This window comes from Manis pentadactyla, chromosome 13, assembly GCF_030020395.1.
Source record: "Manis pentadactyla isolate mManPen7 chromosome 13, mManPen7.hap1, whole genome shotgun sequence".
NCBI classification, from domain to species: Eukaryota; Metazoa; Chordata; class Mammalia; order Pholidota; family Manidae; genus Manis; species Manis pentadactyla.
In genome coordinates this window covers 51,192,357-51,264,445 of record NC_080031.1, presented here as the reverse complement: position 1 = coordinate 51,264,445, position 72,089 = coordinate 51,192,357, and the positions used below count along the sequence as shown (strand labels likewise).

At 37.4% G+C, this 72,089-nt stretch overlaps 1 protein-coding gene and 4 pseudogenes across 1 annotated transcript; 4 read left to right on the top strand and 1 right to left on the bottom strand.

Moving 5' to 3' along the window:
* The first annotated feature begins 7,387 nt into the window (after positions 1 to 7,387).
* Positions 7,388 to 11,639, top strand: LOC118920019 (olfactory receptor 2T29-like; annotated as a pseudogene).
* A 4,415-nt stretch (positions 11,640 to 16,054) lies between these two features.
* On the top strand, positions 16,055 to 17,239 carry LOC118920018 (26S proteasome non-ATPase regulatory subunit 12-like; annotated as a pseudogene).
* A 13,984-nt stretch (positions 17,240 to 31,223) lies between these two features.
* LOC118919985 (olfactory receptor 2T4-like) lies at positions 31,224 to 32,142 on the bottom strand (annotated as a pseudogene).
* Positions 32,143 to 34,403: 2,261 nt separating this feature from the next.
* On the top strand, positions 34,404 to 47,395 carry LOC118919984 (olfactory receptor 2T29-like; annotated as a pseudogene).
* A 6,300-nt stretch (positions 47,396 to 53,695) lies between these two features.
* LOC118919983 (olfactory receptor 2T2-like) lies at positions 53,696 to 54,664 on the top strand. Its single transcript, XM_036900414.2, has one exon. It carries the CDS (start codon positions 53,696 to 53,698, stop codon positions 54,662 to 54,664), a length of 969 nt encoding a protein of 322 aa, XP_036756309.1.
* The last annotated feature ends 17,425 nt before the right edge of the window (positions 54,665 to 72,089 follow it).

Below are 72,089 nucleotides of genomic sequence, written 5' to 3'. Positions count from 1 at the left end.
GAATGCTAAATGAAAGTAAAGAATGCTAGGTGGCAGAAAAAGACAAATACCACATGATTTCACTTATATGTGGAATCTAGAAAACAGAACAAATTAACAAATAAACAAAAACAAAAACAGACTCATAAATACAGAGAACCATTTGGTGGTTGCTGGAAGGGAACAGGCAGGAAGATAGGTAACAGGTACAAAATAAATAAGTCATAGTGACAAAAAAGTATACAATAGGAAATTAGCCAGTAATATTTTATTAACTATGAAGGTGACAGATGATAACTGCACTTACAGTGGTGAGCATTTCATAATTTTCAAGCCACTGTTTTGTACACATGGAACTAATATACTATTTTATGTCATCTACAATTCAGTGGAAAATAATAAATAATAGATGAATATTATAAAATAAGTGAATTCCCCATTAACAAACTTAATGGGGGCATTGTAGGATCTTGATGACTGTTATTTGAAAAATTGGTGTTTTGAACAAATATCTTTCTTCATATATATGATTACTTTTTTATGAAAGATTCCCAGGGGCATATTATGACTCAAATTATCAATTACTTTTAATGTTGATACAAATGGTTAATTTTCATGTTATGCAATATTAATTTAGCCCCCACTATCTAAGAAGAAAGAACTCCATTTTTTCCATTTCCATTGTGCTGAAGAGTCTCTATCCTGCCCCTCAAGCATCTCTGCTCCTCCATGTCTGCTCTGTGATCAGAGGGGGCTACTTGTCCCTCTGAATTCTGGATGGTTTGGCCAGTGAGAGAGCCCAGCAGGGGACTGGAGGGCAGGAGCAGACTGAGGTCTGGGTATTTACTCCCTCAGCACCTTCTCGGCCAGAGTTGGCTGAGTTCCTCCACCTGGGACCAGGTGTCACCAATGGTCATCCCCCCTTACAGCTTCAGCTGCCACGGGTCCTGCAAACCACTGCCTCTCCTGCTGCCCGTCAGGACCAATGCTGCAGAGAGCACCCCTTTGATGGCGCCATTGGCTCATTCTACATCTTTGATGAAATTCCTACCCCCATCCCCCTCTGTTTAACCTTGACCTACTCATTATTACTGGCTGCACTTTGCAGATATTTGCAATATTACCAACTCCACCTAGATTGCATGTATGTATTTACATTTTTCTAATATTTATTTAGCATCTTTATATATATTAATTGCTCCATAGTATTTCTTAAGCTCTGAATTAGCCAAGTATAAGATTATGTTAATTTTTGAATCCATAGTTTGTGCACTGATTTGGATCCTCACAGATTATTAATATTAGTCCCTTGATATATATGTAGTCCCCACCCCAGCTCACCAGCAGGAGGAAGAGACACAGAGCAGGGAGGGAGTCGAAGCTCACAACTGATAAATACCCCACTCTGGAGATCTTCTCTAGGAACACAAACTCACATTGTATGGTGTTCTGGAGATTAGAGGGGTTGAAAAGCAAAGTCAGGGACTGAGATTCCAGCCTTTTATGGAGAACAGGTTCCCACACTGGCTGCTCTGGAACAAAAGAAAGGCGTGCCCTTTGAAAGACTTCCTAACTGTGAGAGGGCTGTTATAGGGGCAAGGATTGCACAGAGCTTGCTGCTCAGGAGAAGGAACAGGTGGACAAAATTGTCCCAGCACATTCAGCCTAGCAGGTTGGGAACTTTCAGGAGCTTCAGGCACTCCATCCCCTTGCGGGCAATGGACCCCACCATGGTAAGCAGCCTGCAACTCCTGCCTCCCAGCCAGCACCTGCATGCAAACCTGCTACCCCAGTCATTGCTTCAGGCCAGCCAGAGGGCAGCCCCACTTAAAGCAGCTACAGTGGCTTAACACAGAGGCTGCTCCCTGTGCGTGGCTCACAAGCTCTGACAGCAGAGACAGGCACTGTGGTAGGGAACTAGGCAAGAGTTCTGTCCTCTTGGCAGGCACTGGCATGGATTACCTGTGACCCATGCCATTATTCCAGGCCAGCCAGAGGGCAGCCCCACCTATGGCAGTATAGGGCTTAATGCAGAGGCTGCTCCTGGCATGCGACTCACTGACCCTGACAGCAGAGGCAGGCTGTGAAGCAGGGAAGCAGGAAAGAGCTCTCACCTTTGGGTAGGCTCCAGCACTGCTTCCCTGAAAACCTTGCAATTGCTCCAAGATTATGAAAAGGCAGAAAAACCTTGTTCAATCCAAAATTCCTCAAACACAAGAAAGAGGGCTAAGTGAAACTAAAATCACCAATCTTCCTGCAAAATAATTGAAAATAAAAGCCATAAGCATGTGAACAGAGCTACAGAAAAATATTCAAGATCTAATGAAGGAATTCAAGACAGAGATAGATACTGTGAAAATGCAGTAGCTGAAATGAAACATACAATGGAGTGATTTAAAAGCAGATCAGATGAGTAAAGATGATAAATGGGATAGAAATTAGAGAACAGGAATACAAAGAAGCTGAGGCAAAGAGAGAAAAAAAGGATCTCTAGGAATGAAAGAATATTAAGAAAACTGTGGGACCAATCAAAATGGAACAATATTTACATTCTAGTGACACCGGAAGAAGAAGAGACAGAAAAAGGGATAGAAAGTGTCTTTGAAGAAATAATTGATGAAAACTTCCCCGTTATGGGGAAGGAAATAGTCTCTCAGGCCATGGAAGTTCACAGATCTCCAAACACATGGGACCCAAGGAGGACAACACCAAGACATATGATAATTAAAATGGCAATGATCAAGGACTGGAACAGAGTATTAAAAGCAGCCAGAGAGAGAAAAAAGATCACCTACAAAGGAAAACCCATCAAGCTATCATCAGACTTCTCAGCAGAAACCTTACAGGCCAAAAGGGAGTGGCATGATATGTTCAATGCAATGTAACAGAAGGGCCTGCAACCAAGAATACTCTATCTGGAAAGATTATCTTTTAAATTTGAAGAAGGGATTAAACAATTTCCAGATAAGCAAAAGTTGAGGGAATTTACTTCCCATAAACTGTCTCTGCAGTGTATTTTAAAGGGACTGCTATAGATGGAAGTGTTCTTAAGGCTAAATAGCTTTCACCAGAGAAAATAAAACCACAGTAAAGGAAGTACACCAATTCATTATTAAACAAATGCAAAATTAAATCAGCTACCAAAAAAGTCAATCAAAGGACACACAAACAGTATAGAATACGACACCTAACATACAAAGAGTGGAGGAGGAAGACAAAAAAGGGAGAAAAAAGTTTTCAGATTGCGTTTGTAATAGCATAATAAGTGATAAAGTTAAACTGTTGGATAGTAAGGGAATTACCCTTGAACATTTGGTAACTACTAATCCAAAGCCTGCAATGGCAATAAGAACATATCTATTGATAATCGCCCTAAATGTAAATGGTCTGAATGCACCAATCAAAAGGCACAGAGTTACAGAATGGATAGACATGTAAGACCCATCTGTGTGCTGCCTACAAAAGACTCACTTCAAACCCAAGGACATACACAGACTAAAAGTGAAGGGATGAAAAAAGATATTTCATACAAACAATAGGGAGAAAAAAAGCAGGAGGTGCAATACTTGTATCAGATAAAATAGACTTCGAAACAAAGAAAGTAACAAAAGGCAAAGAAGAACATTACATAATGATAAAGGGGTCCATCCAACAGGAAGATATAACCATTATAAATATCCATGCACCCAACATAGGAGCATCTACATATGTGAAACAAATACTAACAGAAATAGAGGGGGAAATAGAATGCAATACATTCACTATAGGAGACTTCAATGCATCACTCATTCCAAAGGACAGATCAACCAGACAGAAAATAAGTAAGGACATGGAGGCACTGAACAACACATTAAAACAGATGGACCTAACAGACATTTACAGAATACTCCACCCAAAAGTAGCAGGATACACATTCTTCTCAAGTGTACATGGAACATTTTCAACAATAGATTGCATACTAGGCCACAAAAAGAGTAAATTCAAAAATATTGAAATTGTACCAACCAACTTCTCAGATCAAAAAGGTATGAAATTAGAAATAAATTGTGAAAAGAAAACAAAAAGACCCACAAATACATGGAGGCTTAACTACATACTTCTAAGTAATCAATGGATCAATGACCAAATTAAAACAGAGATCAAGCAATATGAATCATACGTATGAATCAATCATACAAATGAAAACAACAGCTCAATGCCCATATTCTGTGGGACACAGTGAATGCAGTTCTTTGAGGAAATTATACAGCAATTCAGACATTTCTAAACAAGGAAGAACAATCGCAAATAAACAGTCTGAATTCAAAATTAATGAAAATAGAAAAACAATAATAAATGAGGCCCAAAAATCTCTCAACTAAATGAGTATAGAGGGCAAGTACCTCAATATAATGAAGACCATATAGGAGAAACCCAAAGCCAACATCATTTAACAGTGAAAAGCTGAAAGCTTTTCCTCTAATATTGGGGACAAGAAAAAGATACCCACTCTCCCCACATTTATTCAACATAGTACTGGAGGTCCTAGCCACAGCATTTGAAGGTCCTAGCCACAGCAATTGACAACATAAAGTAATAAAAGGCATCCCTATTGACAAGGAACAAACTAAATTGTCACTCTTTGCAGAGGACATGATATTGTATATAAAAACCCCTAAAGAATCCACTCCAAAAGTACTATAACTAATACCTTAATTCAGCAAAGCTGCAGGATATAAAATTGATACACAGAAATCTGTTGCATTCCTATACACTAATGAGGAACCAGCAGGGAGAGAAATTAGGAAAAACATTTCCATTCACAATTGCATCAAAAATTAAAATACCTAGGAATAAAGCTAATCAAGGAAGTGAAAGACCTATACCCTGAAAACTCCAAGACCCTCTTGAGAGAAATTAAAGAATACACCAATAAATGGAAATAAATCCCATGCTCATGGATAGGAAGAAATATTATTTGCAAAATGGCCATCTTGCCTAAAGCAATCTACAGATTCAATGCAGTCCCTATCTAAATACCAACAGCATTCTTCAACAAACTAGAACAAATAGTTCTAAAATTCATATGGTACCACAAAAGACCCAGAATAGCCAAAACAATCCTTAGAAGGAAGAGGAAAGTGGGGAGGATCGCATTTGCCGACTTCAAGTTCTACTGTAAAGCCATGGTAATCAAGACAATTTGGTACTGGCACAAGAACAGACTCATAGATCAATGGAATAGAACAGAGAGTCCAGACTTAAGCCCACACACATATGGCCAATTAACATATGATAAAGAAGTCATGGAAATGCAATGGGGAAAGGACAGCTTGTTCAACAGCTGGTGTTGGCAAAACTGGATAGCTACATGTAAGAGAATGAAACTGGATTACTGTCTAACTCCACACAAAAAAGTAAACACAAAATGGATCAAAGATCTGTATATAAGTCATGAAACCATAAAACTAGGAAAACATAGGCAAAACTCTCTTGAATATACACATGAGCAACTTTTTCATGAACATATCTCCTCGGTCAAGGGAAACAAAAGCAAAAATTAACAAATGGGACTACATCAAACTAAAAAGCTTCTGTACATCAAAGGACAACATCAGTAAAAAAAAAAAAGGCATCCTAACATATGGAAGAATATATTCATAAATTCCATATCTGATAAGGGGTTAACATCCAAAATATATAATGAGCTCACAGGCCTCAACACCCAAAAAGCAAATAACCCAATTAAAAAAGAGGCAGAGGATCTGAACAGACACTTGTCCGAAGAAGAATTTCAGATGGCCAACAGGGACATGAAAAAATGCTCCACATTGTTAATCATCAGGGAAATGCAAATTAAAACCACAATGAGAAATCACCTCACACCAGTCAGGATGGCCAACATCCAAAAGACAAGAAACAACAAATGCTGGGGAGGATGTAGAGAAAGAGGAACCCTCCTACACTGTTGGTGTGAATATAAATTAGTTCAACCATTATGGAAAGCAATATGGAGGTTCCTCACAAAACTAACAACAGAAATACCATTTGACTCAGGAATTCCATTCATAGGAATTTACCCTAAGAAAACAAGATCACAGATTCAAAAAGACATATGCACCCCTATGTTTATCTCAGCATTATTTACAATAGCTCAGACATGAAGGCAACCTGTGTCCATCAGTAGATGAATGGATAAGAAGATGTGGTACATATACACAATGGAATATTGTTCAACCAGAAGAAGAAAACAAATCCTATCATTTGCAACAACATGGATGGAGCTAGAGGGTATTATGCTCAGTGAAATAAGCCAGGGGGAGAAATACAAGTATCAAATGATTTCACTCATCTGTGGAGTATAACAACAAAGCAAAAACTGAAGAAACAAAACAGAAGCAGATTCACAGAACCCAAGAATGGCCTAGCAGTTACCAAAGGGAAAGGGGTTGGGGTGGGTCTGTGGGAAGGGAGGGAGAAGGGCATTAAGGGGCATTATGATTAGCATGCATAATATAGGGAGGGCACGGGGGTGGCAGTATAGCACAAAGAAGACAAGCAGTGACTCTATAGTGTCTTACTATGCTGATTGTCAGTGACTATAATGGGGTATGTGGTGGGGACTTGATAATAGGGAGGAATGTAGTAACCACATGCTGCTCATGTGAAACTTTCATAAGGTTGTATATCAATGATACCTTAATAAAAAAATACTAGACAGCTACATGTAACAGAGCGAAACTGGATTAATGTCTAACTCCAGACACAAAAATAAACTCAAAATGGATCAAATACTGAATTTAAGTCATGAAACTACATTACACATATTGTAATATAAAATGTTACATGTCATTATATCTCAATAAAACTGGAAAATTGTATAAAGAAATAAGTTGAAATAAAGAGAAAATAATGTAGCATTAAATTAACAGATTTCATATAAATAACAGAATTAAGTATATAACCAGTCATCCATTGAAGAGAGTTCAGAATAAAGATGTGAAGAAAATGAACTTAATTTTACTTTCAAGCACCATGATGACTAGTGGTTTTGTCATTGACAAATCTATTGAATTACTAGTTTCAGATTCTTTATCAGTGAAAAAGAAAAAGTAACAGTATTTCACAAATTTTCATTGAACTTTAAAGGAGAAGGTACATGTATTCATATATACATGAACATATTCATAACCAAGAATTTATTGCAGGTGTTGGGATTTGTGATTATTGTTAATATAGGTTTAGCTTTTCATACATGTTAACATTAACAGTAAAAGATTATTTTTAAGACATAAGAAAAAAATACAAAAATTTTAACAGGGCTATCCATTAGCTTCGTTAGCTCTCTTAATTACATTCCTCATCAGAGTCTCAGAGGGGATTTGTCAAAAGGAAAAGCATCCACTCAATGGGCATAGTAACGCCAGGGATGACGTCTCTCTCCTACTTATTTGTACACTTATCCTGGACATGCGCCATTAGCCCATCTGGATGGGATGAGAAACATCACCTGGTGGTGGTCTCAACCACAGAAGTAGACAGAACTTCAAGGGGAGAGGGTAATTATTGTATCGACTGTTCTTCTCTCACATTTTATTAGCTGAAACTGTTTTCTCAGTTTTGACCTATCTGTATTTAAGAAGGAAAGCATGTATGCTTTATCTTACGAATCTGTCTATATTGCATGTATTTACTGCAATATATTAGGAAACGTGTTTTTGTTTTCCAACTATTTGTGGGAAAAGGAATATATACATTCATCCCCATTTACTGGATGATGCATTTCCTTTTCTTGAGATTGAAATTTACAGAGGAAGAGCTACTATTTTACATGGAGTGGGGATGATAACTTGGAGTTGATTTCTGAGGTTTATAAAATACTAGAAACAAGTGTCTCCATCATACTTATAGTTCCCCAGGAAAGCTGACATGGGTGCCCAACACCAGGTCATCCCCCATGGAGGGAAGACCTGCTGTCAAGAGACCTGGGGGAGAGGCACAGCCTGTGGGGTCGAATCATGGGCTGAGACACCTCTCACCCCACTTGGTTTGTGTCATTAGGCAAATTCTCTGAGATCCTGAAGCTTTTATCATGTAAAAGGACAAAGTAAGCTGAGTAGGTAACTCACAGGCTCCTGGGAAGGATGGAATGTGGTGAGCATTAGGACAATTCCTGGAATGCCATCAGCTTCACATAAAGGTTTGGCATATGCCACAGACACTATCAATGACCTCAAGTTAAAGATGCACTAAACTGCTTCCATGAAACTCAAGGAGTTGCATTCGACTAAGTCTGCATGGGGGCCACTGCTGAGGGTGGTGCACACACTGCTCCCTCTAGGTCTGTATCCCACGTGGGTTGCTTGCTGTGATGCTGATTCCCATTTACTGAGGTGCAGCAGAGATTTCCCCAGTGACCCCCAAATTCCCTTCCAGTTTCCCTCCACTTGCTCAGCAAACAGCTGAAGGTCTCACATGACTGGTACCTCTGCTAGCCCTCATTTAGTTTGACCACAAGTATAGACTGGCAAACATGTCTGTTTTGCAATTAACTGGACTGTTTTTAACTTTTTCATAGAGCTCCGAATCCATATGCCAGTGAGGGTTCTATTTGAAAGATTAATTTTCTAACACAATATGTCCGTATTTCTTGGATATTTACATTAAGAAATTGAAGTCACTGTGAGTGTTGTCTGCTGCTTTAATAGCCTAAATAAATTCAATTTATTAACAATTTGATTATAGTGATTAACATTTGTAATTAATGCAGTAGTATAAAATATATTTGACATGTTAAATATCATTGGGAAATATCCCTGAAATATAAACACCTCTCAACTCTTTCCAGAAAAAGGACCCCATATTTTCCCTTTTACTGCATTTTATCTTGAAGAAAAACCTGAAAATCTGCAGAGATCTAATCTTCATGAGAAAATACAGATAAACTGTCACTGGTTCCCTTAAGAAAGATCAGATATCTTTTGCATCTATCATCCATTTTATTTATATTGTAGTTACTTTAAAATTCTACTTTAAATCATATTTATACAACATTTGTTCCTGAATAGACTGATTGTGACCTCCCTAGGTGTAATGAATTTTAATTTGTCTTTGATTCAACTTCAGATGAATCAGAAGCTGCCGGTGAGTAGCAGGACCGAGGGGCCAACGGGGAATTGGAGTCAGGAATCTCTCCGTGTTATTCCGTTTTCCTCTTTGCATCTCAGTTTCCATGAAAATTATCTTCTGTGTACATTAAAAAAGATAACCTATGGAAAACAAAAGCTTTTCTGATAAATACCGATGACCCTCTAAATCCTATTTGTTGTCCCCTGATATTTACAGCAAATGGTAGAAGTTTTAAAATGATGAATTCCTACTTTGAAAAACATATACTACATAGAAGAAAAATGGATGTCAGCATAAAGTTCTGCTTAACCAGGACTAAAATAATAAATACATTATATGTGCATATTCATTTATATTTATATACCTGTGTTTATTAATTTAAAGTTTTTATAATTATAAAAATTATATATGTCTATATACACATGTAAGTATGTATTATATAAGTATAAATATATAGACAAATTCATGCATAAACTCTTTAGGAATACAGAAATTATGAAATACAATTTATCAAAAGCATATATAGATACTAAAACTGGTGAACTGACCTAACTGCAATTTATATCATGAGACAAGAAGAACAAGAGCCCTTGCTTACATATATTCTGTGCAATTCTCTCTCTATATATATTAATTCTTTAAAATAGTGGTATATATATGTATTCACTGTAACTGGTCATTACCTAACCACCTCCATAATTTTAGTTCATTTGTTCCTAACCATGCCTGACATAATTGTGCTGGCCCTCATTTTATGTAGAGTGGAGTGGGGGATAGGGGAGCAGGATAATCTGGACCCACAGCTGCAGTACAGCTTCAAAGTCTGGGATCCTAACGTTGCCCCCAGGATGTCCAAATGGTTCCTTGGCGAGGCCCACTGGCTACTTCTGAATATACAGCTCAACCCACCCAACTACACTGCTTCAATGTGTGACCAAGTCTCACAGGCACAATGGGTTCAGACATTCATATGGGTTATTTCGAACTGTGATTCAGTAACTTTTTAAGCCTTTTTTAAAACTGAAGTATAATATTGACATATAACATATTAGTTTCAGGTGTACAATGTACAATGTAATAACTCAGTATTTGCATGCACTGTGAAATGTAAAATCTTCCTTATATTGAATGAATCTTCAAGAGTTTTAAGAGCCTAATTGGGTATTAAACCAGAGATGTTAGTGAAATTCTGTGTCCTATAACAAAAATTTTAGAAAATGATATCGCATCTTTAACAATTCACTTTTTGTGTTTGTATACACCCATGACTATGCAAATTTCCATACTGGATTAATGACATATATCATGAGGTCATCTCATGATCTTGAACTTTGATAACCTCCAAGTTCCCAATTATTCTGTCCCACAGTTGTGAATTATTAATTTTCTGGCATAGTCATAGAATTACAGGTAATGTGTAACCTCTCAGTCTCCGGGACCATAGGGTTTCCTCCACTTAGCATAACTGGTTTGATACACACACACACACACACACACACACACACACACACATGCCGACACCCTAAAGAGTCATTCAGCAGGTGGCATCTCATGAGTGATCCATTACTTCTGTCCTTGGTGGGCCAGGTGAAATCATGGAGGACACCACCTGGAAGGCCAACCACACAGGAGGTCAGAGTTCATACTGCTGGGAATCTTCAGTCAATCCCAAAACCCAGCTGTCCTTTGTGTGGTCATTTCTGTGGTTTTCCTGATGGCCTTGTCTGGAAACACTATCCTGATGTTTCTGATACACACTGATGCCCGCGTCCACACCCCATGTACTTTTTCATCATCCAGTTTTCTCTCATGGATGTGACATACATTTCCATCATTGTACCCAAGGTGCTTGTGGACCGGGTCACAGGTGTGAACACAATCTCAGCCCCCAGATGTGGGATGCAGATGTTCCTCTATGTGACACTACTGTCAGGTTCAGAAATTTTATTTCCAGCTGTCATGGGTTATGACTGCTATGCAGCCATCTGGTGTCCTCCTCGTTACCCTGTCCTCATGAACCGCAGTGCATGCATTCTCCTTGCATCGGGCTCTGGGACTCTGGCATCTGTGGATGGCTTCTTGTTCACTCCCATCACCATGAACTTCCCCTTCTGTGGGTCCTGGGAGATCCATCAGTTTTTCTGTGAGGTCCCTGCTGTGATGAAGCTCTCCTGCTCAGACATCTCTATCTGTGAGACACTCATGTACCTCTGCTGCGTCCTCATGCTGCTCATCCCTGTGACCATCATTTCAGGCTCCTATGGTTTCATCCTCCTCACTATCCACAGGATGAACTCGGCAGAGGGCCGGAGGAAGGCCTTTGCCACCTGCTCCTCCCACATGACTGTGGTCACCCTCTTCTCTGGGGCTGCCTTCTACACTTATGTGCTCCCCAGTTCCTACCACACCCCTGAGAAGGACATGGTGGTATCTGTCTTTTATACCATACTCCTGTGCTAAACCCATTAATTCACAGTCTCAGAACTCATGACAATTCTAAAGAAAGTTTTGAATGTGGGATCCACCTTTCAAGAAACTATGAAGTAGCATGATTTCATGTTTTTAATTTTTTCTAAATGTTATAATTGTCCTGTCTTATGATAATGCTATTCCTTAGACTTTCATACCATGATGTCTCATCTCAATTTCACAACTCTTTAATGAATTGTGTTTGTGTTCTTCAAAATTCTTTGATTTCATATACTTTCTCCATTCAAAGTGTTTGTAAACATTTTATTCTATTAATGTCTAATTAGTGACATTTATAATGAAAATCTTGTGCAATACCAGTGAGAATATAACTGGTGCAGTTGCTATGGACATCAGTGTGGCATTTTCTCAAATAATGAAAGGAAGATTGGCCATATGACCCTGAAGCTCCAATATTATATAATTCCTAAAGGAGACCAAAACACATATCTAAATGAAATCTAGTACGTAGCAACATTATTCAGAAACATTGGAATATTGAGAAAAACAATATATCCATCACCTGATGAATGGACTAGTATCATGTAAACATACAATGAAATATTATTTTGCATTGTAAAGCAATGAAGCTCTGATGCATGGTTCAACATAACTTTTGAAAGAAATATGCTATGTATAATAATATAGTTACAAAAGGCCCTTCATTATGTAATTCCATTCTTATGAATCTCCCAGAATACATAAACCGTTATGGCCAAATTTAAATTATTGTTTGCTTAGGGTTGGAATGGATGAGTTAGTAGGAGATTCATAGTTAACTGGTTTGGATTTCTTTTGAAGTTTGTGAAAATGCTCTAATTAACTAAAGAAATTGTTACAAGTAGTTATGAATGCATTAAAGTGACTTGTGTGTATATGACCATCTCTCAAATAATGTGTTATATAGTTATTACAGGTGCATTCCACAGATTCAAGAAAGTAGTGAAAGTTTTGATCATGTAAGAGACATGGTAAATATACAAAGAAAAAGTTGGTCAACTAGTGATGCAATTATTACATGTGAGATGAAAAATGTATTGGATTGAAAAAATATACAGGGCATTTCAAAATGAAAAAATAGTAAATATTAAGGCATAATAAGTAAGACTATCCAAAATGATATGGAGAACACAAACAATGGGAAAAAACATCTATCCAATGTGAGAATATTTAAAATATTTCATATATGTAGTTATTATGTCAAATACAGAAAAAAATAGGTGGATATAAAAATGATTTGATGAAATAATGGAGAAATAATTTCCATGTTTGACAAAAATGATGAATTCACTATTGCAAGTAACAACAAAAATTCAAGCACAAGAAGCATTCTGAAGCAAAAAGATATATCATAATTAATAAAGATATAATCACTGATGAAAGAGATTCATCATAGAGACAAAGCATATAACTAGTAATAAAAGACACATCATAGGAAATGATGCAGACCAGGACAAATTTCAGCAGCATACTGAAAACATTGAATTTTAAAAATTAACTTTGAACTTATATACAGTATAAATGTCCTTCAAACCTGAAGATGAATTGTTCTAAAAGGATGACATTGTAAATGTCTTCAAACAATGAATATATTGGAAAAACTGATAAGATTCAATTTTGGTAGAATTCAAGTACATCACACATACACCAGGCAAGGGGAATGCTAATGAAGAAAAAATGCCTCAGTGAAGTGACTGACACTTTAATAACTGTTTTCACTTTTGCTGAAACAAAAATTGACTTTGCCTCTACACAACTCAGGTACTAGTCGAATATGTCAGTGTGAGTAATAGAGAACTTATTTTCAAAAACTGGGATTATGATTTTGCCATGCTTGATGACTTCCTGTAGTAAGAAATCTACATGACAAGGAGTTCAGAGTAATGGTCATAAATATGTCCACTGAACTCAGGAAAATAATAGATGAACATATTGAGAATTTTAAAAACAGATAGAAAATACCTGCAAGAACCAAACAAGTCATGGAGGTGAAGAATATTATAATCGAAATGAATAATAAATGAAGGTTTCAGTGGGAGATGGGATGAAACAGAAGAACACATCAGTGATCTGGATGACAAAACAGTGGAACTTACCCAAGTTACTCACCCAACTACTCATCCAAGTAAGATGACACCAAGATCCTGACACAAAGTCACACTCTTTTTAAAATGTGAAAAAGTAAAAATTAAAGAGAGGATCTTAGAAGTAGCAAGAAATAAACAACTTGCTACATATAAAGGAAGCACCATAAGGCTATCAGCAGACTTTTCAGTAAAAATTTCTCAGCACTTGAAGCAGCAGGACGACATATTAAAAGCATGACAGGAGAAGTCCCCCAGCTGACTGTGCTCCACCCGGCACGGCCGTCATTCAGAGCAGACGGAGAGATGAGAAGTTTCCAATAGGCAAAACCTCAAGGGCTTCATCACCAGATGAACTAAACCAGACTTATTACAAGAAACATGAAAGGGACGTCTATAAGCTGAAATGCAATGGCACTATTTAATGACAAGAAAACATGCGAAAGCAAATTCATCACTGAAAATTTATATAAAAGAGCAAAAGAAATATAAGAAGTATATATGATAATTACTAACTTTCAAAAAACAAATTTTTAAAGTTAAAGATCAAAAGAAAAAGTACTTGTACACTATGAAAATTACAATAATTAAGGGATGCATAAAATGAAAGTATGTAAAACATCACATCAAAAACAAAATACATGAGAAAGTGAAAATGTAGAATTATGTATTGTATTGAAACTAAGACTGCTCTCAACCAAAACAATCTGTTACACATAGGACGTCACAGGAGATCCTCACGGTGAAAGTGAATATTACAGTAATTACACAAAAGAGAATAAGAAAGTAACTTAAATGTAACAAAATATTACAAAACCACAAAGGAATACAGAAAGAAAAGAATAGTAATTACAAAAAGAAAAACAAAATAATTAACCAAATGGCAATAATATATATGGATACACAATTACTTTAAACGTAATTGGGTATGTTTTTTTTACCAAAAAAAAGAGTCATCTGTCTCTAGGCATAGGCATCTGTCATCGTAGCATAGGAAGACTCATTTCAGAAATAAGGATAAACACAGAATTAAAATGAAGATACACAAAAAGATGTTCCAGGAAATGGGAGTGAAAATAAAGCAGCTATTATCATAGAAGATAAATGAACTGGAAAAAGAACAGTGTAACAAAACAGAGCCTAACATAATAACAAAGGAATCAGTCCTGCAAGATGATACAGCACCTTTACATATATGAACTCAATAAAGGGGAACCTAAATATATAAAATGAATATTAACAGTCTGAAACAGGAGTTGTCAGTAAAAAGTTATTAACTGGGACCTTAATCTTCCATTTACATCAATGCTAGATCATCCAAACAGAATATCAACTGGCTTAGAAAATCCAAAACAATGGCTTTAGATAGCACATTTTACCAGATGGTCTAAAGAGATACATACAGAATAATCCATTCATAATCAACAAATAAAGATTCTTCTCAAGTAAACATCAAATGTGCTCAGGGGAGATCACATTTAAGCCTCAAAATAATTCTCAATAATTAAAGAAGATAAATTCATAAATATTTTATTCCCACCCACAATAATATAAAACCAAAATGAAGTAAATAAATAAAAGGGAAAACCACAAAAAATGTAGAAATTAAACAACATGTTTCCGAACAACCAAAAACTCATCAAAGAAAACATAGGAGGAAAAAAATGTGTAGAGACAAATGAAAACAGAAATATTAAATTCAAAATTCTATCAGAATCAGCAAAACTACTTATAAGTGGAAAGTTCATAGCAATAAAAGCCCACTTCAAGTACCAAGGAAAATTTCAAATAAAACATCTTATTTTGCACTGAAAGGAACCAGATAAAGAAGACAAATAGGCCAGGAAAATCTATCCTGTGGTCATGGATGAGAAGAAACAACATTGTCCAAAAGGCATCCTCTCCAAACAATTTACAATTTCAATGCAAACCCTGCCATAATACCAATAGCATTTTTCCATTAACTAGAACAAATATCCAAAACTTATAAAAATCCACAAAGACCACGAAAAACCAAAACAATCTTGAGAAAGAAGTCAAAAGCTGGAGTATCATGCTTCCTGACTTTAAGCTATACTGCAAAGCCACAGTCATTAAAAGAGTATGGTACTGGCAGGAGAAAAGACCTTAAAATCAATGGAACAGAGCAAAGAGCACAGACATGAGCCCATACATATATGGTCAGTTAATGTGTGACAAAGGAGGCAGGAGTATACAGTGGGACTCTGGTGTGGCTGACATAGGGGGATGTCTGGGGGCACTCAGCCTGGGACAGTGGTGCTCTGATGGGCATATTGCCATGGCAGAGTTGGGCTTGGGCACACAGGGATTCAGGCTGCCCATGTGCAGGGAAGCTGGCAGAGAAAGGAAGGCCTCAGAAAGTCATTGAAACCTTGTCTCTTTGGAAAAACACCCACTGTGCTTCTTATATGGTGTCCACATCCCATATCTTATTTGCAGTAGTGAAGTTGTGATTCATGAAGCTAAAGAATGGTATTTATGAACTAAAATATTATACTTTTGTCAAAAAGATGGAGTCTGTTAAAACAAGCTGTTGCAAACTGGTTCAACAGTGCTGTTCTTATGTTGATGAAATTATAGACCTTCCAATCAAACTTCAATTAATTGATACTCTATGAATGGCTACAGAAGGAAATTTTATGCTATAATTGAGGGTGCTGACTGACTAAACCATTAGCAACTATAAAAGAGCGAAATAGTGATGTGAAAGAGGCAGCCTCCGTTTTACAAGAGTTACAGGTGGAAACCGACGGGTCACTAGGAAAGGAAGGGCGAGTGGAGTTTATTTTGGAGCAAAATAGGCTCTGCCCAGCTGTGAAGGATTACATCCATATCCAAATCATCAGAAAGAAAATCAACACGAGGTTTTTCCATGAGGAAAATACAGAGAAATTACAGTTGAAATACAGTAACTTAATGATTCAGCTGGATCAGCCTGAGGGCTCCTACTTGCCTACTTGTGAGCATGACATGTATGATCCTCTTTGCAGAGGGCAGAAAGTGAAAAGTGGCAACAGGCTCTGAAAAGTGTGTATTCTATGTTATCTTGGCTCCTTTTGACAATGAACAGTCAGATTAGGTTCACCGACAAGAAGTTTAGAAGAAATCCCTAAGTACAAGGACCTTTTAAAGCTTTTCACCACAACCAAGTTGATGCATTGGTTCCCACTTGTTGAAGACTATGGAATGGAATTAAGAAAAGGTTCTCTTGAGCATCCTGCCACTGATGTTTTTGGTTCTACAAAGGAAGGTGAAAAAAGGTGGAAAGATTTGAAGGACAGAGTTGTTGAACATAATATTAGAATAATGGCCAAGTATTATGCAAGGATAACAATGAAGAGGATGACTCAACTTCTTAATCTAACTGTTGATGAGTCAGAGGGTTTTCTCTCAAACCTAGTAGTTAACAAGACCATCTTCACTAAAGTAGATAGGTTGGGAGGAATTATCAACTTCCAGAAAAACAAGAATCCAAATAATTTATTAAGTGACTGGTCTCAGAAATGAACTCACTGATGTCTCTAGTGAACAAAACTACACACCTCATAGCCAAAGAGGAGCTGATACATAATCTATAATAAAGATCTCAGCACCCTTAAAGTTTTTAGAAAATAATTAAATCAGAAGTCATTTTTTAAATAAAAGACTGTTGTGGTGTATATGTTGGGATTGTTTTTGCTTCTTTTGTATTCTCAGCTACTTGGTCTAATTTTTAAGAGATACTGAATATGTTTAAAGCTCCTTTCAACCTTTCGATTCCCTAATTTCATTATTAACTGCACTTGCAATTGGTGCAAGAATACATTTATATTATTTGAGTGCTGAAAAACTTTTTTCATAACTTACCCAAAGTGTTTTTTTATCATATTATGTATTTTTAGCTTTTATAAGTTTTCATTCAGCTAACACCCATCATTATAATAATCAAAGCAGTATATGCACATTTATGGTCTATGGTTACCTGTGTTCCAGAACATTTTGTGGTATGGTGGTTTAAGTGTTTTTAACTAAAATAAATTAAGTTGTAAAGCTAAAAAGTAAAGAATATACAATGGGGATGGGACAGTGTCTTCAGTAAATTGTCTTGGGAAAACTGGACAGCTAATGCAAGAGAATGAAACTAGATTAATACCTAACACCACACACAAAAGTAAACTAAAAATGGATTAAGGACCTAAATATTAGATATGAAAATATGAAACACTCAGAAGTAAACAGACAAAAATATCTTGAACATGAGCATGAATAATTAATTTTTTTGGACACTTCTTATCCAAGGGAAAGGAAAGAAAAATGAACAAGTGGGACAACATCAAGCTAAAGAGCTCCATACAGCAAAGGACACCATCAGCAGAACAAAAACGCAACCTATGGTATTAGAGAATATATCATGAATGATTTATCTGATGAGGGATTAACTACCAAATATACAATGAACTCATATGATTGAACACCAAACATGAATAACCCAATTAAAAAATGATCAGAGGACCTGAATAGACATTTTTCTAAAGACATACACATGGCCAACAGGCACATGAAACGATGCTCCGCATTGCTAATCATCAGGGAGAAGCAAATCAAAACCACTGAGATATCACCTCACACCTGTCAGAATGGCCACTGTCTAAAAGATAAGAAATAACAAGTGTTGACAAAGGTGGAGAAAAGGAACCCTCCTGCACTGTTGCTGGGAAAGTCAATGGATGCATCTATGGTGGAAAGCAGTAAGGAAGCGCCTCAAAAAAACAAACCAAATATAGAAATACTGTGTGACCCAGTAGTTCCACATCTAGACATTTACCCAAAGAAAACACAATCTCTAAGATATGGAAGAAACCAAAGTGTCTATCAATAGTTGAATATATGAAGAAGAATTGGTGGTGAAGCACAATGGAATGTTATTCAGCCATAAATGAAAGAAGTCCTGCCATTTGGAAAGACATGGATGAACATTGAGGGCACTATATTAAGTGAAATAAGCCAGGCAGAGGAGTAAAACTACCATATGATTTCACTTACATGTGGATCTAAAAACAAAGCAATTAAATGAACACAAATTGCAGTAAACTCATAGACATGGAGAAGTGACTGGATGTCACCATGGGGAAGGGGCTGGGTTGGGAGGGTAAAAAAGCTGAAGGGGATAAGAGAGCACAGAACCTCAATCATTATATAAATTAGACATGGGGACGAAAGCACAGAAAAGCAAACACAGTCAGTAGTTCTAAAACACCTTTCTATATTGATAGTAACTACACAATCAACAACATGAAAATACAACCTTCTAAATGGGGCAAGATATTCTCAAATGATTTAGTTGATAAAAATTTAGTATCCAGACTACAGGGAAGATGGCGGAATGAGTAGAGCAGCGGAAACCTCCTCCCAAAACCACACATATCTATGAAAATATAACAAAGACAACCCTTCCTAGAATAAAGACCAGAGGACACAGGACAATATCCAGACCACATCCGCACCTGAGAGAACCCAACGCCTCATGAAGGGGGTAAGATACAAGCCCCGGCACGGCAGGAGCCAAGCGCCCATCCCCTCAACTCCCGGCAGGAGAAGAATAGGCAGAGCGGGAGGGAGACGGAGCCCAGGACTGCCGAACACACAGCCCCCGCCATCTGGGCCAGGGCGCAGAAACAGTATGTGCCCAGGGGGCCCTGGATGCTAGGAAAACAGGGCAGCAAAAACAGTGAGCGGGCACTGGAGGCCGGGCACCGGAGGACATAAGAAAAGCGCGTGACCAATTTTTTTTTGTTTTTTTTTGCTGCTTTGTTTTGGCGAGCGCTTTTTGGAAGTCTTAAAGGGATAGGGACCCCAATACTAGGGAAACAGGGCAGCAAGACAGGTGAGCAGAGGCCTGAGGCTGGTGCTGGAGAATAAAGAGAAACGAGCGGCCACCTTTTTTTTTAATTAAAATGTTTTTTTTTTTAATTTAAAAATTTCTTTCTTTTTTTTTTTTTTTTTTTTTGGTGGTCATTGTTTTGTTTTGGCGGGTGCTTTTTGGAAGTCTTAAAGGGGCAGGGCGGGGGACACTTAATCCAGAGGTAGGGAATCCGGGGATCTCTGGGCACCCTAACCCCTGGGCTGCAGGGAGGCCCCTTACGGAGATAAATAGCCTCACAGCCGGTCCCGCTCCAACGCGAATCCACCACTTTGGAGTAGCTGCCCGAGCTAGGCCACGCCCACAACAACAGCGGAGATAAACTCCATAGCAGCCGTGCAGGAAGCAGAAACCCTGTTTGCGTGCAGCTGCGCAGCACAAGCCACTAGAGGTCGCTGTTCTCCCAGGAGAGGAGGGCCACAAACCAACAAGAAGGGAAGTTCTAGCCGTCACACGTCCCAGCTCTGCAAACTATTCCTATCACCATGAAAAGGCAAAGCTACAGGCAGACAAAGTACACAGAGACAACACCAGAGAAGGAGACAGACCTAACCAGTCTTCCTGAAAAAGAATTTAAAATAAGAATCATAAACATGCTGACAGAGATGCAGAGAAATACGCAAGAGAAATGGGATGAAGTCCGGAGGGAGATCACAGATGCCAGAAAGGAGATCACAGAAATGAAACAAACTCTGGAAGGGTTTATAAGCAGAATGGATAGGATGCAAGAGGCCATTGATGGAATTGAAATCAGAGAACAGGAACGCACAGAAGCTGACATAGAGAGAGACAAAAGGATCTCCAGGAATGAACCAATATTAAGAGAACTGTGGGACCAATCCAAAAGGAAAAATATCTGTATTATAGGGGTCCCAGAAGAAGAAGAGAGAGGAAAAGAGATGGAAAGTATCTTAGAAGAAATAATTGCTGAAAACTTCCCCAAACTGGGGGAGGAAATAATCAAACAGACCATGGAAATACACAGAACCCCCAACAGAAAGGATCCAAGGAGGACAACACCAAGACACATAATAATTAAAATGGCAAAGATCAAGGACAAGGAAAGAGTTTTAAAGGCAGCTAGATAGAAAAAGGTCACCTATAAAGGAAAACCCATCAGGCTAACATCAGATTTCTCAACAGAAACCCTACAGGCCAGAAGAGAATGGCATGATATATTTAATACAATGAAACAGAAGGGCCTTGAACCAAGGATACTTTATCCAGCACAACTATCATTCAAATATGACGGTGGGATTAAACAATTCCCAGACAAACAAAAGCTGAGGAATTTGCTTTCCACAAACACCTCTACAGAACATCTTACGGAGACAGCTCTAGATGGGAGCACTCCTAGAAAGAGCACAGCACAAAACACACAACATATTAAGAATTGAGGAGGAGGAACAAGAAGGGAGAGAAGAAAAGAATCTCCAGACAGTGTATATAACAGCTCAATAAGCGAGCTAAGTTAGGCAGTAAGATAATAAAGAGGCTAACCTTGAACCTTTGGTAACCGCGAATTTAAAGCCTGCAATGGCAATAAGTACATATCTTTCAATAGTCACCCTAAATGTTAATGGGATGAATGCACCAATCAAAAGACACAGAGTAATAGAATGGATAAAAAAGCAAGACCCATCTATATGCTGCTTACAAGAAACTCACCTCAAACCCAAAGACATGTACAGTCTAAAAGTCAAGGGATGAAAAAACATATTTCAAGCAAACAACAGCGAGAAGAAAGCAGGGGTTGCAGTACTAATATCAGACAAAATAGACTTCAAAACAAAGAAAGTAACAAGAGATAAAGAAGGACACTACACAATGATAAAGGGCTCAGTCCAACAAGAGGATATAACCATTCTAAATATATATGCACCCAACACAGGAGCACCAGCATATGTGAAACTAATACTAACAGAACTAAAGGGGGAAATAGACTGCAATGCATTCATTCTAGGAGACTTCAACACACCACTCACCCCAAAGGATAGATCCAACAGGCAGAAAATAAGTAAGGACACGGAAGCACTGAACAATACAGAAGAGCAGATGGACCTAATAGACATCTATAGAACTCTACATACAAAGGCAACAGGATATACATTCTTCTCAAGTGCACATGGAACATTCTCCAGAATAGACCACATACAAGGCCACAAAAAGAGCCTCAGAAAATTCCAAAAGATTGAAATCCTACCAACCAACTATTCAGACGACAAAGGCATAAAACTAGAAATAAACTGTACAAAGAAAGCAAAGAGGCTCACAAACACATGGAGGCTTAACAACACGCTCCTAAATAATCAATGGATCAATGACCAAATCAAAATGGAGATCCAGGAATATATGGAAACAAATGATAACAAAAACACTAAGCCCCAACTTCTGTGGGACACAGCAAAAGCAGTCTTAAGAGGAAAGTATATAGCAATCCAAGCATATTTAAAAAAGGAAGAACAATCCCAAATGAACAGTCTTATGTCACAATTATCGAAATTGGAAAAAAAAGAACAAATGAGGCCTAAGGTCAGCAGAAGGAGGGACATATAAAGAACAGAGAAGAAATAAATAAAACTGAGAAGAATAAAACAATAGCAAAAATCAATGAAACCAAGACCTGGTTCTTCGAGAAAATAAACAAAATAGATAAGCCTCCAGCCAGACTTATTAAGAAGAAAAGAGAGTCAACACAAATCAACAGTATCAGAAACGAGAAAGGAAAAATCATGACGGACAACACAGAAATACAAAGAATTATTAGAGAATACTATGAAAACCTATATGCTAACAAGCTGGGAAACCTAGGAGAAATGGAAAACTTCCTAGAAAAATACAACCTACCAAGATTGACCCAGAAAGAAACAGAAAATCTAAAAAGACCAATTACCAGCAAAGAATTTGAAGAGGTAATCAAAAAACTACCAAAGAACAAAACCCCCGGGCCAGATGGATTTACCTCGGAATTTTATCAGACATACAGGGAAGACATAATACCCATTCTCCTTAAAGTTTTCCAAAAAATAAAGGAGGAGGGGTTACTCCCAAAATCATTCTATGAAGCTAACATCACCCTAATACCAACACCAGGCAAAGACACCACCAAAAATGAAAACTACAGACCAATATCCCTGATGAACGTAGATGCAAAAATACTCAACAAAATATTAGCAAATCGAATTCAAAAATACATCAAAAGGATCATACAACATGACCAAGAGGGATTCATCCCAGGGATGCAAGGATGGTACAATATTCGAAAGTCGATCAACATCATCCACCACATCAACAAAAAGAAAGACAAAAACCACATGATCATCTCCATAGATGCTGAAAAAGCATTTGACAAATTTCAACATCCATTCATGATAAAAACTCTCAGCTAAATGGGAATAAAGGGCAAGTACCTCAACATAATAAAGGCCATTCATGATAAAACCACAGCAAACATTATTTTGAACAGCGAGAAGCTGAAAGCATTTCCTCTGAGATAGGGAACTAGACAGGGATGCCCACTCTCCCCACTGTTATTTAACATAGTACTGGAGGTCCTAACCACGGCAATCAGACAAAATAAAAAAATACAAGGAATCCAGATTGGTAAAGAAGAAGTTAAACTGTCACTCTTTGCAGATGACATGATACTGTACATAAAAAAACCTAAAGACTCCACCCCAAAACTACTAGAACTGATATCGGAATACAGCAAAGTTGCAGGATACAAAATCAATACACAGAAATATGTGGCTTTCCTATACACTAACAATGAACCAACAGAAAGAGAAATCAGGAAAACAACTCCATTCACAATTGCATCAAAAAAAATAAAATACCTAGGAATAAACCTAACCAAAGAAGTGAAAGGCTTATACTCTGAAAACTACAAGTCACTCTTAAGAGAAATTAAAGGGGACACTAACAGATGGAAACTCATCCCATGCTCGTGGCTAGGAATAATTAATAACGTCAAAATGGCCATCCTGCCCAAAGCAATATACAGATTTGATGCAATCCCTATGAAACTACCAGCAACATTCTTCAATGAACTTGAAAAAATAATTCAAAAATTCATATGGAAACACCAAAGACCCCGAATAGCCAAAGCAATCCTGAGAAAGAAGAATAAAGTAAGGGGGATCTCACTCCCCAACTTCAAGCTCTACTATAAAGCCATAGTAATCAAGACAATTTGGTACTGGCACAAGAGCAGAGCCACAGACCAATGGAACAGACTAGAGAATCCAGACTTTAACCCAGACATATATGGTCAATTAATATTTGATAAAGGAGTCATGGACATACAATGGGGAAATGACAGTCTCTTCAACAGATGGTGCTGGCAAAACTGGACAGCTACATGTAGGAGAATGAAACTGGACCGTTGTCTACCCCATATACAAAAGTAAACTCAAAATGGATCAAAGACCTGAATGTAAGTCACGAAACCATTAAACTCTTGGAAGAAAACATAGGCAAAAACCTCTTAGACAGAAACATGAGTGACCTCTTCTTGAACATATCTCCCCGGGCAAGGAAAACAACAGCAAAAATGAGTAAGTGGGACTATATTAAGCTGAAAAGCTTCTGTACAGCAAAAGACACCATCAATAGAACAAAAAGGATCCCTACAGTATGGGAGAATATATTTGAAAATGACACATCCGATAAAGGCTTGACATCCAGAATATATAAAGAGCTCACATTCCTCAACAAACAAAAGCAAAAAACCCAATTAAAAATGGGCAAAGGAACTGAACAGACGGTTCTCCAAAAAAGAAATACAGATGGCCAACAGACACATGAAAAGATGCTCCACATCGCTAATTATCAGAGAAATGCAAATTAAAACTACAATGAGGTATCACCTCACACCAGTAAGGATGGCTACCATCCAAAAGACAAACAACAACAAATGTTGGCGAGGCTGTGGAGAAAGGGGAACCCTCTTACACTGCTGGTGGGAATGTAAGTTAGTTCAACCATTGTGGAAAGCAGTATGGAGGTTCCTCAAAATGCTCAAAACAGACTTACCATTTGACCCAGGAATTGCACTCCTAGGAATTTACCCTAAGAATGCAGCAATCAAGTATGAGAAAGATCAGTGTAGCCCTATGTTTATCGCAGCACTATTTACAATAGCCAAGAATTGGAAGCAACCTAAATGTCCATCTAAAGATGAGTGGATAAAGAATATGTGGTACATATACACAATGGAATACTACTCAGCCATACGAAAAGGGCAAATCCAACCATTTGCTGCAACATGGATGGAGCTGGAGGGTATTATGCTCAGTGAAACAAGCCAAGCGGAGAAAGAGAAATACCAAATGATTTCACTTACCTGTGGAATATAAGAACAAAGGAAAAGCTGAAGGAACAAAACAGCAGCAGAATCACAGAACTGAAGAATGGACTAACAGGTACCAAAGGGAAAGGGACTGGGGAGGATGGGTGGGTAGGGAGGGATAAGGGGGGGGGAGAAGTAGGGGGTATTAAGATTAGCATGCATGGGGGGGTAGGAGAAAAGGGAGGGCTGTACAACACAGAGAAGGCAAGTAGTGATTATACAACATTTTGCTATGCTGATGGACAGTGACTTTAAAGGGGTTTATAGGGGAGACCTGGTATAATGGAGAGCCTAGTAAACATAATATTCGTCATGTAAGTGTATATTAGTGATACCAAAAAAAAAAAAAAAAAAAAAAAGGGCAGTTCCTGTGTGGTAACCTCCAATGGGTTCTACACAAGGGTGTAAAGGTCATATAAAAGTGTAGGCAAAGGGTCTGTTTGCGTTTATACAGAAGATCAAAGCCTAATTGGGCTACCCCAAAAATGATCTAAGATACGATATGAAAGAGAACTTCCACATCAGCACTCTCTGGAAGACTCATGCCAGAAGATGATCATCAAAAAACCCCAACAAAGATCCACGCACTGCTACAGCTGTAGATGCACTCATCCCACCAGCTCCTGGACTTGCCATGGGAATGAAGAAGGAGATATCTAAGCTGGCCTGTGCATACAGTAAAACAACAAATTTGACTGGGTCTATACTGTTGGAACTCAACCAAGAATTAGGAGAAGTGCAAATTGTAGCACTCCAAAGTCTTACAACTACAGACTATCTACTGTTAAAAGAACATAAGGGATGTGAACAGTCCCCAGGATTGGGTTGTTTTAATTTGTCTGATTTCTCTCAGACTGTTCAAGTTCAGTTGGACAATATCCACCATATCATAGATAAGTTTTCACAAATGCCTAAGGTGCCTAACTGATTTTCTTGGTTTCACTGGAGATGGCTGGTAAATATAGGTCTGCTTTGGTTATGTAACTGTTCTCCTATTATGTTAATGTGTGTGTGCAATTTAATTAGTAGTTTAAAACCTATCCATGCTGAAGTTACTCCACAACAAGATATGTCAAAGATATAATCAGTCTTCCCATGTTTTCTTCCACCTGCTACTTCTATAGCTTTTCTTCTTCCTTCCTAATTACAACCCTTAAATAGAACTAGTGCCACATGTCGAATTTACCGAGTATCATAATTCTTCCAAGTGGTAAAGATACCTCAACACAAATGCTGGGCATAGAAGCCACAGAGCATAAATATGCAAAGAAGGAAAAAGCTAACCTTTTCAAACAATAAGGCTTCTCTCTCACTTTCCAACTTAACATTTCCCTGTATGGCCCCGGAAGATGACTGGTTAGCCAGAGACGGGTAAGATTCCTCAAGGGAGGAACAACCTAAGACAGGCACAGTCGCAGGGGGCCATCAGGTGAGAAAATGGGGATCAGCAGAGGTGAGGCTTAGAACCTCCCCCCTCATGTTCTGAGAGAAATCTTCTGCATACATGAATGTTTTATTGCCCTTGTCTAGCTTGGATTAACACATAGTCTACAGGCACACACCTGATCATCTACATTTGCTCTCTTACAACACTAAACTCTGTTTTCTACCTTTATCTCTTATCTACCTACCACTTCAGCATTTTATTAATAATAATAAAAGTAATAATAAGGGAAAAATGTGGGATTCACATATAAATCAAGTATAAAAATCAAACGAATATTCATATTTGACCTGATGGTTTATAGTTCATAATGCGTGATCAAAACTGAAAGTTTCTGTGATGACTGCCCTTGTACTGTTCTCCATGTAAGACCTTATTCACTATGTAAGAATTTGTTCACCATGTAAGAACTTGTTCATTATGCTTCAGAAGATTGGAGACTGACGAGATTTAGGCTTGGGGTGGATTAATGATTGTGCATTGAATATTGAGTCCCCTATACAGAATTTTATTGTTGTTAACAACCATTTGATCAATAAATATGAGAGATGCCCTCCCCCCCCCAAAAAAAAGTACAGACTTCCAATTGTAAAATAAATAAGTAACCAGGATGTAATGTATAGCATAAGGAATATAGTCAAAATATTGTAACAACTTTGTGTGGTGTTGGCTGGTAGCTAGAATTATCATGTATATAAATGTTGAATCACTGTGTTGTACACCTGAAACTAATGTAATACTGTGTGTCAACTACCTTCAATGAAAAATAATTATCTGCAAAAAAAAAAAAAGCAAAGGTCCTGCTTCCCTCGTCCCTCACATCCAAGAAGGCCTTCAAAAGAGAATTCTGGCCCCCGCTGTGCTGACCTTCCTGACTGCTGAGGGGAGATGGGGGAATTATGGAGGCGGACTCAGAAGAACCTAACACCCAAGGTCTGAGATCAGCAGCCATGCTAGTCACTTTTCTATATGGCTGATGACATGCCACTATAAGGAAAGTAAAAGAAATGTGCTGGTTGCATCTGATACCCACCCTTCAAATGGCATCCCGGATGAGCCACCAATGCTGTTACTGGCTGAGCTGCTGTTCCTTCCCAGGATCATGTCTTGGAGGTGGCAAAGAATGAAGCCAGCAGACAAGATGAGGAGTGAAGAAGAAAGGAAAGCTAACACTTTTCAGGAAGGGCTCCAAGGAGGGATGCTGCCGGGGCTGCACTGTTCAAGGTTTATAAGCCAAAACACGGAGTGAATCATGCGAGTGGCAGGAGTTGCTGCTAGGGGTTGTTGTTATGGCCAAGTTGGGATCAAAGGAAAGAAAACCTTTCTCTTTTCCTCAGGCTGATTCTCCCAGATGTCCAGGATGAGGCATCTTTGCTGAGAAGCCTGGACCCTAGTTCTCTTCTGCCTGTTTTTTACCGGAACCTTGAGCTCTACCTGCCTGTGTCTGACTTACACCTGCCTTAATTACATCAGGATTCAGGTCACAAAGAAGTGGGCAGGGTTAAGTATTTTCATCAGGGGATAGAGAATGACCCAAAGGCATCAACAAAAGGCTGCAATGGGAGGCACAAGGGTTTCCAGGATCCATAGCAGCTGAAGTTGCAGGGGGATGACCACTGTGAGACCTGGGCTGCAAGTGGAGGGACTCAGCCACCTCCAGCCCAGATGGTGCTGAGACAGTCAATACTCAGACCTCAGTCTGCTCCTACCTGCCGGTCTCCTGCTGGGATTTCTCGGTGGTCAAACCATCCAGAAGGCAGAGGGACAAGTAGAAGACAAGGAGGAGCTTTTCCTTCTCAGATGGTGGGGGCTAAATTAGTCAAGTATTACATAGCATGAGAATTAACACTTTGTAGCCAAATTTAAAATCCTTTATCGTTTGAACCAATAATACCCTCCTGGGAATCTGTCCTACAGAAGTAATCATATATGTGATGGACACACCTGTTCTAGACACTCATCTTTCAAATAATGCTTATCAACTCTTAAATACAGTTCCACTAAGTTCATCAATAGCCCATTTATTTAAAAATCACTGACATATCCACCCTATACATTATGACCCAGTTTTCAAGCACCAAATTGGTAAGACACCAAAACTAGCATGCTGAGTGGAAAAAGCATGTTGTAGTCCCGTGCTTGATTTTATTTTTTAAAAAGGAGTTTAAATTACATAATTCAGAGTTCCTAGACAGTAGAGGCTTATGCTTTCTAAACTCAGCATCTAACAGGTACAAAAATAATTTGTTTACAAATAATAATCTAAGAGGGGGAAGAGGCAATTACAACTATTTTAAATGCCTATTGAACCTATCTAGTTAAGTTAAATAAGTCTTATTTTTAGCAAATATCTGGGAAATTGTTTTGTTTATTCTATTTCTTCAAGTTTTATCTTTCAAACACATTTAAGAAAGCAGAAAATTTATGAAAAATGTTGTTAAGCTTCTCTACCTAATCTGTGTTGTTTAATTCTTAAATTTGGAAAAAGAATTTCAGTCACAGTCTTTAATGTGCTCTGGAGGGTATAGAAACCTGTCTTGTTACCATGTTATTGAATGATCAATTAGTCCAAATGGTGGTGGCATCACTGTCATAAACACATGAATAAGTAAGAAGCTTGAAAGTGTGCACTACTTCAGTGCACAGCTAGTTGTTTGGCACTGTAAGCAAGAGGGATTGAGTGCCTGGAGCGCTTATTTTTCAATTTTTAACTCTACATATAAGAACTTTCCAGCAGCAATCATTCCTCCCTAGGAATTCTAAATATTAGATTCTATATATAATAATAATTTTTCAAATATTTTTCCATCCACATAGTTCATGTAAATTTTTATTATTACAGATGATGAAAAAAAGTAGATTTTGAACACATTGTCTAAAAATAATCATTCTAATAGCACACTTAAGTAAACTTTTTGGTTTGAAATAGAGCAATCTAAAAAAGATTTGGAAAAAATTTTTGAAAAAATTTAGCTCCACTCCACTTTTTGTTTTATTTGGTCTATTTTGCTCCCCATGTCCTAGGACATTTAAAGTGGAACCATCAAGTGTGTATAATTATGGTCCAGCAAATTGGGGGCTGAGGTATATAATTATCAATCACTTAAAATTTACAGCATGCATATTGTACCATTCATTTTACTATGATAAAAATATTAGAAATTTGTTTTCCAACATTGTTTCCTAAAGACTGCATGAGTCTTAATTTACAGTCATGACATAATCAAGTATGTCAATAGGAAAAGGGAAACCATCTGATTCTTTACAAATTGGACCCAATACATAGGAACATGGATAGCAACCACATCTGTGGCTTTTTTTAAACAGGCTCAACAAGGTCCCACACACTCCAAATACTGCCTCCCCCCAGGCCTTCCTGGTGCTCAGGCATGTGGTCCAACCCACTCAGATCAACACCGCTCATTTCATTACCCACACTCACCTGATCTCCTAGCCTCCAGCACTCACTTCTCCAGTTGATTTCCATCAATTTAACATTACTAAAATTCCAATCTGGCCATTTCACTACTGTTTATAAAACTCTTGGTCACAGAAGGGCAAGAAATGAGAATATAAAGTGCAGTAGGAAATGAAAAGCCATCGGGACATTTATGTTTCCTGCTTGATCAACTATCTATCCTTCATGCTTCATATTTTCTCTAGATCTTGTCTCTGAGAGAGTTCTCCTTTCCCCACCCTTCTCTACTCATCTGACGGTAACATCCTGTCCCGAATCAGTATTGTTTTCCAGGCACTGCTTTCATCCCCCTTGTTTGACAATACTCTTAGGTCACAGACAGAACTGAGGTGCCATTGTGACCTGTATAATTTCCATATGAGCATCTAGTGATAGTATATATTTTATAATACTTATTTGCATAATATAAAACTGCAACTACAGGTTAAAATTCCTTGGGTACCACAACCAAGTAGATTCAGATTTTAATTTCATTTAGCTATTATTTTGAATTTATTATAGCGTAAGAAATATTTATTGAGTAAATTAACTTAGATAATTGATATTCCTATTTCTTTTTTAATAAATACATACTTTGAAATCCAGCTCAGGTGTTACCTCATGGAAGGAAACCTACGTAAATCTTTCTTCCACTCTTAGCTTACAGTTTTCCCACAGTTCCTTATGGAATTCAAGATCCTAAACCTACCTCTTGCTGGAAAAAATTAATTGCTACTAGGTGCATTGAGGTTTGGACTGTATGGAAAAAGGTAGCCCATATAAAGTTGAGAAGATGCCAGGACTGTCTCAGAAATCATTAGACACATTGAAATGAACACGTTTCCTAAGAATTATGTCACACTGCACAAACATAACACAAATTCAAAAAAGAAGAGAATGTATTCAAAAAAGCAGGAAAACTGATATTTTAAATATTTATGTGGAATAACTTTATATACACAGAAAAGTAGCATGGGTATGCATTGTATGAAGCCCATACACTTTTGACTTAGAAACACAGATTTTTAACACTGCTACTCATTCATCTCATTCATGTCATCTCTTTTCCTCTTTCCAATTTAAATAAATTTCACAGCTTTGCATGACTTTCTCTTCTAAATAATTGTATTATGTGTTTTCTGAAAGTATGGATGTTTTTTCTATAGATTCAGAATGCAGTTCTTAACTTTAGTAAAAATAGCACAAATACAATATATCTTAAAGAGTTACAAAGGAGAAAGAAAGACAAGGAGAAATTTTCAAAATTGAAATTTTCTAGTAGAGGGATACAATATTTAAAAGATGTATGAAAAACAGATGAGGCATCATGCTATGAAAATCTAAAGAAGAGTGTTGACATAAGATTCTAAATATATGATATTTAGAGAAAGGAAAAGTAATATTAAATTTTCCTAATTTATGGTTTCTTGAAAGACAGGTCCCACATTCAACATTTTCTTCAGAGCCGCCATAACATATTTATTCCTTAGACTATAGATCAAAGGGTTTAGCACAGGAGTGAGTATGGGGTAAAAGACAGACACCACCATGTCCTTCTCAGGGGTGTGGTAGGAGCTGGGGAGCATGTAGGTGTAGACGGCAACCCCATAGAAGAGAGGTGACCACGGTCATGTGGGAGGAGCAGGTGGCAAAGGCCTTCTTCCGGCCCTCTGCTGAGTTCATGCATAGGAGCCTGAAATGATGGTCACAGGGATGAGCAGCATGAGGATGCATCAGAGGTACATGAGTGTCTCATACAGAGAAGTGTCTGAGCAGGAGAGCTTCATCACAGCAGGGACCTCACAGAAGAAATGATGGACCTCCCCGGAGCCAGAGAAGGGGAAGTTCATAGTGATGGGAGTGAACAAGAGGCCATCCACTGATCACAGGAGCCAGCAGCCAGATGCAAGGACGACACACACCCTGTGGTTCATGAGGACAGGGTAACGGAGAGGATGGCAGATGGCTGCATAGCGGTCATAGGCCATGGCGGCCAGGAGGAAATATTGATCCACCTAGTGTCAAATAGAGGAACATCTGCATCCCACATCTGGGGGCTAAGATCATGATCACACCCATGACCCGGTCCACGAGCATCTTGGGAATAGTGACAGAAATGTATATTACATCCATGAGAGACAACTGGCTGATGAAAAAGTACATGGGTGTGTGGAGCCGGGCATTAGAGCGTATCAGAAGGATCAGGATGGTGTTTCCAGACAAGGCCATCAAGAAAACCACAAAAATGACCATGCCAAGGAGGGCTGGGTGTTGGGATTGACTGAAGATTCCCACCAGAATGAACTCTGACCTTCCTGAGTGGTTGGCCATCCAGGTGGTGTCCTCCATGATTTCACCTGGCCCATGAAGGAAGGCATTAGGGTTAGTGGACCAATCATGAGAAACTACCCTCTGAAATAAACATTTAGTGAGTGTGTGTATGTGTGTACCAACCCAAATATGCTAACTGGAGGAAATCCCATGTCATCCAGATCTGGAAATTCAAAGTACCTGGAATTCTACTAATTGACCAGAAAAGTAGCAATTCACAACTGTGGGTCAAAAGAATTGGTAACTTATGGAGAGGCTGCCACAAGTTGAGGTCATGAGATTATGTGAAGATATAATGTCCTTTATAGACAATTAGAAATTTGCATTGTCATTCTGCCCTATTCAAACACAGTAAGTGGATCCCTGAAAAAAGATACATGTTATTCTAAAATCTTTGTTATAGCACTCAGAATTTTATTAAAATACCTTGTTTAAGGATCCTGCTCATATCTTAAAAACTCTTCAAGGTATATTCCATATAAGAAATATTTTACTTAATACTGTATACAAATATCAAATCATCACATTGTATACTTGAAACTAATATAATGACATATATCAATTATGCATCAACCAAAACAAAAAAGATTCAAAAGCTAGCTGAAACACAATTTGGGGAAAATGTATATGAAACAGTTGAACCCATGTTTCCCTTTGGGTTGGGCCACCCCATGAGACACTGGGGTTGGGTGGAGTGTGTCACATATCACAGGAAGCAGGTGGGGATCCTCACAACCACCAGCCCCCTACTTATCCTAGGTGCACTATATTAGGAGCCCAAACTCTGAAACTGGACTATGCTTATGGGTCTAGTTCGTGTTCTAGATACTATTCCTCTGCCCATTCTACATAAAAAGAGGGTAATAATGTTTAATTGCAGGTGTACTTAAGATTAAGCGAGGTAAAATAGTGAAAATGTTTAGAATATTAGGAGTTACATGTGAATAAACATAATGTATACTGCTAGTTTAAAAAGTTAATATCTACAGTAATAATTGTGTATAATCTATGTAGGATATGGTGGCTGTGTCTGTTGATATAAGATACATTGTCTCAGTTCACCAGTTTAATCCCTATTTCTATATTTCAGAATTTGGATTTGGTCATTTCTGTATTCCTAAGCAACTTAGGTGTGCGTGTTTGTATACATACATATATTATACATATACTTTGTATATATACATATAATTATATTATACAAACATATAAAATTTAAATAAATGTTTAAATAAGTATGAATACAAACTTAAGCATATTTTTCTTATTTAAACCTGATTAAGCAGAGTCTTTATGTAGAAATGTTTCTCATTTCTATTTAGTACACATTTTTTCAAGTTGAAGTTAAAGCTTCTGCCATTTCCTCTAAGTCTCAGGGAAGAATAAATAGGATTTAGAGTGTTACTGCCAATTATAAGACAAGGCTCTCATTTTTTCCCCGAATGTTACCTCCTTTAATTCACACAGCAATTAATATTTCATGGAAACAGAGATGCAGAGAGGCAGACTGCGCACCGCTGCCCACCGTCCCCTTTCTGCACATGCCCTGCCTCTGTGTTACAGACACTGAAGATTAAACACAAACTAAACTTGGTTGCACTTAAAGAGGTTGCAGTCTATTTAAGGACAAATATATAAATGTGACATAGTGTGGAATTTTTAAATGCCTACAAAATAGATAAATAAATAAATAAATAATGGACACACATAACCTCTGGCTTTTCTTAAGAGAATCAGTAATAGCTTCATCTTCCTTTTCTCTTACAAAGATGAAACATTTGCAGGTCTTCAATTTGTGATATGACAAAAGTTAAATTTCAAAAGTATTTACTAGCAAGAAGGAAATATTTGGCTCTTCTTTATAGGAAGAATTTAGAGATAGCTATGATGAGGGGATATTTCAGAAGGAATTTCCAAATTTCAAATATATTTTATTTCCTTGTAATAATTCCAATATTCAGTTTACTAACCTTCCCAGGTCTATGGTGCCAAAGCAGTAGAGAATACTGTAAGTGATTTTGTTTGATTTCTTAATATAAATATCTAACAAATCTGGGATACATTACACTAAAAAATTATAACCTTTCTGTGAAATCCCACCCTTGCTAGTAGATGGATTCTGAGCTCTGTGCATAATTTAAAAACAGAGATAAATTGCAAAACATACCTGCATGTAGATCAAATCTACACATGCAGCCAAAGTGAAGCAAGGACCAGCTCAGTGTACAGTCCGAGTGAACACCTTCGAACTGCTTGCAGAGTGAATGGAGGAAGACCAGGAAGTGTGTGGCAGGTGCCAGGTAAACCTCCGCTATACTCTGGTAACTGGGGTAACTGTCATCGAGTCGCAGTAAGCAGCCCACCTGGACCAACAGACAAATGAGGAACACTGTATCAGGCATGGCGGCTGTTTCTCCCACATACTTGTTTACTTTCTGCTAGTGTAATTCCTACAGTTTCATGTAAACAACTTAGTGCATGTTTAATTGGGGAATCACTGAGTTCTGGTAGAATATCAAATGTTTATTTGAAGCAACTACTCAACTGTTTTACTACACTTCTTTCCCAAGAGCTTCTGTGAAATACCTACTCCTAATTTTCTCCTTTTCCACATTAAAAGATTCAGCATCTCAGGATCTGCCTAACACCATGCAACTAAGCGGAGTTAAGAACCTGTGTCTCAGCCCAAGAGTTGAACCCAAAGGCTGTGACTATGCCTCAGAATTCTTGGTGAAACTGTCTTCCCTCCACAGTAAACAACATTGGTGAAGTCACACACTGTCCATTTCTTTAGGGAAACAGAAATATGAAGGAGATATTTTTTAGCATTTTCTAACCTTAAGAAATTATCCCCACTCAAAGTAAAATCAGTGCATCTGTTGTAAAATTTCAGTCTAAGGAGAGTAAAAAGCATCACCCAATAAAGGAGGAAGGATATGTATTCTTTTGTCCTAAATACTCGGAAAATGAAAGCCCATTTCCTAATACATTGCTGTAAATACATGTTAAATGAAGATATTAAGAAGAAAAGTACATTTGCCTTCCTTCTTAAAAACAGATGATAGGTAAAAATTTGAGGAAATATTTTTGGCAATTTGTAGAATGTATCAGAAGAGAAGAAAAAGTCAAAACAATAATTACCTTTTGATCACACAGTTCCTTCTGTTTTTCTGGTTAACCCACCATCAAATGATGTCGCTCATCTCACCCAGATGGGCTGAAGGAGCGTGTCCAGGTGGAGTGTACAAAGAGAAGTAGGAGAGTGACATTGTGCCTGGTTTTATTATGCCTACTGAGTGGCTGGTTTTTCTTTTGATAAATTCCCTCTGAGACCTAGAAAGAGGAATGCAATTAAGAGAGCTAAAGATCCTCATGGATATACTACCCTTGCATTTTTTTGTCTGATATCTTAAAAGAACTCCTTTTATTGTTAATCTTAATATGTATCAAAATCTTAACCTATAGTAACAATAATCACAAATCCCATCACTAATAAATTCTCACCTATGAAATATGAGTTAAATCCATAGAGCATTTTCATTTTACAAAATATACTTTTATGCATGTGTGACTATATATACAAAGATACATAAATATATAGAATTTTTCTCATTAAAGCTGAATGAAAATTTGTGAAATACTGTTTTTTTCTTATTCTTCTTATCTTTTCCTGATATAAAAGCTGAAACTAATAGTTCAATTGGCTTGCCAAAAAGAATACCACTAATTAGTACTATATTTGAAACTAAAAGTGAAACCATCTCCCCATCTTTGTCTTGATCAGTGTTCATTATATTACTGATTATATACTTTCTGTTATTCACAGACTCTGTGTTAATTTAATGTTTCTTCTGTTTATTTTTTTTCAACATTTTCAAATCCTTTTTATTTTAAAAATATTTTCCAGTTTTATGAGATACAGTGACATAAAACTTTATACAAGTTTAGTATGTATAATGTGATTATTTGATTTGAGTTTATATTGCAAAAATTTTACTACAGTAAGGTTAGTTAATGTATCCTTCAACTGACATAATTTGAATTTTGTTTTCATTGTTATGATGAGAACATTATAGCTCTCCTCTCCTTGGAACTTTCAAGTATACAATACAATATTTTAAACTATAGTCACCACACTGAATATTTAAGTTTAAAGTGTAAACAAACCATAGCAAAATTACTAGCTGCAGAAAAGGCAGTACTCAGAGGGATTTTTGTACTAATGAAAGTCCACATTCAGAAAGAAGAAAAATAACTTTACCCCTCATAGAACTAGATAAATCAGAAACTAAGTCCAAAGCTGGAAGAAAGGAAGTAAAGTTCAGAGCAGAAATTACTGGAACAGAGGCTTAAGCAAAATTGAGTATCCTTTGGCTAGGCTTAGTAAGAAAAAAGAGAGAGGACATGAATTAATAAAATAATGAGTGAAATAGGAGGCATTACCACTAATACCACAAAATATGTAGGCTCATTAGAGACTGCTGTGATAATTTAGATGCCAACAAATTAGACAGCCTCAAAAAAAGGGATAAATTTCTCATATACAAGATAATCTCCTCAAAACATTTGGCATACCATGTCTAAATCATGAAGAAATAGAAATCTGAACACTCTGGTAGGAAGGATATTGAATCAGTGACCAGAAACACCCCACAAAGAAAGGCCAAGGATCATACTGTTTCATAGATTAATTCTCTCATTTAAAAAATAATTAATGTCAATTATTCTCAAACTTTTCTTAAAAACTGAAGATAAAACACTCCCAAATTTGTTTTACAAAAACAGAACTACCCTTGTAACAATGCCATAGTAGAATATCATAAGATAAAAATGCATGCCAAAATGCCTGAAGAATATAGATGCAAAAAATTCTCAGCAAGATACTAGCAACTGATTTCAACAACACATTAAAAGGTTCATACACAGTGATTAATTGAGATTTGTCTTTGCATTTCAAGGATGCAACAATATACACAAATCAAAAAATATGATGCACCACATAAATAGTATGAAATTTTAAAAGTGATCATCACAGTGCATATAGAACATTTAAATCCCAGTGAATTTTCATGCTAAAAATTCTCAATGATTTGCATATACAGTAATATATAAAAAACATAATAAAGGGAATATAATATAAACTTACAGTGAATGTCATAGTCAACAATAAAAGTTGAAATCTTTTCCTCTAACAAGAACAAGTCAAAAGTGCCCAGTCTCACCTCTCCTATTCAGTATAGTATTGCTTGTGTTAGTCAGAGCAATTACATAGGAAAAACAAAGTCTTCAGAGTCAGAAAAACATAAAATTGTTTTTTTAGTGATACATTGTTATGTATAAAAAATCTTAAAGACCCCCCAAAAAAGTTTCATCTCATAAGAAATTCAGTAAAAGTTTAGAATATGAAATCAACATACAAAAATCAGTTGCATTTCTATATGTTAATATTAAACAAACTGAAAATAAGTAACAATCCCATTTACAATAGCACCAAAAATTAAATATTTCAGAAATAAATTTATTTTAGTTTTTTCAACATTTTCCCACTTTTTAAGATATAATTGACATATAATATTGCATAACTTTAGCAAGTACAACATAGTGATTGTATGCATGTATTCAAAATTATTACTATAATATGGTTAGTTAACATATGTATACTTCCCCTAGTTACTATTCTTTCTTAGAAGTGAAGTTTTAAGTTCTAGGCTTGTACAGCTTTCAATTATACAATATAGATGGTTAATTATAGTCACCAGGCTCTACATACACCCCAAGAACTTACTATCCTATTAACTGGAAGTTTGTGGACTGTGACCATCATCACTCATTACCGTGCACAAGGCAAAAACCTATCTGCTGTGCTTCTACAAGTTTTTTTAATTCCCCATTAAATAAGGTCATAGAGCATTTGTATTTATTTATTTGACCTATTTCACAAAGAATGATTCGTCCAAGTTTCTTCCATGTTGTTGCAAATAGAAGGATATTCTCTTCTGTGGCTGGATGATATTTCTTTATATGTCCAAAATGTTCTTAATATGTTCATCTATAGATGTACAGTTAGGTTTTTCTGCTCAGGAATAATTTTAGCCAAGAATGAAATACCTATACAATGAAGACATTGATGAAGGAAATTAGATAAACTGAAATTAATGCAAAGATATCCCATGTTCATTGATGGGAACAACTGTTATTGTTAAAAGCTAGAATACAATGCTACCTATAAGTTCAATGCAATCCCTACCAAAATTCCAATGATTTCACAGATATACAAAAAACAATCTTAAAAATAGAGTGGAACCACAAAAACCCTAAATAACCAAAGCAATCCATTAAAAAAAAAGTTGGACACCAGGCTTCCCAATTTCAACCTATATTTCAAAGCTATGTAAATCAAAACACTATGGCACTGGCATGAAAGCAGACATAAGCACCAATAGAACAGAATAGCAGAATAGAGAGCCCAGAGATAAATCACCTAATATTTGAAAAAAGGAGCCAAGAATACTCAGTTGGAAAAGATATTCTTTTAAATAAGGGGTGCTGAGGAAACTGGATATCCAGATGCAAAAACAGGGAAATCACACTCTTATCATACACCACTCTGTATATAACTAGAAATGGATTATGTACTTAAATATAATAGATGACATTATTAAAACTCATGGAAAAAGCAAAGAGGAAAATTTCATTGACATAGGTTTAAGGGACATGACACAAAAAGTACAAGCAACAAAAGTAAATATATATGAATGTAAATGCAAAATTTAAAATGTTTCTCATTTTAAACAAAACGAAATCACCAAAAAAGCAGAAATCACCAAAAGCAGAGTTTCAGAGAACTGCAATCTTTTGCTGGTGGAGGATCTGGCCTTGATCTATAGATTGGGAGAAAATATATGCAAACTGTATATCAGATAAGGGGTTAATATCCAAAACATATAAAGACCTTATACAAATCGATAGCAAAAATGCAAGGAATTTGATTTAAAATTAGGAAAAGAAACCAAATAGATATTCTTCAAAGACATACAAATGGCCAAGTATATTAAGAGATGCTTAACATCACTAGTCATCATGGAAGTGCAAATCAAAACTATATTGGGATATTATCTCACATCTGATATGTGAAAATAACTGAATACCTGTAAACTCTTGGTGGGTATATAAATTAGTACATCCACTATGGAAAACAGCATTGAGTTTCTTAAAAATTTAAAACTAGATCTACCATGTGATCCAGTAAACCCAATTTTCAGTATGTGTCCAAGTAAATACAAGTTATTGAAGACATATATTCACTCTCATGCTTATTGCAGCATTATTTGCAATAGCCAACATACAGAAGAAGATAAGTTTCTATAAATGAACAGATAAATAAGATGAGAGATGTAGAGACAATTAAGGATGGAGATAGTCATAGAAATACAGGCATACCTAGGAGATAGTGGGTGTTTTGTTTCATATGACAAATATAGCAAATATTACAATAAAGCAAGTGTATTTTTTATTTGACCAGTGCACACACAAAATATGTTTTCACTTTACCATATATGTATCTCAATTAGAAAACACTTTATTGTTAAAAAATGCTAACCATTGTCTGAGTTTCAGAGAACTGTAGTCTTTTTGCTGGTGGAGGATCTTGCCTTGATATTTTTGGCTGCTGACTGATTAGGTTGGTGGTTGTTGAATGTTGGGGATGAGTGGTAATTTATTGAATGAAGATAAAAATGAAATTTGATGCAGTGTTTGGTTATTCTTTTCATGAGTTATTTCTCTGTATAATGGGATGCTGTTTCATAGCATTTTACCCACAGTAGAACTTTTTTTGAAATTGGAATCAATCTCTTAAACTCTGTCACTGCTATGTCAATAGAATGTATGCAATAATCTAAATTCTTTGTTGTCAGCTAAACAATTTTAACATCTCCACCAGGAATAGATTCCATGTTAAGAAATAACTTTCTTTGCACATCCATAACAAGCAGTCCTCATCAATTCAAATTTTATCACAAGATTATAGCAATTCAGTCACATTTTCAGAACTCCACTCCTAATTTTATCTCCTCTGCTGTTCTCACGACTTCTGTGGTTGCTTCCTAAGCCAAAGTCTTCAGCCCTTTAAAGTCACTCATGTTGATTGCAATCAATTCCTTCCAAACTCCTGTTATACCGATATTTTGACTCCTTCACATGAATTACAAGTGTACTTAATGGCATATAGAATAGTGAATTATTGCCAGAGGAATTTTAATTTACTTTGCTTAAATCCATCAGGGAATCACTGACTATGGCAACCATAGTTTTGCCAAATGTATTTCTTCAATAGGACTTAAAATTCAAAATTACTTCTTCATCCATGGACTGCAGTTGGATGTTGTGTTAGCAGCATGAAAACAACATAGGTCTTGAAAATCTCAAACACAGAACTTGGGTCACATGGTGAATTGTCAATGAGAAGGAATATTTTGAAAGAAATATTTCTATCTGAGCAGCACATCTCAACAGAGCTTTAAATACTTAGTAAACCATGTTATAAACAAATTCGCTATCATCTGGGCTTTATTTCATTTATAGAGCAAAGACAGAGTAGATTCAGCATTTTCAGAATGGTAAATGAGCTTTGGCTTCAACTTAAAGTCCCAGCTGCCTTATTTCCAAATAAGAGTGAGACTCAGTCCATCCTTTGAAGCTTTAAAGCCAAACATTGATTTCTCCATTCTAGCTATGAAAATCCCAAATGGCATCTCTTTGTAATGTAAGGTTATTTCATCTCCACTGAAAATCTGTTGTTTTGTGTTGCCACTTCATTAATTATCTTAACTAGATCTTCTGGATAACTTCTTACAACTTGTACAGCAGCAACTGCTGCATCAACAAGTACTTTTACATCCTGAAGATTGCTGCTTTCCTTAAGCCTTATAAACTCACATCTTCTAGCTTCAAACCTCTCTTCTTCAGGTTCCTCACCTCTCAGCCTTCACAGAATTGGAGAAAATTATGGCTTTGATCTGGATTAGGCTTTGGTGTAAGGAATGTTGTGGCTGATCATCTGTCCAGACTGTTAATACTTTCTCCATAACAAATAAGGTTGTTTTTCTTTCTGGTAAATGCAGTGTGTTCCCTGGACTGTCACTTCCCGTTCCCTCAAAAATGTTACCTTTGCATCCACACCTTGGATGACTGTGGTATTTGATGCCTGGCTGTGGCCCATCACCTCTTTGAACATGAATTCCTTACTATATGCTCTCACTTCCAGCTTTTGAATTAAATTGAGACAAATGCAACTCTTCCTTTCACTTGTATATTTAGAGGCCATTGTATATTTATTAATTGGACTAACTTAATTATTGTCATGTAGGTGATAGGAAATCCTGTGGAGTGGGAGTAAGATGTGTAACCAGTGGTTGGTATAGGATTCAGAATACATAAATATTTACTGGTTAATTTTTACATCTTATATAGTGATTCATGTCACCTCAAAACAATGACAATGGTAACATCAAAGTTCACTGAATCAAAGATCATCCTCAGAAATATACTAGTAATAAAAGAGTATGAAATATTGTGAGAATTACCAGAATGTGATACAGAACAAAATGAGCAAATGCTGTTTGATAAATAGAGTTAATGGTTAGTCAATGAAATGTCATAAACCTCCAACATATAAGAAACACAAAACCTGTGAATCATAATAAAGTGAAGCATGATAAAGTGAGGTATGCTTGTAGATATAGATATGGACATAGATATAGATATAGATATGGATAAATAGATACAATGATACAGATACAGATATAGACAATGGAGAATTATTCTGCCATGAAAAAGAAGGAAATCCTGCCATTTGCAACAACTTGGATGAAACCTGTTATTTATGTTAAGTATAATAAGTCAAACAGAGAAAGTCAAAATGTATAATTTCTTTTGTATATGGAATCTAAGAAAGACAAAATCACAAAAGCAAAAATACAGTGGTTGTTATCAGGGGCTGCAGGTAGAATAAATGAAGAGCTATTTGTCAATTAAAAGATTAGTAAATTCTGAGGGTCTAATACACAGCGTCATGATTTTAGTAAACAGCTTATTATATAACCAAAACTTGTTTAAAGAGGTCTTAAATGTTCTAACCAAAACAAATCATAATTATGAGAAGTGATGGAAGTGTTAGGTAAAGCACATTATCAATAATGTTTATCAAACCAACATAACTTATACATGTTAGCTACATCATGGTGGCTCTAATGTAAAATATTACACTGTATACTTGAAAATTGCAATGAGGATAGAGCTATTTTCTCACCACAGCAACAACAAATTGATAATATAAGTTGAAGGCTATAATAACTAATTTTTTGTGGTTAATACTTTGCCATATATACTATAACAATTCATTCTATTACACATCTTAAACTTACAGAATATATAACAATTATATATCAACAATATGTATAAATTTAAAACTAAAAATTGGAAAAAAAGAAAAAATGAGGTAGCATTAAATTAACACGGATTTCATGTAAATAACAGAAGAAGATATACAAATCAGTAATCTAAAGAACAGAGATCAAGAGAAAAATATCAAGTAAATGAACTTAGTTTCTCTTTCAACCAGAGTACTGACAAGTGATATTGTCTTTGAAAAATCAGTTGAACTATTAGTTTCATATTCTTTATCAGCAAAGAAGAAAAACAACAGCTATTCACAATTTTCCTTGAACTTTAAATGATAAAGTATATGTATACATAATACACATGAAATTAAATTTCATAGCTAAGAATTTATGTGATGTTGGTATTTGTGATTATTATTAATATTGATTAAGTTTTTGATGCATATTGTGATTAACAGTAAGAAATTTTCTTTAAAGACATGAGAGAGAAATAAAACAATCACAGCAGGGCTACCCAATAGCTTCTTTAGCTACTTTAATTACATTCCTATTTATAGTCTCAGAGGAGATTTGACATAAAAAGAAGCTACTCACTCAGTGGGCATAGTAACACCAGGGATGATGTCACTCTCTTGCTTCTCTTTGTACACTTAACCGGGACATGCACCATCAGCCCATCCGTATGAGATGAATAATGTCAACAAATGGTGGTTTCAGCCACAGAAGTACAGGGAATTGGAAGAGCAAAGTGTAATTATTATTTTGAATTGTTCCGCTTCTGACATATCCTATTAGTTGTTGAAAATATTTCCTCAAATGTTTACCTGTCATCTGTATTTAAGTAGAAAATCAAGTATGCTTTCCCTTAAGAATCTCTTTATATGTCATGTATTTACTGCAGTCTATTAGGAAATGCACTATATACTGGAATGGAATGTATTAGGAATTTTTGTTTTCTAATTATTTGTGGACATATATATCTCTTCATTTATTGGATGATGCCTTTTCTTTCCCTGAGTTTGAAATATTACAGAGGAAGAGCTACTATTTTACTTGGAGATGGGATGATTACTTGGAGTTGATTTTTGAGGTTTGTAAAATACTAGAGACAAATATCTGCATCATAGTTATAGTTCCCCAGGAAAGCTGACATAGGTGCCTGACACCAGGTCATCCCCCATGGAGGGGAGGCCATGCTGTCAAGAGACCTGAGGCAGAGGCACAGCCTGCGGGGCCAAATCATGGGCTGAAATGACTTCTCACTCAGCTTGGTTTGTGGCATTAGGCAGATACTCCAAGAACCTGAAGCTTTTATCATGTAAAAGGACAAAGTAAGATGATTAGGTACCTCACAGGCTCCTGTGAAGGATGGAATGTGGTGAGCATCAGGACAATTCCTGGAATGCCATCAGCTTCAAATAAAGGTTTGGCATATGCCACAGACACTATCCATGACCTCAAGTTAAAGATGCACTAAACTGTTTCCATGAAACTCAGGGAATTGCATTAGAGTAAGTCTGCATGGGGTGGGCGCTGCTGAGGGTGGTGCAGACATGGCTCCCTGTCTGTACCTCAGGTGGACTACTTGCTGTGGCCTAGTGATGCTGATTCCCATTTACTGAGGTGCAGCAGAGATTTCCCCAGTGACCCCAAATTCCCTTCCATTCTCCCGCCACTCACTCAGCAAACAGCTGAACATCTCACATGACTGGTCCCTGTGCTAGCTCTTATTTACTTTTACCACAAGTAGACTGGCAAACAAGTGTGCTTTGCAATTCATTGGATTATTTTTTTAATTTTCAAGAGATCAAAATCCACATGACAAAGTGTATGGGGTTTGAAAGAAAGCTTACATTTTCTAAAACAATGTGTCCAGATTTCTTGGATATTTATATTAAGAAATTGAAATCATTGTCAGTGTTTTCTGCTGCTCTAAAACCCTGAATAAATTCCATATATTAATAGATTGAATATACTAATTAACTTTTGGAATCAACACAATATTATAAAATATATTTGATATGCAAAATATCATTATGAAATATCCCTGCAATATAATCACCTGTAGACCCTTTCCAGAAAGAGAAGCTCATATTTCCTTCTTGTTTAACTTGTCTGAAATTGAAAATCTTCAGAGATGTAATCTTCATGAGAAAATACAGATGAAGTTCTTACTGATTCTCTTAGAAAGACCAGATATCTTTTGCATCTATCGTTCATTTCATTTATGTTGTAGTTATTTTAAAATTATACATTAAATCATATTTATATAATATTTGTCCCTGACTAGACTGATTGTGACCTCCCTGAGTTTAATGAATTTTAATTTGTCTTTGATTTATCTTCAGATAAATCAGAAGCTGCCTGTGACCAGCAACATAGAAAAGCCAACAGTGAACTGAAGACAGAAACATCTCAGTGCTTTTCAGCATTCCACTCTGTCTGTTTCTATGAAAAATTATTTCTGAGTACATTAAAGCAGTTAACATTTGGGGAAACAAAAACCTTGCCTGACAAATGGCAGTGACACTCGCAGTTCTTTTCTTGTCCCCTGATATTTACAGCAAGTGGTAGAAGCTTTAAGAAGGTAAGTTTTAACTTGGAAAAGCATGTCCTAGATAGAAAAAAATGGATTTCTACAAGAAATTCTTCCTAAACAGGGTTAATAAGAATTATATGAATATATTTATATGTTTATATTTAAAGTGTTCATGTTCATAAAATAAATACATGTATCTATATACATACATAATATACATAATTCTTATGAATATATAAACAAATTCATACATAAGTTCTCTATGAATACAGAAATTATTAACTCAAAATTATTAAAAGCATAAGTAGATACAAAGACTGGTAAACTGAGCTCATACTTCTTATATCATCAGACAATAGTTAGAGCAGTATCTTACCCAGATTCTGCACAATTATTTCTCTCTATATTAATTATTTAAAATAGCAGTATGTATGTATATCCATCAGTAACTGTCAGGTTCCACCTATGTCCATTATTTTAGCTCATTTGTTCCTAACCATGCCTGAGATCATTGTGCGTGTGTGCATTTTATGTAGAGTGGACAGGGGAATAGGGGTCCAGAATATGCTGAACCCACAGCTGCAGTACATCTTCAGAGTCTGGGCTCCTAACGTTGCCCCTAGGATGTCCAAAGGGTTCATGGGTGAGGCCCACAGGCTACTTCCGAATATACGGCTCAATCCACCCAACTTCACTGCTTCAACATGTGATTCAGTCTCACGGGCACAATGGATTCAAACATTCATATGGATTATCTCAAACTGATTCAGTTACTTTTTAAACCTTTTTTAAAACTGAAGTATAAAATTGATATATAACATGTTAGTTTCAGGTGTACAATGTACAATGTGATGACTCAGTATTTGCATGCACAGTGAATGTAAAATATTTCTAGTAGTGAATGAAACTTCAAGAGTTTTTAAGAGCCTAATCAGATATTAAACCAGAGATGTTAGTGAAATTCTGTGTCCTATAACAAAAACTTTAGAAAGTGATATCCCCATCTTTAATAATTCACTTTTTGTGTTTGTATACACTCATGACTACACAAATTTCCATACTTGATAAAGGACATATATCATCAGATCATCTCATGATCTTGAACTTTGATAACCTGAAGTTACCAATTATTTTGCCCCACAGTTGTGACATATTAGTTTTCTGGCATATTAATTGAATTACAAGTAATGTGTAACCTCTCAGTCTCCAGGAACATAGGGTTTCCTCCACTTAGCATAACTGGTTTGATACACACACACACACACACACACACACACACACACACACACTCACATACACATATGCCAACACCCTAAAGAGTCACTAAGCAGGTGGCATCTCATGAGTGCTCCATTACTTCTCTCCTTGGTGGGCCAGGTGTAACCATGGAGGACACCACCTGGATGGCCAACCACACAGGAGGTTAGAGCTCATCCTGGTGGGAATCTTCAGTCAATCCAAACACCCAGCAATCCTTTGTGTGGTCATTTTTGTGGTTTCCCTGATGGCCTTGTGTGGAAACACCATCCTAATCCTTCTGATATGCTCTGATGCCTGCGTCCACACCCCCATGTACTTTTTCATCAGCCAGTTCTCTCTCATGGACGTAATGTACATTTCTGTCACTGTGCCCAAGATTCTCATGGACCAGGTCATAGGTGTGAACACCATTTCAGCCTGTGGATGTGGGACGCAGATGTTTCTCTGTTTGACACTGAGTGGATCAGAATGTTTCCTCCTGGCTGCCATGGACTATGACCACTATGCAGCCGTCTGCCATCCTCTCTGTTACCCTATCCTCATGAACCATAGGGTGTGTTTCCTCTTAGTGTCTGGCTGCTGGTTTTTGGGATCTGTGGATGGCTTCATGCTCACACCTGTCACCATGACATTCCCCTTTTGTGGGTCCCAGGAGGTCCATCATTTTTTCTGTGGGTCCCAGGAGGTCTATCCTGCTGTGATGAAGCTCTCCTGCTCAGACACTTCTCTGTATGAGACACTCATGTACCTCTGATGCATCCTCATGCTGCTCATCCCTGTGACCATCATTTCAGGCTCCTATGGTTTCATCCTCCTCACCATCCACAGGATGAACTCGGCAGAGGACCGGAGGAAGGTCTTTGCCACCTGCTCCTCCCACATGACTGTGGTCACCCTCTTCTATGGGTCTGCCATGTACAATTACATGCTCTCCAACTCCTACCTCACCCCTGAGAAGGACATGGTGGTGTCTGTCTTTTACACCATACTCACTCCTGTGCGAAACCCTTTGATCTATAGTCTAAGGAATAAGGATGCTATAGGGGCTCTGAAATAAATGTTGAATGTGGGACCTGTCTTTCAAGGCCACAAACCAGCAAGAAGGGATGTTCTTCCAGCCAACACAAGCACCAGCTCCCCACAACTACTTCAAGCTTACAAGAGGCACATCTCAAACCCAAAGACATGCACAGACTAAAAGTCAAGGGATGGAAAAAGATATTCCATGCAAACAACAGGGAGAAAAAAGCAGGTGTTGCAGTACTAGTATCAGACAAAATAGACTTCAAAACAAAGAAAGTAACAAGAGATAAAGAAGGACATTACATAACGATAAAGGACTCAGTCCAACAAGAGGATGTAACCATTATAAATATATATGCACCCAACAGAGGAGCACCAGCATATGTGAAACTTTCAAGAAACCATGAAGTAGGAAACTGATATCAATGTATTTTCCATCTCTCTGCACATGACATATTTATAATCTTATATCAGCATTACTCTTTATACTTTCATAGCATTGTGTCTCATAAAATTTCTACACCTCTTTTTAAGAGTTGCTTCCATGTTGTAGAATACTTCAATTTATAACCCTTCTCCATTCAAAATACATTATACAATCATTAAAGTTACATATATGAGAGTTGATAATTGCACTGTCTGTAGAAGAATATCTGTATTTTTAGGAATATATAGCAACAATGTTTACAGCAAAAATGTCATGTGAAACAATGAAATTGATTTAAATGACAGGGGAAGAGAGAGAAAGAAGTGATAAAACAAAGAAGGTAATATAAACAACTTGAGAGTTTTGGTACGGTAAAGAGTATGTGGGTGTCATTTTTACCATTCATATCGATGGTACTTTTCTGTGAAATTATTCCATGTAAACAGTAAACAGTTTACATATCAATCCTCCCTCTTTTTTGAATTTTTTTTATTTTTTCTTCATTTTTTGAGAGGATTGTGGAAGGTCCCTTGCATGAGGTGACATCTGAGCTAAATCTTGAAGTTTGTAATTTATTAGTCAAGAAAAGATGGCAGGATCTAGTAACCATAATGTTGGTCATGTAATTGTATATAAATGATAGCAAAATTAAAAAAAAAGAAGGCAGGTATCCAAGAGTCAAACTCATTTATTGGTTCAATACATATTTATTATACTATATTGTAATACAAAAATATGTATATATTATGCTATATTATAATAAAAAATTGGTAAATAAAATTAAAATCTGAATATTACATACTTGATATCCCCAAGAAATCTCCCAAAAAATAGTCTAAGTATATGATGCACCTTGATGGCCATGGGTATGGGGTGCAACTCATAAGGACAAATCTGTTCTACCTATGATCCATGAAGTTCAATAACAGGGACTGAGAGCAGAGCGTGGAACTCAGAGTTAAACGGTGACTAGATGTTACCTCAGTGGAGTGTAGGAGGCTGGATCGTGGGGAACTTGCTCAGAGACAAGATACCCCAGAAAAGCATGAGCAGCAGACATACAGGTATCCAAGCAGGAAAAGGAAATATTCAAGTGGCCCTTCCTTTCATGTTTACATTCATCAGGGATATTGGTCTGCAGTTTTCTTTTTTGGTTTGGTCTTTGCCTGGTTTTGGTATTAGGGTGATGTTAGCTTCATAGAATGAGTTTGGGAGTGTTCCCTCCTCTTCTATTTTTTGGAAAACTTTAAGGAGAATGGGTTTATGTCTTCTCTGTATGTCTGATAAAATTCCGAGGTGAATCCATCTGGCCCGGGGATTTTGTTCTTTGGTAGTTTTTTGATTACCGCTTCAATTTCATTGCTGGTAATCGTTCTATTTAGATTTTCTGTTTCTTTCTGGGTCAGTCTTGGAAGGTTGTATTTTTCTAGGAAGTTGTCCATTTCTCCTAGGTTTCCCAGTTTGTTAGCATATAAGTTTTCATAGTACTCTCTAATAATTCTTTGTATTTCTGTGGGATCCGTCATGATTTTTCCTTTCTCGTTTCTGATTCTGTTGATTTGTGTTGACTCTCTTTTCCTCTTAATAAGTCTGGCTGGAGGCTTATCTATTTTGTTTATTTTCTCAAAGAAACAGCTCTTGGTTTCATTGATTTTTGCTATTGTTTTATTCTTCTCAATTTCACTGATTTCTTCTCTGATCTTTATTATGTCCCTCCTTCTGCTGACCTTAGGCCTCATTTATTCTTCTTTTTCCAATTTCAATAATTGTGCCATTAGACAATTCATTTGGGATTCTTCTTCCTTTTTTAAATATGCTTGGATTGCTATATATTTTCCTCTTCAGACTGCTTTTGCTGCATCCCACAGAAGTTGGGGCTTTGTGTTGTTGTTGTCATTTGATTCTATATATTGCTGGATCTCCATTATGATTTGGTCATTGATTAATTGATTATTTAGGAGCGTGTTGATAAGCCTCCATGTGTTTGTGCACCTTTTCGCTTTCTTTGTACAGTTTATTTCTTGTTTTATGCCTCTGTGGTCTGAAAAGTTGGTTGGTAGGATTTTAATCTTTTGGAATTTATTGAGGCTCTTTTTGTGGCCTAGTATGTGGTCTATTCTGGAGAATGTTCCATGTGCACTTGAGAAGAATGTGTATCCTGTTGCTTTTGGGTGTAGAGTTCTGTAGATGCCTACTAGGTCCATCTGTTCTAGTGTGTTGTTCAGTGCCTCTGTGTCCTTACGTATTTTCTGTCTGGTGGATCTTTCCTTTGGAGTGAGTGGTGTGTTGAACTCTCCTAGAATAAATGCATTGCATTCTATTTCCTCCTTTAGTTCTGTTAGTATTTGTTTCAGATATGTTGGTGTTCCTGTATTGGGTGCATATATATTTATAATGGTTATATCCTCTTGTTGGACTGAGCCCTTTATCATTATGTAATGTCCTTCTTTGTCTTTTGTTACTTTCTTTATTTTGAAGTCTGTTTTGTCTGATACCAGAATGGCAACACCTGCTTTCTTCTCTGTTGTTTGCTTGAAATATCTTTTTCCATCCCTTGACTTTAAGTCTGTGCGTGTCTTTGGGTTTGAGGTGAGTCTCTTGTAAGCAGCATATGGATGGATCTTGCTTTTTTATCCATTCTATGACTCTGTGTCTTTTGATTGGTGCATTCAGTCCATTTGCATTTAGGGTTATTATTGAAACGTATGTACCTATTGCCATTGCAGGCTTTAAGTTTGTGGTTACCAAAGGTTCAGGGTTAGCTTTTTACTATCTTACTGTCTAACTTAACTCGCTTATTGAGCTATTATAAACACGGTCTGATGATTCTTTATTTCTCTCCCTTCTTATTCCTCCTCCTCCCTTCTTCATATGTTGGGTGTTTTGTTGTGTGCTCTTTTTAGGAGTGCTCCCATCTAGAGCAGTCCCTGTAGGATGCCCTGTAGATGTGATTTGTGGGAGGCAAATTCCCTCAACTTTTGCTTGTCTGGGAATTGTTTAATCCCTCCTTCATATTTAAATGATAATCGTGCTGGATACAGTAGTCTTGGTTCGAGGCCCTTCTGTTTCATTGCATTAAGTATATCATGCCATTCTCTTCTGGCCTGTAGGGTTTCTGTTGGGAAGTCTGATGATAGCCTGATGGGTTTTCCTTTGTAGGTAACCTTTTTTTCTCTTTGGCTGCCTTTAATTCTTTGTCCTTGTCTTTGATCTTTGCCATTTTAATTATTATGTGTCTTGGTGTTGCCCTCCTTGGATCACTTGTCATGGGAGTTCTGTGTACCTCTGTGGTCTGAGAGGCCATTTATTCCCCTAGTTTGGGGAAGTTTGCAGCAATTTTTTCTTCAAAGACACTTTCTATCCCTTTTTCTCTCTCTTTTTCTTCTGGTACCCCTATAATGCCGGTATTGTTCCATTTCGATTGGTCACTCAGCTCTCTTAGAATTCTTTCATTCCTGGTGATCCTTTTATCTCTCTCTGCATCTGCTTCTCTGTGTTCCTGTTCTCTGTTTTCTAGTCCATTAATGGTTTCTTGGACCTCGTCCATTCTGTTTTGAAGTCCTTCCTGATCTTGTTTTATTTCTGAATTCTCCTTCCTTAGTTCTTGCATATTTCCCTGCAAGTTCATGAGCATGGTTATGACTTTTGTTTTGAATTCTTTTTCAGGAAAACTGGTTAAATCTATCTCCCCAGGTTCCTTCTCAGGGGAAGATGTAGCAGATGCCGATGCTGTCTGGGTTAGTCTTTTCTGGATCATATTTTTTTGCCTTTTCATGTTGATAGGTGCTATTGACTGTCAGCTGGGAGGGCCAAACTTTTCACTTGCTACTGGCCTTTCTTTACTGGGAAAACTGCGACCCCTAGTGGCTTGTGTTGGGTAATTGCATGTAGACTGTGTCTTTGTGTCTTGCCCAGCCTGTATGGGGGAACTTCCCCTTCTGAGGGCGTGGCCTACCTTAGGCTGCTTCTCTGTTTTCGCAGCGCTCGGAGGGGTCATGGATGGGCTGGCTGTTTGTCTGTTTACCTCTGTGAGGGTTCTTGGAGTTGTTGCTTAGGGGGTTAGTGCGCCCTTTTTCCCTGTAATTTCTAGCCACTGGGCTGTGGTCTGTGTTGTTTCCATCCAGCTGTTACGTCCCTGTTCATTTAAGACTTTCAAAAAGCACTCGCTTTTCTTTGTCACAGTGGCCTCAGCTTCGGAACACGCTCAGTGTTCTTGCTGCCCTGTTTCCCTAGTTTCTGCCCTCCATGCATGCACTGTTTCTGCTGTTTCTGCACTCTGGTGTGGGTGGCTGGGGCTGGGTGTTTAGTCCTGGGCTCCCTCTCCCTCCCAGCTCCGACACCTCTCCTCCCGCCAGGAGCTGGGGGTAGGCATGCTCGGGTCCCGCCCGGCCGGGGGTTGTATCTTACCCCTTTCACCAGGCGCTGGGCTCTCGCACGTGTGGATGTAGTCTGGCTGTTGTCCTGTGTCTTCTGGTCTCTCTTTTAGGATTAGTTGTATTTGTTGTATTTTCAAAAATATATATGTTTTTGGGAGGAGATTCCCACTGTCCTACTCAAGTCGCCATGTTGGCTCCCCTGGCTGATAAATTTTATAGAAACATTTCTTCAGTAATTCTGTCTCTTAAATGGGAAGAGGTTTACATTACAGTATAACTAATAATACTAACAGTAATAATAAATAGGCAACTCACCCCTCAACATTCTTGACCATATCCAAATAAAGCATGTTTATATGCCTCAAGAATGAAAACTGGAAACTTTGAGAAGTGATCCCATTTAGTTCAAGTGGGTTTTAGTACTATTATATCTTTTCCCCTAAACATTCAGGAATTTCTTTCTCATCTGGTGTTATCTTTACTTATAAATATGAAGAGTAAGGTAACAGGAGAAAAATAAATGGTAAGGAATAGGAAAAGAAACCAACTAGCAATAGATCCTAGGATACAATAATATATTTAGAGGATCAGAATGCCACTCTGGGAAACAGTTTAGGAAACTGTTAACATTTTGGTTGAACAATAATTTAAGAGAAGCCTGGGTTGCTACATAATAATAGAAGCCAGTTTAAGTCATAAAATTTCAGCCCCCTCCGTGATGTCGACCAGAAGGCCCATCACAGTAATGAACCCAAAGCCCTGCTCAGGAGTAAGTCTGTCTGACTGTGGAAATCCGCATTAGAGATCTGTCACCCCAACTCATCCTTGAGGTGACCTGTACCTGAAACCTCCACTTTGGCAGCACCTCTGGTCCCCAGCCCACTGCACCCTGACCCTCAATTTGAATTAGCATTGCTTTGTTGATCCTTGATGTTCTCACTGTGCACAAAGCTGTTTAACAACAGAAGCCATTTACCTGGATTTATTGGTGTTGTGCTTATTTTCTATCAGTTTACGAGATCGTAAATGTGTGTCTCTATGTTAACAATGCAATCTTAACAATCTTAACAAAGCAATCATCTTAATGGCAGACAGCCAATTTAAAGATAAGCAGCCCATGAACAGTGACTTTTGGGCAATATGGAGAGGAAGGTGCTGCTATTAACCTCAGGAAGTATTCAGTCCAAATTGGTAGGATCATGAAAAGTTATACAAGGTGGTTAAACATAAAAATAAACTCTGAAAGTCATGCTGTATGAGCAACATTTATGTTTCTCATGCAGCCTACAGAGCTATAGACCCATAAATAGCCTTTCATAGGTAACAAAACTGAGTTAGTTTACACATTAATTTACCTGTCCAAAGTCACAGAGACCATTAATATTGAAACCAGGATTCAAAATGATTCTTTCTTTGTCCCTCACTGCTTCTGACATGCCATTTTGGGTGGGTCCTCCTGAAATATTATATTATGAATTAATCCCCAAACATTTTGCCTGTGGAGCCCTAGGAGTGACCACGTGAGGCGGGCATGGAGGCCGCTCCCCAGAACTCCACTGACTTTACCCTCCTGGGACACGTCACCCGTCCTGTGTCCCCTGGGCTTGTCTTTGCCATGGTCTTCCTCATCTTTCTCATGGCCATAATGGCCAATGCCCTCATGATCCTGCTCATCCGCTTGGACACTTGCCTGCACATGCCCATGTACTTCTTGCTCAGCCAGCTCTCCATCATGGACACAGTCTATATTTGCATCACTGTCCCCAAGATGCTGCGAGACCTTCTCTCCAAGGAAAAGCTCATCTCCTTCCTGGGCTGTGCGCTTCAGATCTTCCTTTACCTGACCCTGATTGGAGGCGAATTTCTCCTTCTGGGCCTCATGGCCTATGACCGGTACGTGGCTGTGTGCAACCCCCTCAGGTACCCTCTCCTCATGACCCACAGGATTTGCCTGCTCATGGTGGTGGCCTCCTGGATCGGTGGCTCCCTGGATGGATTCCTGCTGACCCCCTTCACCATGAGTTTCCCTTACTGTGGATCCCGAGAGATCAATCACTTCTTCTGTGAGATCCCAGCTGTGCTGAAGCTGTCCTGTGTGGACACATCGCTCTATGAGACCCTGATGTATGCCTGCTGCGTGCTCATGCTGCTCATCCCTGTATCTGTCATCTCTGTCTCCTACACGCGCATCCTGCTCACTGTCCATTGGATGAGCTCTGCTGAGGGCCGGCACAAAGCCTTTGCTACCTGCTCTTCCCATATTGTGGTGGTGAGCATTTTCTATGGGGCAGCCTTCTACACGAATGTGCTTCCCCATTCCTACCACACACCACAGAAAGACAAGGTTGTGTCGGCCTTCTACACCATCCTCACCCCCATGCTCAATCCACTCATCTACAGTTTGAGGAATAAAGAGGTGGCTGCAGCTCTAAGGAAAGTGCTGGGGAGATTCACCTCCTCTCAGAGAATCAGAGCAGGGGATGCGTCCAGTAAACACTAGATGGGCTGGTGAAAACATCTCTTATGTTCTGGCCAAAGGCACAGCTATTCCAGAAAATATGTCCTTGGTTCTGAAAAACATCCACCATCATTTTAATGATTGTTAATTACCAACAGGTCATCTCAGCATTAGCCAACCTGTCTGAATTCACTGAAAAACATCTTTCAGAGACCATTCTCTTCGAGTGACCATTCTCTTCAAACAGTACTATTCATCATCCCAGGCACGCCAAATATCCCTATGAAGAGTTCTGAATAAATGTATTTCTCTGTCACACGTGTTCATGTGTCTTCTGTGTCTGTATTGCTGACCGACTTTGGAATGAGATCCACAGGGAGCAGTCATCATGTCTTTAATGATTCAATGCCAGGCATAAGTACAAATTAAATATTTTCTAATGGTAAAATTGAAGCAGCATTATTGAGGAAACATTTATTAGGACAACTCAATTGTATTTTGGGTTCTATTTTCTTAGTCACCTTTTATGAATGTTTGTGTTCTCTAACCACTGAAATTAAACTATAGGTACTTACAATGCCTTCATTCACATAGCTAATCTAATATATGCTGGGAAATCAATAAACATATACTGATTAATTGATTAATGTTTGACTTCTGTCTTAATACAGTAATATTACTACAATCCCTCAAAAACTTCCATTCATGCCTTATTACTGTGGCATAGATAAACATAGAATGAAGAAATCAAGATATTTTATTAGTTAACCTAGCTACATTAGTCAATTCTCCTATTCTCAGCCTCTCCCTCTGGTATACTGGTAGACAAATATTTCTTCTTCTAATTAGTTTTTAGTTAAGTGTGGTGTTTTGATAGATGTAGAACACTGATAGAATATTAACTAAATAAAGACCACAATGACTGAGCCTTCTCTACCCATTTACCTAATTGTGACTTCCTCCTGCACCTGAGGTTCTAAAATATGACAAGCCAAAAAGAAGTTTGGATTTACCCAGTACTTATTTTCTGTATCGGTAGAAGGCTGTTGGGCATGTTTTGGAGTGGTTTGCTAGTTTACAATGTCTAGGAAAGGTTACTCAGCCTATGTCATTCAGGTGTCAACACAGAGGGAAAAAATGTTTCCTCCACTGATACTGATGTAAGCAAAACATATTCTCTTCAATATGCTAATCACAAGGCTAAAAACATTTTGCCTTGGAAAACTCCTAGTAATTTGATCTTACCCTAAAATCAAACAAGAAAACAGAAAAGAGCTTGTAAAATGGCTTGGATGAATAAATCTCTTCAAGTGGAGAAACTACCCAGGATTAAACTGTGAAGCACCATCGATGTTGCTTCAATTCAGTTCCATTCTCTGCATCTCCGCACTGGTACTTCCTCTACTTCCTCCTCTCTTCTTCTCTTGCCTTTGTTAGCGCCTCTCCTCATCTTTCCCTCTATAAAATCCTTCATTTTGCAAATCCCATTTCCGCTCTGCTCTGAGTACCTGTCTTCTTTCCTATTTCCTCAGAGTCCTGCCTAGACCTGGGCTGTTATTACCAATATTAACAGGGCTTTTATTCTTACATCCCCAGGATGAATCTTTTGCCCATGTAACAAGGACATTTTACACAGACAATTTTAAATATTTCAAATGTATCTGAGAAGCAGCAGGTACGGGAGGTGCATTCTGATAAGTTCCTAGAGGTATCACAGGAATTAGTGATCAGGGCAGGGAAGGGGGGCCTGCGGGATGTGGTCAGGCATCTATTCCCTACCTCAGTGGTGTGAGTGTGTGTTCATTTCATGGCGATCTGCCAACCTCACCACTTCTCATGCATGCACTGTTCTGTTGTGTGCTATACTTTAATGCAATCAATTATTTTTTTAAAAATCACATCATATATATTGTGGTGTCTTCTCCCCTCACCCACAAGACTAGTATTACATTACAGGGAAGGATCAGGGATGATTTTTCCCCAGCACCATAACAAATTCTTATAGAAGGTAATTTTTGGTTACTAGATATTCCCCTTTATTAAAAATATATAAGTTGGTAATGAAAATTTTAAGTTATAACAATTTATAATTATTCAAAATGTAAAAGTGTTCACTCTGAAGATGTCACGTACTGTTTTAGATTATGGGGAAAACAGTGAAGGGAAAACTGTCCCTGTTTTTCAAAGCATCTTCAACTGCATTCTCTGATTTTGATCCTGATCTTTACAAAGTCTTACCAAGTATTTGGAGAAGGAATCAGCCTGAGGGGAGATGGAGAAGCTGGGGCTGAGTGCAAACAATCGCCTCTGCAAGAGGCAGATTCCAGCTTCAGAGCTTTGTCTTCTGACCTTGCAGTCTTGTGTTTTTACACCAATTCTTACTGTTAATTGATAGAAAAGAGAGAAGCATGTGGTGCAAAGTGCAGCTGCCAGTCTGTTAATCCTGCTAGTGACCTAGAGAAAAAATTCTCTGTGGAGTAACATGCTTATAAAACTCCACGTTCATCTTCTGTGGGGAGACACTTGGCCGTTCTAACAAGAGCCAGAGGCAAGGCAGACCCTTGGGGGTCCTTTCTACAGGGGAGGGGTATGGACAGGAAACCAACTAAACTCTTGCTTCTACATCTTAATTTCATTTATTCTTTATAAAGGCATATTTATAGAACATAAAAATAAGCAAAGGAAGAGAATAAAAAGTAATAGTCTATAATATAAAATCTACTTATTAACTCCTTAAGCTTGATTGAAAATCCAGGAAGGCTTCAGATTTAGGACTGACCAAGAAAATGAAAATAATTAGATGATTATTGAGCTTGAAGAAGAGAATTCAGTCCTCTGTTGCCGAGAAGTGACAGTACATCCCTGCTAAGTGAGGTTTCTCACTCTGAACAAAGTGAAGTCCTGGTGAGTAAAGCCTGATAACAGTGTGACCCCAAGAGGCTGCAGCGTCATACCCTGACCTGAACAGAAGTGTTTTACATTAGGCAGGACAATGATAATAATGGTTAATGTCATGGCATTGATAGGTTATTTAACTAAAATGACAGGCTGATTCAAAAGTATATAATTAACTAAAATGTAAGCATTTAAAATTAATTTTTAGTTGGGATTTTGTTGGGGGAGAGCCTGTTAAACCTACATGCCTGCCATGATTTCATCACACATTCACCAGACACCCTTTAAAATCCCAGAGTTTAGAAAAATAGATGAGGTTTCTGTTTCTGCTATATTATTTTGTCTTGCACCACTGGTGAAGAATATAAAAGTGACTGATAAATACCCATAGCATCAATTCTGAGGATCCTATATTGCTTCATTTCATTTTCTCTGATTAGATCTTAAGCTTATTCAGTTTACATTAGAACTTCCTCATCACATAAGCAAGGACAGGAATCTTAACTGTTTTGGTGTATCCGCAAACACCAATACTTTTCCTGATGTGTAATATGTATTTAAATGATTAATTCTATAAATAAACAAATGTCATTTCATTTTATAAGGCTTAGCCCTCAAAAATGTTAATTTTAATGTTTGTGCCCTTTTTTTTTCTTTTCTCCTGGGAAATCCAGGTTTGAAGAGTTGCAGGCGACACTTGCAGTCTGAGCAATCAGGTGGCGAGGGCACGCTCATACAGAGCACTTACTAATGTGTATGACTGATGATCACTAGTGTTCAACTGAAACTGGTATAATATTGTATATAATCCATCTTTCAATGAAAAGTTATAACTATCTCTAACACATCCAATCTTTAAAATGGGTTTGTGCTGGCTTCTCTACTTACATGTTAGATTCTCGCAGTGTGTAAAAGTGCCCTTCCCCTAAACCAGAAGGTGTATTTAGTGTTCAATAAATTTTATTAAAAGGTTCAGACTTCCACTGAATTTGCGTTTTGTGTATTCCCAATAAGCAGTCATTCATCTCTTTGACATATCATTTTTATATAATTTTCCTATTAACATTTAAATGTACTTAAATTACTTCCAACCATCCTCTAATTTCATAGGCAAAGTAGAATGCCTGTACAGTTTATAACATTATAATAGTTAAACCCCCTGAAGTTTCAGTCTTGGTTTTGTTATATCTAGCTTGAGAGCCTTGAGTGTTTTCTAATGTCTCAGTGCCCATTTCAAAGAGAGAAATAAGTCAATCCAAAGTCAGAAACTGGAGAGGATTTTCAGGACACAGATTTTCTGACTGTGACTGTTGTTCCTTGAGGTGAGGTGAGTTCTGCCTTTGTCATGTGGTCACCCTTCTGCGTGTTCCCAGGGCACAAACCTCACTGGGTCCCTCTTGATTCACTAAGTAGTTTATACTTCAGGTGATAAACTCAGAAACATTTCTGATTGTATCTGAGACTTTTGTTTTTCTCCCCTTCATTCCTTGGTGTGATGATCTGTTTCCACAGGTAAGAGAAATCTATCAATAAATGAAAATCTCTAAGGGATTATATCCAAATCCATCTAGATGTCCAGTAGGTGTGACTGTGGGGCCAGCTCAGCATCATCCTTCTGCCACCTTGTCAGTAATTAACAAGATGACGTTATCCTCAGACACCATTGTAGGTTCTTGGTGTTTTCCTTAAAACTTTGTGTGTCATTCGGGGAATAAAAAAAATGCATGAACAGCAGAATAATTTTATGGCTTCCCTTGAAGGATGAATGTTGATTTCATTTTTCTTTCAGTCATCAGATATTTTCTTCATGGAACAGTTTGTCATCATCACAGTCAGAGGCTGTATTCTGTGGTGAAGGGTACAGATGAGCTGGATCTCAGCCTCCAAACCCCCACTGCACTGCTTTCCACCTTAGGCATGTCAATTAATCTCCCTGTGCCTCAATTTCTCATTTTTGGGAGCATTAAGTGTATGAATATGAATGGAGTTCCTTCCTGGCTTATTATTCTTATGACATTATTAACATCATTAGCATCATCACCATTATTGTTGCCTCCAGCACCCCGGGTACATTCTGGACCAAGGGCTCAGGCCTGAGCATGGGATACCTGAGTGTGGGTCCTGTGGGACATGGACAGGTTACTATTCTTGAGGGCTGAGGCTGCTCATAGAAACCATTTTGTCATCATTATGCCCATCTCAGTAAAGTTTATCCATGATGTCATCTGGTTCTGGGTTAAACTTCATTGGGGTGTTTGTGATCACTTATTCAATCTGCTTACTAGTAATTGTTCTGATCTGTTTTTCTAATTCTTTCTGATCAAGTGTTAGTAGTTTCTATGTTTCTACTAAATGTTTCTATTTCATCTAGCCTGCCCCACTTGTTAGTGGATAGCTGTTCATAGTAGCTTCTTAGGATTTTTAAATTATTTCTGTGGCATCAGTTGTAATGTCTCTTCTTCCATTTATAATTTTGTAGTTTGGGTCCCTCTTTTTTAAACTTTGATTAGTCTAGCTACTGCTGTCTCAATTTTAAACTTATAACAACTTATCTTGAATTGGAAAACTCTACTTTTTACTCCCATCCCCCATATTTCATGCTTTTGCTATCACAATTTATGTCTTTTTATATTTTGTATTTATTATAAAATTATCAAAGCTGTATTTATTTGTAATTTGTTTCCATTTACCTTAATATCCAACATAAGTGACAGTATGCCACCATATTATAATATTGCCATATTTTGACTTTGAATATATAATGATCTTTAGAAATGTTTTATATTTTCAAATGTTTTCACATTCCTCATTACATATTTCAACCTGAAGAACTCCTTCCACCTTTTCTTATACGCCATACCTAATGAGCATGACCTCCCTCAGCTTCTGATTTTCTTGGGAAGTCTATCCTACCTTCATTTTTAAAGGACACTTTTTCTGGTTAAAGTATTCTTGGCTGTCAGTTTTCTTTTTCACCACTTTGAACATATCCCACTCTCACTGGCCTGCAAGTTCCTGCTGAAATATCACTGACAGCTTTGAGAGGATTCTTCATATATGTGAAATTACCTTTTTCTATTGCAACTCTTAAATTTAGTATTTTTTAAGTTTAACTATGTTTAATAATAACATATTATTTAAAATATTTAATAATAGACTGGGGATTTATGATTTTCATGAAATTGGATTATACCTCCTGTATCATCTCCATCTTTTTTTCTTCCGTAACTTCAAAATGAATACATTTCTCCTTTTGGTGGTTTTCATAATTCACATAGGATTAAGTCACTACTTGTCATTCTTTTGTTTTTGCTCTACTCTGGCTGCATAATTTCAAATAATCTGTCTTTGAATCCTGAGTTCCTTTTTGGGGTTGTTGAAGTCTGCTGTCATGTTCTCAAATTCATTTTCCATTTCACTTATTTTATTCTTCAGATCCAGAGTTTCTGTTTGATTCTTATTATATTTCTATCTACTCAAAAACCTTCTCATTCTGATTGTTTATGATTGTCCTGATTTTACTGAACCATTTTTCTGTGTTTCTCTTACCTGACTGAGCTTTTCAACAATTATTTTTCAATTACTTATTAGGAAATTCATAGAACTCTATTTCTTTGAGGTTGTATTGGAAAACTATGATTTTCTTGCCATGATGTGATTTTTTTAATTTATATTCCTTGATGTCTGTATTTAGTGTCTTCACACTTGAAGAACTAGTCACTTCCTCTAGTCTTTACCATCTTGCCAATTCAGTAAGTCCAACTCAGAATCTTCTTTTCTCCAACAATATGCTGGAAGTTTCTGAGGCTCTTCTCCAACCTCAGTAATGGTTACATGGGTGTATTCACTTTTTTATTATTTAACAATCTTGCCTCCTCTAAGTTTTGCACTTTTCAGCATGCCATGCATTAATGCAATTTAATTTTAAAAATCATTTTATACACATGATGAGTATCCTCTTCCCTCACTGTAGTATATATACAAAATGGAATGCTATTCATCCATAAAAAGAAAAGACATCCTGCCATTTGCAACAACATGGATGGAGCGGGAGAATATTATGCTTAGTGATACAAGCCAAGCAGAGAAAGACAAATACCATATTAATTCACTTACTCATAGAATATTTTATAAAAGCAAAACAGAATGAACAAAACAGCAGTTACTCAGGGATACTGAGAAATGACTAGTGGTACCATGGGGAAGAGATTAGGTAGGGTGGATGGTGCGAATGGGGGGGATAAAAGGGCACAAAAATCCCCAATCATAATATAAGCTGCTACAGAGATGGTAGTGCAGCATGGAGAACATAGATAATGGTTCTGTAACATCCTCCTATGCTGACAGATAGTAACTGAACTAGTTGGGGTGGGGATTTAATAATATAGTATACCACAGTGTGTATTTTAAACCAATATAAGATTGTCTATCAACAATATTTCAATAAAAAATGCATTCCACTGTAATAAAAAAAATGATGGCCAGGAAATTTTAGTAACCCAAAACAAATCCTAGAAAACATAATTTATGGACCCTAGACTTTCCCCCATACTAAAAATGCATTATATTAACTAGTGAAATAAAATAATAAATTATAATAATTCTAAATTAATGAAAAGTTACCCAGATAGGCATTCAAGGTAGTGGCGTGAGTAGGGTGGCAGAAATCTCCTCCCAAAACATATATAAATTGAAAATACAGCAAATACAACTATTCCTAAAAAAGAGACTAGAAGATACAGCCAGGCTATATCTACATCTGCAAGAACTCAGCTTGTCACAGAAAGGGTAAGATACAAAGCTGTGGCCCTGTGGTATCTGAGCGCTCCCCCAATCTTAGCTCACTGGTGGGAGGAAAAGAATCAGAGCAGGGAGTGAGTGGAAGCACAGGACTGAAAAATAACCAGCCCTGGTAATCTGCACTGGGAGCACAGACACACATTGCATGGTGCACTAAATATTGGAGAAATGGAAAAGTAAATTCTAAGATGGAGACTGCATGCAGGTCCCCACAGCTGGCTCCCATGGGACAAAATTAAAAGTCTTAAAGTTCAAGGGTTTAACAGGTGGACAAAATCATCCTGGCCCACTCAGCCCAGCAGGCTAGGAATCATAAGGAACTTTAGGTGCCCTAACCCCTTGGGTGTCAACACAGCTCCGAAGACCCTCACAGCAATAAGCAGCCTGCTGCTCATTACCCACTGCCGGCACTTCGAGCAAACCAGCTGACTCGCCATTGCTGCAGACCAGCCGGGAATAGCCCTGCCCACAGCAAACACACAGAGTCTCCTCCCAGCACACAGCTGAGCCAGACCCAGAGGATGCCTCCAGCATGCAGCTGCCCAACACAGACAGAGGAATATGGCACAAAGTCAGGAAGGCATTAAGGGACATAGTTATCACAGGAGAAAACGCCATGCACCTGCAACCCCTGGCAGTGCTCTATGCAATGCCAAGGTGTGCCCCGCCCATGGAAGCTCAGGGAATTAACCCAGAGACTGTTACCTGTGTGTGGATAACAGGCACATGCAGCAGAGAAGGGCAAGGTGACCAGCAAGCAGGAAGGGACTTTGTTCTCCCAGCTGACATATGTGACACTTGCCGACAATCATTTCTATCATCCTGAAAAAGCAGAAGAACCTGGTCCAGTCCAAAATCACTCAAACAATGACAGAGAGAGGGCCTGGCAAGAGATATAATGAATCTTCCTGAAAAAGAATTCAAAATAAAAGTCATAACCATGCTGATGGACCTGCAGAGAAATATGCAAGAGCTAAGGGATGAAGTCAGGAGGGAGATAACAGAAATGAAATAATCAATAGAAGGACTTAAGAACAGACTGGATGAGGTGCAAGAGACTGCTAATGGAATAGAAATCAGAAAACAGGAATACAGAGAAACTGATGCAGAGAGAGATGAAAGGATCTCCAGGAATGAAAGAATATTAAGAGAACTGTGTGACCAATCCAAATGGATCAATATTCACATAATAGGGGTACTAGGAGAAGAAGAGAGAGAAAAAGGGATAGAAAGTGTCTTTGAAGAAATAATTGCTGAAAACTTCCCCAATCTGGGGAAGGAAATAATCTCTCAGAACATGGAAGCCCACAGATCTCCCAAAACAAGGGACTGAGGGAGGACAAGACCAAGACATAATAATTTAAATGGCAAAGATCAAACACAAGGACAGGGTATTAAAGGCAGCCAGAGAGAGTAAAAAGATCACCTACAAAGGAGAGCCCATCAGGCTACCATCAGACTTCTCAACAGAAACCTTACATGCCAGAAGAGAATGACATGATATATTTAATGCAATGAAACAGAGGGGCTTTAACGAAGAAGACTGCATCCAGAAAGATTATCATTTAAATTTGAAGGAGAGATTAAACAATTTCCAGATAAGTAGAAGTTGTAGGAATTTGCCTCCCACAAACAACCTCTACAGGGTATTTTAAAGGGACTGCTCTAGATGGAAGTACTTATAAGGCTAAATAGATGTCAATAGATGTCAACAGAGAAAATAAAATCACAGCAAAGAAAGTAGACCAACCAAATACTAACTAAAGGCAAAAAAATTAACAATCCACAAAAGCATTCAAGGGAAACACAGAAGAGTACAGAATAAAACAACTAACATACAAAGAGTGGAGGAGGAAGAATAAGGAGAGAAATACAAAATTGTCAGACTGTGTTTATAATAGTGTAATAAGTGAGTTAAAGTTAGATGGTTAGATAGTAAAGAAGCTACCCTTCAAGCTTTGGTAACTATGAATCCAAAGCCTGCAATGGCAATAAGTACATATCTATCGATAATCACCCTACATGTAAATGGACTGAATGCACCAGTCAAAAGACACAGAATAATAGAATGGATAAAAAAGCAAAAACCATCTATAGCTGCTTACAAGAGACTCACCTCAAACCAAAAAACATACACAGACTAAAAGTGAAGAGATGGAAAGAGATATTTCATGCAAACAATAGGGATAAAAAGCAGGAGTTGCTGTACTTGTGTCAGACAAAACAGACTTCAAAACAAAGAAAGTAACAAGAGATAAAGAAGAACATTACATAATGATAAAGGGGTTAGTCGAACAAGCGGATATAACCATTATGAATATTGTTGCACCCAACACAGTAGAACCAAAATATGTGAAACAAATACAAACAGAATTAAAGGAGGAAATAGAATGCAATACAATCATTTTAGGAGATTACAACACACCACTCACTCCAAAGCACAGATCAATCAGACAGAAAATAAGTAAGGACACAGAGGCACTGAACAACACACTAGAAGAGATGGAAATAAGAGACATCTACAGAACTCTACAACCAAAAGCAACAAGATACACATTGTTCTCAAGTGCACATGGAACTTTTTCCAGAATAGACCACAAACTAGGCCACAAAAAGAGCCTCAGTAAATTCAAAAAGACTGGAATTCTACCAACCAACTTCTCAGATCACAAAGGTATAAAACTAGAAATAAACTGTACAAAGAAAACAAAAAGACTCACAAACACATGGACGCTTAACAACATGCTCCTAAATAACAAATGGATCAATGACCAAATTAAAACAGAGATCAAGCAATATATGAAGACAAATAACAACAACAGCACAATGCCCCAACTTCTGTGGGACACAGTGAAGGCAGTTCTAAGAGGGAAGAGTATAGCAATCCAGGCCTATTTAATGAAGGAAGAACAATCCCAAATTAATAGTCTAAAGTCACAATTATTGAAACTGGTAAAAGGAGAACAAATGAGGCCCAAAGTCAGCAGAAGGAGGGACATAATAAAGATCAGAGAAGAAATAAATAAAATTTAGAAGAATAAAACAATAGAAAAAATTAAACAAGAGCTGTTTCTTTGAGAAAATAAAGAAAATAGATAAATCCCTAGCCATACTTATTAAGAGAAAAAGAGAATCTACACACATAAACAGAATCAGAAATGAGAAAGGAGAAATCAAGACGGATACCACAGAAATACAAATACTATCAAAATCTATATGTTAAAAAGCTGGATAACCTAGAAGAATTGGACAACGTTCCAGAAAAATACAACCTACAAAGGCTGATCCAGGAAGAAACAGAAAATGTAAACAGACCAATTACCAGCAAGGAAATTGAACTGGTAATAAAAAAACTACCCAAGAAGAAAACTCTCGGGCCAGATGGACTTACCACAAAATATTATCAGATGTTCAGAGAAGACATAATACCTATTCTCCTTAAAGTTTTCCAAAAAATAGAAGACAAAGGAGCACTTCCAAACTCATTCTATGAAGCCGGCATCACTATAATACCAAAACCAGGCAAAGACCCCACAAAAAAAGAAAACCACAGACCAATATCCCTAATGAGCATAGATGCAAAAATACTCAATAAAATATTAGCAAACTGAATTAAAAAATACATTAAAAGGGTCATACACCATGATCAAGTGATATTCATCTCGGGATGCAAGGATGGTACAACATTTGAAAATCCATCAACATCAACAAAAACAAAGACAAAAAGCATACGATCATCTCCAGAGATGCTGAAAAAGCATTTGACAAAATTTAACATGTATTCATGATAAAAACTCTCAACAAAATGGTTATAGAGAGCAAGTACCTCAACATAATAAAGGCCATATATGACAAACCCACAGCCAACATCATATGAACAGCGAGAAGCTGAAAGCTTTCACCTAAGATTTGGAAACAAGACAGGGATGCCCACTCTCCACACTTTTATTCAACATAGTACTGGAGGTCCTACACATGGTAATCAGACAAAACAAAGAAATAAAAGCCATCGAGATTGATAAGGAAGAAGTCAAACTGTCACTATTTGCAGATAACCTGATATTGTACATAAAAAACCCTAAATACTCCATTCCAAAACTATGAGAACTAATATCTGAATTCAGGAAAGTTGCAGGACACAGAATTAATACACAGAAATATGTGGCTTTCCTATGCACTAATGATGAACTGGCAGAAAGAGAAATCAAGAAAACAATTTCATTCACAATTGCATCAAAATGAATAAAATACCTAGGAATAAACCAAACCAAGGAATTGAAAGACCTATACCCTGAAAACTACAAGACACTCTTAAGAGAAATTGAAGAGGACACTAACAAATGGAAACTCATCCCGTGCTCTTGGGTAGAAAGAATTAATATTGTCAAAATGGCCATCCTGCCTAAAGCAATCTACAGATTCAATGCAGTTCATATCAAAATACCAACAAGCATTCTTCAACAAGCTGGAACAAATAGTTCTAAAATTCATATGGAACCACAAAAAAATCCCCAACAGCCAAAGCAATCCTGAGAAGGAAGAATAAAGCAGGGGTATCTCGCTTCCCAACTTCCAGCTCTACTACAAAGCCACAGTAATCAAGACAATTTTGGTCCTGGCACAAGAACAGACCCACAGACCAGTGGAACAGAATAGAGAGTCCAGATATTAACCCAAACATATATGGTCAATTAATACATGATAAAGGAGCCATAGATATAAGATGAAGAAATTATAGCCTCTTTAACAACTTCTGTTGGCAAAGCTGGACAGCTACATGCAAGAGAATGAAACTGGATCATTGTCTAACCTCATATAGAAAAGTAAATTTGAAATGGATCAAAGACCTGAATGTAAGTCATGAAAACATAAAACTCTTAGAAAAAACATAGGCAAAAATTTATTGGACATAAACATGAGTAGCTTCTTCATGAGCATATCTCTCTGGGCAAAGGAAACAAAAGCAAAAATAAACAAGTGGGACTATATCAAGCTGAAAACCTTCTGTACAGCAAAGGAAACCATCAATAGAACACAAAGACATCCTACAGTATGGGAAAATGTATTCATAAATCGCACATTGATAAAAGGTTGGCATCCAAAATATATAAAGGGCTCACACTCCTCAACTAACAGAAAGCAAATAATCCAATTAAAAACTGGGCAGAGGATCTGAACAGACACTTCTCCAGAGAAGAAATTCAGATGGCTACCAGGCAAATCACTAATCATCAGAGAAATGCAAATTATAGCCACAATGAGATGTAACCTCACACCAGTTAGGATGGCCACCATCCAAAAGACAAACAACAACAAATGTTGGTGAGGATGTGGAGAAAAGGGGAAAACTCCTACACTGCTGGTGGGAGTGTAAACTAGTTCAACCATTGTGGAAAGCAGTATGCAGGTTCCTCAAAAAACTAAAAATAGAAATACCATTTGATGCAGAAATTCCACTCCTAGGAATTTACCCTAAGAATGCAGCAGCCCAGTTTGAAAAAGACATATGCACCCCTATGTTTATCACAGCAATATTTACAATAGCCAAGAAATGGAAGCAACCTAAGTGTCCATCAGTAGATGAATGGATAAAGAAGATGTGGTACATATACACAATGGAATATTATTCATCCTAAGAAGAAAACAAATCCTACCATTTGCAACAACATGGATGGAGCTAGAGGGTATTATGCTCAGTGAAATAAGCCAGGTGGAGAAAGACAAGTACCAAATGATTTCACTCATATGTGGGGTATAAGAACAAAGAAAAAAACTGAAAGAACAAAACAGCAGCAGAAGCACAGAACCCAAGAATGGACTAACACTTACCAAAGGGAAAGGGACTGGGGATGATGGCTGGGAAGGGAGGGACAAGGAGGAAAAAGGGGCATTACGATTAGCAGACAATGTAGTGGGCGCAGCATGAGGAGAGCTGTACAACACAGAGAAGACAAGTAGTGATTGTATAGCATCTTACTATGCTGATGGACAGTGACTGTAATGGTGTATGTGCTGGGGACTTGATAATAGGGGGAGTCTAGTAAACATAATGCTGCTCATGTAACTGTACATTAATGATACCAAAAAAATTAAGGTACCAATATATAGCACATGTCAGGTATTTTTCTAGATTATGTGCAAATGATGAAAGTAAAGTATTTACACATTCCAAAGCAAACTGAAATGTATTATCTGGTTTCCATTCTGATCTGCAAAGTCTTACCAAGTATTTTGAGAAGTAATTATCCCCATGTGAGTTGAGAAAGTTTGTGTTCAATGAAAATTATTGCTTTTCCCAAGTCTGGGGCATGGGTGAGTCTCAGAACCGTGTCTTCTTCTGACTTCTGGTTTTGTGTTTTTGTGCCAAGCTTTGTTATTAACTGCAGACTGTTTCCAGGGGAGAGAAGCATGTGGTACAATGAGCAGTTGCCAGTTTGTTAATCCTGATAATGATCTGGAGGAAAAATCCCCCTGAGATGAATATGCTGATAAAATCCATATTCATTTTCTGTTGCATGCCAGCTAGTCTCTTTCACCAAGGACTGATGATCTGTGTTGAGGGATGTTAAGGTTTTGGGGATCCTTCCACAGGTGAGGGATGTGAACATGAAATGAACTGCACCTAAGCTTCTATATATATTTTCATTTTAATTTATGTAATAAATTAAGATGTTATTTATATTATATATATTTTTTAATGAATTACATAAGATCTGATTTAATACTTGATTAATAATACACAGGAAGATTTCAGAAATGAAGGAGTGATCAGAGAAACTGGAAATATTTAGATGATTAGTGGGAAGGAGATAATACAGGCTGCATTTATCTAAAATGTGTCAGTACTTCCCAGCCAAGATAGACTCCCGACTTTGGACAAAGAGGAGTCCTGCTAAATGTTCTGGTAAGAGTGTGAAAACTGATGTTTAAAACTTTAGATACTGACTATATAAAGAAGTGAAGCAGGACATTGTAATAATGGACACTTCGTAAGATTGAAAGGTTATCTAACTAAACAAGAGTCTGTTCAATAACATGTAATGGACTAAAACCAGAAGCATTTTTGATACATGTTTTTTTTTCATTTGGAATTGTGTTGAGGATAGATGTGTTAAACCTTCATGAATACATTGGTCTTGGCAAACATTTATCAAGCATCCCAGTGAGTGCTTGAAAGAAGTAATTTTGAAAGAAAATCCCAGATACTTAAATTTCAAGAAAATTAATTCTCTGTTCTACTATATCTTGATTTGTACAATTAGATAAGAATAAAAAGGTGATAAATACATGCCTGTGGCATCAACTGTTGATTATCCTATACCACTTTATTTCATTTTCCTTGATTTGATTTGTTGCCAGGCAGCTGCATCTGCGGAGGCCTCTCCCTGTGCACCAGGTGAAACCTCAACCTGGAGGGGGAGGGTTCTTGACTCTGAACGAGAAAGAATCCTCAAGCCAGTCAGAAGAGTGTAGGTAAGGAAGGAATTCAATAAAGCGAGAGCAGCGGAGAATGGCAGCTGCTTTGCAGGTAACAGAGAGCAAAGAGGCGGCAGAGGAAAGGAGGGAAAGCTCATTGAACTCCTACTCAGCATAGGGCAGATCCCCTGACAACTCCTGAGGCCAGGGTCACCCGGCATCTCATGTCTGCTGGGATCTGCAATGCATGGGGACTAGCCCCTACCACCCCAAGATTTGGAGGAGCCATGGAGCACAGTATGGAGGGAGATTATGTTCTGAGAACTTCCCAAGAAAGGAGACTTTCAGTCTGCTGCTAAGAGCAGATGGTGCAGCTGCAGGTCCGTCCTGGTCCCCCGGGTGATGGGAACTTGCAGGCCCAAATCTGAGCTCTCAGCAGCCCCTCCCTCCTTATCAGGAGTAAAGCAGACACATAGTGAAGACTTGGAAATAAGATGAACTAACACAAAGACAAAACAATAATTTGAACAATAGGAAAGCATTATTTAAAGGTATATACTTAAAGGGGAGTGTGGGCAACGTCAGAGAGAAGGTGCACTGAAAGGATGGGGGTTCCCTCTTTGAAGGCTTTCAAGAATGGAGCAAAGGGCAGCAGGGTGGGGGTGTAGGCTTCACATGTGGTCTCATGATGTCTCTCTCCAGGGACAGACTCTATGTCCTCCTCATCAACACTCAGTCCACCACATAATTCTGTAGGATAAACTTAACACAAGGAATCTATTGATCCAGTTCCTCTCCAGGATAGTGGTTACCCTCAAGCAGTGGGGGGAGCATATCATTTAGGACTACTTGCCCTGATCTAAGACAGGGTGGGTTATTGTCTGATTACTACAGAATGTGTTGGGAATATTACCTCCTAAGTCTCTGGTTTTTAAAATGGAATCTTAACCTTAAGATTGGGTTCCTCCTGTTCTTACTATACTGTTTATATCTTGGCTTTTTGGGAAAAATAATTATGATGCTTGTGTCCTGTCTCTGCCCTGTATCAGATTTCAAGTCTATTATATTAGTTTTTATTAATCATACAAGCAAGAACAGTGATCTTCTTTTTGTTCTTTGATTCACCCCAAGAAATTCCTCCCATATAGTAAATGAGTTCTCCAAATAAACTGAATGAAAGAACAAGCACCATTTAATTTTAGGAGTTGTACCACTCAAAAATAGAAATTTTAATGTTTTGTAATTACTTTTTCCCTTTTTCCTGGGAATTCCAGGTTTGTAGAGTTGTGGTGGAAACCAGAGGTCAAAATATTAGGTGTCTATTAACACCCATGTGGTATCACATGTCAAGGTTAAGGTGGAAATAAAATAACCACATCTAAATTCTTTTCAATTTCACAGATTGCCATGTCATATGTTTTAAAAGTGTAGCTTCTGCCAAGAACACATCATTGGCTGGCTTTTGCTAGATACGTCATGGCTGTGTTTTCCTTTTAAGCAAACAGGCCTTATCAGTGATGCTTTGATGTGTTCTGGAGACAAAAGGATTTTTCCTTCCATATTGAATGAAAATGTAGAGTTATATGCAGGTCAGGATTACACATTTCAGTTGACTTTATCAAGTTTATTCATTTCCTGAATTTCCCCAGTTTTTGACTGAAATGTGCAGTTATTTAATGAGTAGCCAATAATGCAGAAGACAAAATAAGGAGACATGTCTGAACATAGTTACATTTTTGGTTTTGGACCTGTGATATTCACACCCGCTTCCTTGCCTCATTGTGTAAACTTGGGGAAAACTCTTCCGCGACCGAAGAATTAATATGAATTTCAATGGAGTCAGGGGTACTTGCAATCAATAGTCTTTTTAATCTGAAAAATTGAAAAATTCTTTGTCTTTGAGTATTATTAAGAACAACATAAAAAATTGTACACTGTGCTACATTAAATGAATTCAGTCTCAAGACAAATTTACTGGTCCAACATTATTTGATTTGAAACTGCTTTTATAATCTTATAATTGTTATCTAAAAATTACAAATTTTGTAATGTCTAGTTTAAATATATGGGAATTTAGGATAAAGGAATTAAAGTGAATAAAACAAGGGTATATATACTGTCCATTTTCAAATTCAGAAATTAACAGCATTTTTTTTCTCTGGAGCCTGTTCTCTTTCCATAATCAACAAAGTGGAGAGTTATTTATTCTGAGTAAGAGGAGAACTTAAAGTTATAAAGAACATTTCAATTACATTATTAGGGTCAAGGTACTGTTATGAAAGCCTTACCACAGACTCCTCACAATAACCCTGAGCAAAAGGGCTGTTCTGATATCCTTTTAGTCAGTGATGAACTT

Coding starts and splice junctions, on each gene's coding strand:
- LOC118919983 (XM_036900414.2), top strand. CDS start 53,696: ATGGAGGCCGCTCCCCAGAACTCCACTGACTTTACCCTCCTGGGACAC.